This window comes from Vombatus ursinus, unplaced genomic scaffold, assembly GCF_900497805.2.
Source record: "Vombatus ursinus unplaced genomic scaffold, bare-nosed wombat genome assembly UNPS02014932.1, whole genome shotgun sequence".
Classification (NCBI taxonomy): domain Eukaryota; kingdom Metazoa; phylum Chordata; class Mammalia; order Diprotodontia; family Vombatidae; genus Vombatus; species Vombatus ursinus.
Genome location: NW_020954710.1, coordinates 1,647,552 through 1,709,882, shown reverse-complemented (window position 1 = coordinate 1,709,882; position 62,331 = coordinate 1,647,552). Strand labels below are relative to the sequence as shown.

At 41.0% G+C, this 62,331-nt stretch overlaps 2 protein-coding genes across 4 annotated transcripts; one reads left to right on the top strand and one right to left on the bottom strand.

Moving 5' to 3' along the window:
* The first annotated feature begins 15,077 nt into the window (after positions 1-15,077).
* Positions 15,078-21,781, top strand: LOC114029469 (tumor protein p63-regulated gene 1-like protein). The gene is made up of 5 exons (XM_027843917.1): positions 15,078-15,292; positions 17,339-17,430; positions 17,942-18,118; positions 19,724-19,877; positions 20,284-21,781. Exons 1-5 carry the CDS (start codon positions 15,080-15,082, stop codon positions 20,476-20,478), a joined length of 831 nt encoding a protein of 276 aa, XP_027699718.1. The 5' UTR covers positions 15,078-15,079; the 3' UTR covers positions 20,479-21,781.
* Positions 21,782-22,430: 649 nt separating this feature from the next.
* On the bottom strand, positions 22,431-60,544 carry LOC114029468 (WD repeat-containing protein WRAP73). Of its 3 annotated transcripts, XM_027843915.1 has the most exons (13): positions 60,486-60,544; positions 58,254-58,380; positions 53,841-53,993; positions 53,034-53,150; positions 40,201-40,273; positions 34,271-34,374; positions 29,323-29,409; positions 28,772-28,906; positions 28,603-28,680; positions 26,999-27,104; positions 23,705-23,830; positions 22,974-23,165; positions 22,431-22,844 (listed from the first exon to the last, which is right to left on the bottom strand). In XM_027843915.1, exons 2-13 carry the CDS (start codon positions 58,320-58,322, stop codon positions 22,735-22,737), a joined length of 1,350 nt encoding a protein of 449 aa, XP_027699716.1. In that variant the 5' UTR covers positions 58,323-58,380; positions 60,486-60,544; the 3' UTR covers positions 22,431-22,734. The 3 variants fall into 3 exon arrangements, with proteins under 3 accessions (XP_027699716.1, XP_027699715.1, XP_027699717.1); XM_027843914.1 differs by lacking the exon at positions 60,486-60,544 and having other exon boundaries at positions 58,254-58,521; XM_027843916.1 differs by lacking the exons at positions 34,271-34,374; positions 40,201-40,273; positions 60,486-60,544 and having other exon boundaries at positions 58,254-58,521.
* Between the last annotated feature and the right edge of the window lie 1,787 nt (positions 60,545-62,331).

Genomic DNA, 62,331 nt, shown 5'->3' with positions numbered 1-62,331 from the left:
CTGCTCTCTCCAGAAGGCCTCTTCTCTCACTGGGAAATTCTCCCAGAACTTCCATTTTGGGGAAAGGCCCAAACCAGCCATCCCCTAACTTCCAGACTTAGTCACTGGGATCCTCACATCTCCTCTTCCCTTTCCCCAACCTTTCTTCTCAGTTCCTTTTTATGGGTTTTCTTCCTCCTTGAAGGCAGGGGACTATCTTTCTTTTTGCTTTCTTTTTAAATTTTCATCTCCAGAGCTTAGCAAGGGGCCTGGCACACAGTCAGCACTTAATAAATGTTTGCTGACTACCTACGTTTGACTGCCTACTATGTGCCAAGCACCATGCTAAGTGCTGGAGATAGGAAAAAAAAAAAAAAGGCAAGAGACAGTCACTTCTCTTGAGGAGCTCACAATCTAATAATGTTTAATAAGGGACAGAATCAAAATTCGAACCCAGACCCTCTGACTTCAAAGCCACTGCATCACCCTGCCATCCTCAACTGGTCTAGCCTCTTCATTTTGACAGATGGGGAAACTGAGGCCCAGAAAACAGAAATGACTTGCCCCAAATCACACTTAATCAAGTTGCAGAGTGGATAGAGCACCAGCCCTGGATTCAGGAGGACCTGAGTTCAAATCTGAGCCCTCAAACACATAACACTTACTAGCTCTGTGACCTTGGGCAAGTCACTTAACCCCATTGCCTACCAAAAATAAAATAAAATTTTAAAAAATTAAGTAGCAGACTCAGAATTAGAACTCAGGTCCTCTGGCTTCAAATACAATGTGGACTCCACTGCACCACATTGCTTTAGTTAATCCAAATGCTGTGCTGATACCCAGGGGCCTTAAGGAGAGGGTCTGGTACTTGGACAAGGATTCACAAGAGGAAAAGGCACAGGCAGGATGAGCTTGGAAGAAGTCCCCCCAGTGGGGAGACCGAGGAGCCCCTCAAGTGGGACCACGTTAGAGTTTAAAAGGTAGGAGTAGATTGTGGCCAATAAGTTATGCTTGCTGCCTCAGTTTTACTCAAAACAAGGAAAGGGAAGAATGCTCATTTAAAAAACCAACCAACCAATGCATACTTTCTGTCCATTAGAAGCACACACAGAGCTCAGAGGGGTGGGGAAGAGTTCATGGCGCCTGAACCTTGGGGTGGTGCTGCCCTCTGGCGTAGAGTAAGTGTATTTGAATCCCAAGACTCTTCCTTGCCCATTGATGAGACCACTGAGTGGGGTGCTTCCTTCTTTCAATTTCTTACTGAATTACAGATGGTAGGGAAGGTCATTCCTGCCTTTCCCCTCCTTCCCCGTCCTCACTCTCCCAACCCACAACAAATGAGGAAAGAAAGGACATCTTCTGCACTCCAACTTGACTACCACCATCCCACCACTGGTTTTATCTCAGTGATCTTGGACAAGTCCCTTAACCTCCCTGTGCCTCAGTTTTCTCATCTTACAAAATGAGGGGATTGGCCTAGATGACCCCTAGGGTTCCTTCTAGCTCTAAAGCATCTGATTTTAGACCCTATGATTCTCTACCTCTCTGGGAAGGCTAAGCCCCCCCCACACACACCTTGCCTCACCCCTCACTCCATCTACATAACAGGCCTTGACATCGGCTAGGAGGGAAGGAACTCTGGCTCACACACAGATACAATTTGGCCATCCTAATCCCCAGAATCACAGGATTTACAGGGTAAACAATGAGACCAGAGGATGAGGCAGCTTTGGCAGAGGTGTCCCTGAAGGGGAGGCAAGGCAAAGGGTGATGTCACCCTGTCCTCCTTTCCCCCATCTCAATCTTATACACCTCCTCCTCTGACCTCATTTCTTTATCTTCTCTCTTCCCTCTCTCTGGAAAGTGCGCTGGAATTAGAGTCCCTAGGACCCGGGTTCAAATCCCTCTGAGCCTCAGTTTCCTGAGGATTAGACTAGATGACTCCCTTTCTTGGGGTATGAGTCTATCATCCTAAGTCACTTCCCCTCTCTGGGCCTCAGTTTTCCCATCTGTAAAACAAACGAGCTGGACCAGACAGCCTCTGAGGTCTTTCCCAGTTCTAGGCCTGCCAGAAGCACACATTCACCACACCAGGGACATCCAGGTGGCCAAGGGCAGAGCTCCACCCACACCAGGATTTGCTTTGGTGTCTCTATGGGATGTGTGACAAGGTGGTAGGCTAATACCTATTTTCACATTTGGCAAACAAACACCCTACCTAAATCTGGAAAGGTTTTATTCCCCCCCACACACACTTAAGCCATTAACTTTTCAATGTTTTCATCTCATTCTCTGCTGGAAATAAAGAAAACACCCTCTGGCCTAAGGAAAAATAATGTGGCTAGTCTGTTAGCCCCAAGTCTCCAGCTCCAGCCAGAGCTGATAATTAGGGGGAGCCCATGTCCAAAGCAAACAGCTCCCTTTTTATTCTCCTGGAGAGCTGGCTGCTTAGCCTCTCCTGTTCTGCACACTTACTTAATTGCTACTGAGATTAGGGAAGATAGTCACATACAGTTTGGAGGCATTTTTTAAAAACTTCCTGGCCTAACCTTTTTTTTTTTTTTTAAGTCAAGCCGGGAGAAAGCATTTGGAGGCCTCTCTGAAGTTTTGAAACGTTCCTCATTAACAGGAGAGCAGTTGAGTTAATTACTGCTCACTAGGCACTTTTCAGAGGTTCAGATGAAAGGGGATGGGGTTAGCTGGGATGGGGAGGATAGCGATGCAGATTCTTGCCAGTTCCTTCTACCCCATAGAGAGAGAAGCCTGAGCCCAGCTGAACGTCTGACTATTGATGGAGAGGGAGAAGAGCCTTCTGATAAGGCAAGCATCTCACCCCAGACCTAAAACATCGGACTTATCTGGGCTTGCTTAGGAGAGCTGGAATTCTCTTTCAGTGGGTAAGCTGCTAGGCTCCCTCCTGGAGAGACCCTGAAATGAAGGTGGCAATTTAGGAAACTACTGCCACCCCATCCCTCTTAGAAGACTAGCTTCCTTCAAAGCTTAGTTCAAAGGTTGCCCTCCTTTCTCCCCTAAGTTCAAACCCAGCCTCAGACACTTACTAGTTGTGTGACCTTGGGCAAGTCACTACTGCTGTCTGCCTCAGTTTCCTCAACCATGAAAGAGGGATAATAATAGCACCTACCTTCCAGGTTGTTGTGAAAATCAAATGAAATATTTGTAAAATGCTTGGCTCAGTGCCTGGCACACAGTAGGCACTTAATAAATCCTTGTTTTCTTTCTTTCCTCCCTTCCCCAAATGAATATATATGTATAAATGTATGTATGTATGTGTGTATATATATATTTCTGGAGAGGCCACATGCCTAGTGGATAGAGAGCTAAGTGACGGGGATACAAGGAAAGGCAAAAATCACAAAAACAATCCCTTCCCTCAAGAAGGTTAGATTCGAATGGAAGAGACATGTATATAACTAGGTCCATACAAGAAATGTACAAGTGGGAGGAAGGTAATGGACTAAGCCATCCGGGAAGTCACAAAGATTTAGGCTAAAGTCCAACCTTTGACAGGCCGGCTGTGTGAGTGACCCCTGGGCATGTCACAAGCTCTTAGGGCTCTAAGTAACCCACTAGGATGACAACTGGCAGAGAGGGCTAACCTGCACTGATGGAGGGAGTTTTCTCAGCCAGGAGTTCCCTATGTACATGAGATCACAGACTCAGGTTCTATCTGTGTGTTTCTATATATTGTTCTAGGTACATGTCATTTCCCTACTCCCAATATCGTGTAAACCCCTTGAGGGCAAGCATTGCTCCCCCATTTTTGTTTCTGTATCCCAAGAGCTTAGTACAGTGCCTGGCATATGGCTTGATGTCCTTTGCTGGTGGAAAGAAAGCTTAACTTGGAGCCCCAGGCCCCAGAATCCAATCCTGCCTTCGTTGCTTGCTGCCTGGGTGACCCTGAACAAATCATTCAATTCTCTGGCTCCCGGTTTCCTCACTGGCAAAATGAGGGTGTTGGACCAGAACATGTCTGAGGTCCCCTTCGAGCTCCACTTCCCAAAGATCCTGATTCCCAAGCTCTGCATTTGGAGTCAGAGAACCTGGGTTCTCATCCCATCTCTGTCACTTATTTCTGAGGTAATTTGGAGCAAATCACTCGAACAGCTCCTCCTCCCATCCCCAGGCCTCAGTTTCCTCATTGGTAGAATGAAGGCATTGGACCAGATGACCTCTAAAACTCTTCCCAGCTCTAGTTTTGTAATCTCATGATTGTTATAATATTTTTTTGTTGTTGTTTTTTGCTAGGCAATGGAGTTAAGTGACTTGCCCAGGGTCACACAGCTAGTAAGTGTCAAGTATCTGAGGTCAGATTTGAACTCAGGTCCTCCTGACTCCAGGGTTGGTACACTATCCATTGCTTCACCTAGCTGTCCCTGTAATCCCATGATTTAGGAGTGTGGGGAGGGGGGAGTGTCTTTGCTCACATTCCCAGGCAGCATCCAGTCTAAGTAGAGAGATAACAATAGTGAGAAGGTCCCTCTAGAAAGGAATATCGTGGAAGCATTGACTTTTACGACTGAAAGGACCTCAAAATCACTTCAATGAAACCAGCCCTTTTCATTTTCTAGAAGAGGAAGGGATAATTCAGGATAATGAAGGAAGCGTGGGTGCTTAGCAGAAAGCCTTGCACCCAGCAGGCACTCCAAATATGATTGACTAGGAGGATGGAAGCAGCAGGACCACCGGCCTCACGGCCAGCCTGGCCACCCACCTTGGGGCAACCTTGGGGGAGTGCCGTCCTCTCTTTGATTTCCTCCTTATCCATCACCAAGGGCCGCCTGTCATTTGTCATGCTCCCCAATTGGGATTCCCATCGGCCCATGGAAGGACCAAAGGATACAGGGCTGGAAGAGACCCAGAGGCAGTGCAGGAGAGGGGAAAGAGCTCTCAAAGCAAAAGACGGGGGCAGCTGGGGGATGCAGTGGTTAGAGCACAGGACTTGGAATCAGGAAGTCCTGAGTCCACATCTGGCCTTTGACACTTACAAATTGTGCCACCCTGAGCAAGTTACTCAGCCTCTGTCTGCCTCAGTTTCTTAACTGTAAAATGGTGGTGATAATAACAGCACCCACCTCTCAGTGTTGCTGTGAGGATCAAAAGAGATGATATTTGTAAACAGCTTTGCAAGTCTTCGAGCACTACTTAAATGCTAACTGTTATTAAATCCCACCTAGCTGGCTGGCCTTGGTCGAACCAATTAACCTCCATGGGCCTTAGCTTCTTGGTCTGCAAAATTGGTGGAGGGTGGACCAGCTGGCTTCTAAAGTCCCTTATGGTTTTATAATCCTAGGACTTCCAAGTCCAAGCCTTCATTTTACAGATGAGGAAACTGAGACCCTGGAGGCTAAGTGACTGCCCAAAGTCACAGGTGACTGGGGAGATACTAGGGAGACCTCATGGGAATGGAGTGTGGCCTGTGTCTGCAGAGCCTCTCAGCTACATCAGAAGAGGCAGCCTCCTACAAGGAAGTCTCATCACCAGATCCTAAACCCCTCAGAGGTCCTCAGAGAGCCAGTATGTGGGGGGGGGGGGGGGGAGGTGCGTGTGTGCACGCTCGTGTGCAAGTGCGTGTGGGGGGGTGTGCGTGTGTATGTGTGCACGTGTGCATGTATGTGGATGCCTGTGTGTGTGTGTGTGTGTGTGTGTGTGTGTGTGTGTGTGTCCTTCAAGGTCAGGTTCAAATCCTACTTTCCCCGGGAAGTCTTCCTTGACTATTTCAGACCACACACACCACTCCCTTCTCTAGACTTCTATTATACTTATGGTCTTTGACCCACACAGAATCATGGTAAGGATCAAATTGAAATATAATTGAGAAATATTAACAAAATAAATGAAAATACAGGGGAATATAGATAATGTTAATTTGTGGTTTTCTAAGTCAATAGGATGCCCACAGCGATCAGCTCCTTTTAAACGAAGACCACCCCAAATCTTTTTCAGATGAACTGATGTCTAGCTGTGCCTTCCCTCCCTATCTTGGACTTGGGAAGTTGATTTTCTTTTAACTGAAGTGTGACAGTTTATACTTCATCCCTGCTAAATTTCATCTTGTCAAGATATTTTTGGATCTAAACTCTGTCACGTCGGCTATCACTCTTCAGCTTAAAGTCATCGGAAAATATAAAAAGGATGCCATGTAGGCCTTTATCCAAGTTACTGATTAAAATTCAATAGTGCTATATCCAGTAGCCTGTGGTCTTTAACTCTGCACTAGAAGCTTTCCGTTCCAAGCTGACACAGAACCATTTGTTAGAGGCCTCGATGTAGCTGACCATTCAGCCAATTACAAACTCATCTAACTGTTCTGCTGTCTGATCTCTCCATCTTTTCCACAAGAATAGCACAAAAGACTTGGCCAAATGCTTTATACTAGAATCCAGGCAAACTTTATCTATTATATTTCCCTTTGAACTACCAATTGAGTAACCCCATCAAAAAAGGAAATGAGGCTAGCTTGGCATGACAGTTCTTGATGAAGTCACGCCAAGGGACACATCCTGAAGCATGGAACAAGTTACAGATACAGTCGTGGTGCCAGAAATCTCTACACAAGTTGACTCAGAGACCCAGATTAAAAGTCAGGAGACACAAAGTCTACTCTGGGCTCTGTGGTCAATTTGGGCAAATCCCTTCTTCTCTCTGGGCCTCAGTTTCCTCTTCTATAAACCAAGGAGGTTGGATGTGATTGTCTCCAAGGTCTTTCCCAGCTCTAAAGACCTATGACTCTCTGAGTCTATCAGACACAGAGAAAGAGAGAAAGTCAGGAACACCCTTCCCCCAAGGAGAATAGCCCCCAAAGCTGAGTCACCTTTGAAAAGTCAGTTCTACCCACTGAGTTCTGTGGGAAGAAAATATTCTCCAGTCAAATGGGAAATGATCTTGACAAGCAGGGTGATTCAATTCAGATAAGACAACCAATCGAGCAGTCTCACACAGCAGAGAGAGAGGTTGCAGGATTTTATATTTATTGAGTGTCAACATTGTGCTTGGCGATCAGGGGAAGCCAAGCACCAGGGTTGGCTTGGCTGGCTTCTATTCCCTTTTTCATTCCTTGTCCTTATTTAATACCAGCCTGCCAGGGCTGGTTTGTGGGCCTGGCTCTCCAGCTACCAGCGGCTCCAAGTGACAGATATCAAAATTATGGACACATTAATTCTTGAAAGACTGAATCACGATGCCTGGAAATGAAGATAAGCATCCAAACTTTCCAGCTGGGAATTTCAATATTCTTCCACAGGAAGATAAGAGAAATAATCATTTCACTAGGCAACCCCGGTGAATGAGACAGCAGAGCTCAATTTTAATGCCGAATAAAGACGTTGGACTTAGTTGGCCGAGGATAGGCGGTGATCCTGCCACCTGCTGGTTGGAACCAAAATGACAACATAATAAAATCACGGGCACACCTTTTTGTTTGCAGAAATGAGAGTTAGAAAGTAGGGCCATTGGTTTGAAATTGGGAGCAACCTGGGGAGTTATTTAGACCAGACTGGCCTTTTTAATATATGGGGAAACTGAGGCCCAGAGACTCCAAGGAGTAACAATAATTAATAACCATAGCTAGATTTATATAGCTCTTTAAGTTTGAAGAGTACTTTGCAAAGCACAAATATCTCATTTTATCATCAAAACAATAATAAGCTACCACCCCACAGGGTGCAGCAGCAGACAATGAGGGCAAGAGCCAGTTGAAGCAGACTCTGGCCTTTTTGAAAATTCCAAGACTTCCTGACATGCAACCAATAAAAAAAGGCTCCTCCCAACCAGCATCAGTTATAAACTGTCTACACACACTCCTCATTCCTCCAAGGCACTTCCCATACATACCCTCACGATCGTCTGGTTGTGCGAGGCAGCTTCCTAGCATCCTCCACATGGAGACCCCTCTGAGGCACTCTATGCCTCATGTACCAAACCCCCATAACACTATGATCTTCAGAGCCACCTGACTCTTTTCTCTCCCTCTATCACCCACCTGAGGCAGCTAGAGCACAAGTTCTGGAGCCAGGAAGACCTGAGTTCAAAGCCAGCCTCAGATACTTAGAGACCCTGGGAAAGTCACTTCAGCTGTTTGCCTTAATTTCTTCATCTGTAAAATCGGAATAATAGCACCTACCTCCCAGGATTGTTGTGAGGAGCAAATGAGACCATATGTATAAAAGGCTTGTTAACACGGTGCCAAACACATAGTAAGTACTACATAAATGTTTGCTATCATTATCACCCCTAACATGCAATCAGTACTGTTCATTCAACTTCTTACTGGACCTAAACCCTTTCCTCTAATCACGCACCTTGACTAGTAAAATAGCTTCCTTTTGGTTGTTGTTCATACTCTGCTTTTTTAAAAAATATTTTTGTCTTTCTTTACAATTCTTTTTACTGCTTACACCATTTAAAAATTTTCCTTTTCCCAGCTGGTTTCTCTTCCAGTTAGTTCTTCTCTTTCTAATCTAGCCGCCACGGCTGCCAAGATGATCTTCCTAAGACCTAGATCTGGCCACGTCTCTTTCCTGATCAAAAATTTTCTGGAGTTCATTATCACATATTGAGTAAAATACTGACTCCTAGTCTGGCATTTAAGAATGTTGATAGAAAAAAATTCTCTGGTCTCCAGGATCTTACATTCTAATGGCCAACAACATGAAAAATATAATGAGAAGACTGGCTGATGGGGACTCAATGAAGGATTAACACAGTGGGGTCTGGTATTCCTGTTACAGAAATACTATGTGCATGAAAGGTATTCACACTATATGTGGAAATTAACATCAGTGGTGGGAGACTTGGGAAGAAGACCTGGGAAACCCAGGAAAGGTCTCCTGAAAATGGTGGGATTTGGCGTAAATAAGTGTGTATATGAGACACATAAAGTAGATGGAAAGTTACATTAAAGGGGGAGGTACCAGAAGCTAAGGGGATTGGGAAAGAAAGGTCTCTTGAGTCTTGAGGAAAACCAGGGAATGTGGTGGGCAGCCAGTACAAGGGTATGGAGACAGAGGATGGACCGTCGGGTCTGAGGATCAGTGAGGAAAGGAGGTGGGTACCGGGACATCAAAGAGTGCACAGGTGGGGATAAAATGAAAGAAGATTGGAAAAACAATACCACCTCCTTTGGGTCCTCTCCTCACTGCACCCCTTAATCTCTACATCCAATTATACTTACTTTCTATGACTAGGACCTTTAAAAGATGTTTGTTGAATCTCAATGGCTCACCAAATATGAGAAAAGTCAATTGCTACATATAAAAAAAAAAAGAAAGAAAGCTACTGTTTCCCGCTAGGAAGGTCTCTTATTTTGTTTTAATATGTTTTGTTTAAAAAAAAAAAAAAAGGACAAACTTGAGGCCTGGACTCACTTCTCACCTCATTTTTCCTATGAGAAACACTATCACTTGTCATATTCCCAACCCCTCAGAAGAGAAAGGGAAGGGGGAAAAAGTCTCTAAAAATCTCTGCTCTTATGAGACTCCCAGACTTTGCTGCTACTGCCAGATGAGGTGAGACTGCCACAGGCCTGGCAGGCAGGTCAGATGGGGATTCATATGACATCAGCAATGTTAGTCTTTGTCTAGAGGCGACAGTAACAGCCTGTCTTCATACCCACCCAGGTGCAGTAAATGCCCTTTCTTAATAAGTCAAACATATCCACTTAGAATATTCCAATATTTTCCCACTCATGACAGTGATCTGAATGAGGTGGATTTGAAGGAGACTTGATCAGTTTCCCCCACACATTTCGACTCGTACATTTGGCCACAAAGACTCCTTCAAATGTGGCAGATCGGCATCTGCCCTGGGAAGTAGTGGTGAGAAAGAGGAGAAAGCCCCACACATTAGATCTGTGTCCAAATAAGATGTATTCAAGGATATTCTGTATTGCTGATGGAGCCCTTAGGATGGGCTGGAGACAGAGCTGCTACAAATTTCCAAGTCCGCCCCCATATTAAGGTAGGTAGGGTAGGCAGCTCCTTAAATCACTTCCCCTCTCTAAAACTATGAATTTCACAGTATGTGCCAGTTTGTGTTATTAGAATTGAGTTTCTTCTACCAATTTAATCACAAATCCAGGCCCCCGCACACAAAAAGAGAAAATACATGTGTATTCCAAGAAGCCTGAAGAAACGCAGTAAAAAGATCACAAACAGCATTTATTCCTGATTTAACAATATTTATTATGGCAGCTGGTGGCACAGTGGGTAAAGCTGGGCCTGGAGCTAGGAAGACCCAATTCAAATTTAGCCAAAGACAGCAGAAGCTTAACCTTTGTCTACCTAGGTTTTCTAAACTGTAGAAGAGAGGTAATAAAAGCACCTACCTCCAAGAGTTGTAGTCACGCACAAAGAAGATATTCCACAAGTACTTAGCCCAGTGCCTGGCACATAGTAGGCACTATATAAACGCTAGCTATTGTTATTCTTCACCCACTGTGAGCACAGCATTGTATTAGAGAAGATGCAAAGAAGCACAGTCCCCGCCCTCAGTGAGCTTACAATCTAAGGAGGGTAGTGATGGGGATGCACCGTCATGCTCACATGTTAACTATACCTTCAGAGTGAGGTAATTGCAAAGGAGAGATGCCAGAAGGGTTTCCTACAAGGAGCAGAACTTCGCCTGGCCTGGGGGAAACGGAGGGGCGCACAACAGGGAAACAGAACGACCCCGTTTCCAATCCTTTGGTGCTTTGTAATGCTGGCTGAAACAGTAATGAGTAGTTTCAGAGCGTTGTAGAGTTTGCAAAGAACTATGTGACATGAAGAGGAGCCTTGCTAACCATCCAGTCTGTCAAATGCCGCCCAACCTTGCAATGGGACACTTTGTGAGCCCCTTCTCATGCTTGCAGGGGTTCGAGCATAGGCTGAATGAATGACCGCACGCCAGGGACGTGAGGATGGGATTCCTGCACTTGGGCGAAGGGCAAGCTGGCTCTGAGGAGTGTGCGGTCCTGAGTTTGAGGGCCAGGGCCTGACTCCTGGAGCTGTGCAACCTCGGGCAAATCCACTCCCCTCTCTGGGCCTCAGTTTCCTCCTTTAGAAAAGTAGCCTTGGAGTCAATGATCTCCCTCTAATATCCTAGGATTTCCACGACCAGGCCCTTCAGAAGATGCTGACTGAATTCTAAAAGCTCATCTGGTAAGAGTAAGACCAAAACTGTTCCTCTTTTACGGAGGTCTCCGTCCTTGTAAATAAAAACCAAGCCCTGAGCACTGACCTCAATTCAATTCAACAACTTTATTAAGTGCCAGGCTCTGTATGATAGGCTGAAGACAAAAAGGAAAGTCCCTGCCCTCGGACAGACGAAGTATATGTACTTTGTAACTAAGTACATAAAGCATGTGTACTATGTAAACATGGAAAGAACATGAATAACTGGGAGGAGGTTAAGGAAGGCTTCAGGTAGGAGGTGGCCCTTCAGCTGGGCTTTGAAGGAAGTCCGGGACTCCATGAAGTGAAGCTGAGGAGAGGAGAGAGAACCTTCCAGACATGGGGGAACCACCTGGGCAAAGGAAGGGAGGCAAGAGATAGAACGTGCCATGCACGGAGAGGAGGCATTGTAAGCCTGTTTGTCTGCAATAGAGAGGACACAGAGGGAAGGAATAGGAAATGAGTCTGGTTGGGAGCTAGACTTCGGAGGGCTCTAAATGAGAAGCTGAAACATGAAGAGGTAAACAGGAAAGAGAAAATCATTAAGAGACTTATTATGGTTGAACTGTTTACACTCCTGCATGGAAAGATATTTGTAACTGAGACCTTTGTCAGTATTAGGGTAGTTGGAGGGAAAAAATTATATGTATGTATATATAGATATAGATAGATAGATAGAGGGCACAGGGTGAGTTGAAAATGAAGGGGTCATATCTGGAGAATAAGATTAAGGGGGGAAAGAGGATTATACTAGGAAAAGGAGAAAGGGAGAGGTAGAACGGGGTTAAATTATCTCACAAAAAAATAAACAGAAAAGAAAAGGCTCTTACAGTGGAGGGGAAATGGGGAAGGTGAGAGGGAATGAGTGAATCTTATTCTCATAGAATTTGACTTAAGGAGGGAATAACATACACACTCAATTGGGTATGGAAATCTGTCTTACCCTACAGGAATATGGGGGGGACAGACAAGGGAGTAGAGGGATGATAGAGAGGAGGGCAGATTAGGAAAGGGGATAATCAGAAGGAAGTACTTCTGAGGAGGGTCGGTGTCAAAAGAAAAAATAGAATAAATGGGGGGTGGGATAGGATTAAGGGAAATAGAGTCAGGTTTTCACAGCATGTCTACATGGAAGTGTTTTGCATAACTGCACATATATAACCTATATTGAGTTGCCTGCCTTATCAATGAGGGTGGGTGGGGAGGGAGGAAGGGAGAAAATTTGGAACCCAAAGTTTCACATGCAACTTGGAAATAAGAAACACAGGAAATGGGGTACAGAAATCCATCCTGCCCTACAGGAAAATTGAAGGAGAAGGGGATAAGAGAAGGGCGGGAGAGATAGAAGGGAAGGCAGACTAGGCGAAGGGGTATTCAGAATGCATGCCATCTTGGGGTGGGGGGAGGGGCAAGATGGGGTGAAAATTTGGAACTCAAAATCTTGTGGAAGTAAACGTTGAAAACAAAAAAATTTAAAAAAAGATAAATGAGAAGCTGAGGATGTTGTACCTCCTAACAGAGACAAGAGTCTGACATTCAATGTCAGCGTGGGGGTCAAGTGGGGGCACTATTCCATGGTCACATCTGGATTTTAAGAATACCATTTTAGGGGCAGCTCAGTGGTACAGTGGATAGAGCTCCGCCTTGGAGTCAGGAGGACTCAAGTTCAAATCCAACCTCAAACAGTTGACACTTACCCTGGGCAAGTCATTTAACCCTGATTGCCTCACCAAAATATAAAATAAATATAAATATAATAAATTTCTCAATAAATATAAGTTTAAATATATAAATATAGTAAATATAATATAAAAATATATATATAATACATACATAATTTTGGCAACGATGAGAGGTAGAGTGGACGAGACTTATTGACATGGAGGTTGAGGGATAGTGAAGATACAAGGACTGCAGCAGGATTGGGAACCCAGTGCATTCTGAGATTACCTTCCATTTAATCTGTACACATCTAGAAAGTAAAACTTTTTACATTTTGTCTCCCTTTTAATGATCATGAGCTCCTTTAAGGCAAGGACTATTTTCCACTTTTCTTTGTATTCCCAGTGCTTAGCACAGTGCCTGGCACATAGTAGGTGCTTAATAAATGCTTGTTGACTGCCTGATTGGCTCAAAGAATGGTGGAACTATCAAAATAAATGAGAAAATTTGGAAGAATGTGTTTTGGAACAAAAATTTACCAAGTTCTGTTTTGAAAACGATGAGTTTGAGGTGCTTATGGGATATCCAGGTAGGGATACACAGGACAGAGTTGGTAATGCGGGACTAGAATTCAGAAGAAAAATCAGGGCTGGATATCATTGATTTCAGAGTTAACTGTGGTGAGAGAATCATTGAATCCATCTTTTCCAGGTCCCAGTCCTATGATCTCTCTTGGGGAAGATCCTCCAGCTCTAAGATTCTGAGACATTTAAATGCCAAAGTGGTAAATACGATAGCAAATATGGTGCGTGTGTATGTATATAGGTGTGTATATACACCCATGTGCATATATGTATCTGTGCATATATACATGTTACATGCACAAACACATATATGTACATGTGCGTATGTATGCAGCACTACCGTATGTGTGTATATATAGACAGATAGACAGATAATGTACTTGTCTCCATTTGAATGCTTCCCAGAGGCAGCCAGGTGGCAAAGTGGATAAAGCCTTGAGCCAGGGAGCAGGACTTGATTTCGAATCCTGCCTCTGACACTTATTAACTGCGTCACCTTGGGTAAGTCACTGACCTGCTCTGTACCTCGCTTTCCCCATCTGTAAAATGGGGATGATAATACCTACTCCTAAGATCTGTAAATCTATTTGAAAAACGTTAAAAAGCTATTTAAATGCTATTATTATTAAATCTGACCTTTGACACAAGCTGTGTGACTTTCGGCAGTCACTTTACTTCCGCTTGCCTCAGTTTACTTATCTGTAAAATAGAGGTGATAATAACAGCCCCTACCCTGCCAAGGCTGCTGTGAAGATGAAATGAGAAAATATTTGGAAAGCGCGTTGAAAACCTTAAATCGCTATATAAATACTACTTTAAAAATCAGAATGTAAGCTCTAGGCACCTGACACACAGTAGGTGCTTAGTAAGTGCTGGCTGACCGATATATCTTTGAGTCAGAGGGGCAAATGAGGGGAAGGGTCTTCTGGCCGCCAAATCGCAACTCTGACCTGCGGTGGTTGGGATCAGAGGCGGGGGACAGGTGGCGGAGGCCTTGGAAGGCCGGGTTAGGAGTCAGGCCTCTTATCTATCCTAAGGCCGCGGTGAACCACGACGGGTGTTTGGGCGGAGGAGGGAGGAGGACCGTCGCTCCTGCTGTTTTCTTTTTCTTTTCCCTGCCTGATGGAGCACAACCCCGCCTATGCCCCCGCTTAAGCTCCGCAAGCTCCCTTCTCACCCTCGAGGACTCCAGGACGGTAAACAGGAAGTACTTTGAGACTAACGCCGTCATTTCCGCCGCAAAGGGATTGGAAGCGATTGTGACCACGGCGGGCTGAGCCAATCACAGCGCGGGGCGGGCGCCGAGGAGAATGGCCGCCGTGAGGACGGCGGACCTGAGCCAATCATGATGAACGAAGAGGCCAGTAGACCCAATCACGACGAAGCGAGGAGCCTGAGCCAATAGAGGGGACGGGCCCAGATGAACCAATCATGGGGGCCAGTGAGGCGAAGCCAGGTTGGGGGCCCGGCAGGAGGGCGGAGTTTTATCTCGAGGAGCAGCTGGAGAAGCCAATAGTGGGGGCGGAGGGGCGGGGAGGAGCCAATCACAGGCAACGATGGGGCGGGACGGGGCTCATCTCGGCCTGCCCCGGGAGCGGGCCGGCGGTCCTTGACGCTCGGGCGTTCCCGGCGGCGGCGGCGGCGGCGGCGGCGGCGGCGAGGGCGGCGAGGGCGGTGAAGGCGGCCATGCTGCAGCTGCGGGATTCGGTGGACTCGGCGGGCACGAGCCCCACGACGCTGATTCCGACCCACGGCGGCGTGGGCGTGACCGCGCCGGGCGCGGGGCTCGGGCCGGGCGGCGGGGCCGGGGGCAGGACCCCGATGCGCCAAACGCTGTGGCCGTTCAGTGTGCACGACCCCACGCGCCGCGCCCGCGTCAAGGAGTACTTCGTGTTCCGGGTGGGTGAGCTGGCCGCGGGATGGGGCGGGGGCAGCTGGAGAACGGGGCGCCGCGGCTGGGGTCGTGAACTTGACCCTTCGACCTGGGGTCAGGCTTCTTTCGGCTTCTCATACGTTAGTGTTTCCCCCTGGTCAGTTTCCTTTGCATCCGCTGGCCCCCGTCTTCAGTTTCGTGCGTGTAACAGGCTTTGGGCAAGGGTCCAAGAGGCTGCTCTCCAGACTGCCCAAGGGGTCCGTGACCCCAGGATAATAATAAGGTAGCATTAATGTAGGTTTGCCAAGCCATTTAAAAATATTACCTCATTTGACCCTCACCACTCCGGAAGGTAGGTGCTATTATTATCCCTATTTTTTGCATATTTTATTTTTAGAGATGAGGAAACTGAGGCAAAGACAAGTTAGGTGACTTGCCTAGGCAGCTGGATTTGAATTCATGTCTCCTGACTCCCGGTCCAGTACTCTATCCCTGTTTCTGCCCTCTACAAGAGGCCGCAGTCCCTCCCTCCCACTGCCTTTGCTTCTGAGTTTCCCACCTATTCAGTGGGAATCTGGTTTGCATCTCCAGTCCAGACAACAAGCATTTATTAAGCACCCACTGTGTTCCAGGTACTTTTCTAAGCGCTGGGGACAAGTTGTCTCCCTTTTTTAGAGTATGAGCTCCTTCAGGGACTTGCTTTTTGGTGGGTTTTTTTTTTTTTTTGGCCTTCATATTCCTAGAGTCTGTGACATAAACATTTAAGAAATGCTTACTGATTGACTTATCAGCGATCGAATGAAGTAATGTATGGAAATAATTTTGCAAACCTTAAAGAGCTATGTAAATAAATGCTTTAGCTATTAGAAGTGTCCCCTCTCCAGTTGTTTGTGCAATCTTTCCCCTAAATTCCCTTCCTATTTGCTTCTCTTTGCCCGGAGTTGTAATCATTCCCAGTGGATACACCTGGAGTGCCAGCCTACCCGGCACCGTGCCATTACAAATAAATGCTTGGACTTAAGTCCTGGCTTGGCCGCTTACTATCTGTGTTTGATGTCAGGCTAAGTGCCTTCTCTCTGGGCCTCCATTTCCTCATCTGTAAAATGAGGAGGGGGTGGATGATGAGGTCACTTTGGTTCCATTTTGCAGGTAGTGGCCCATATGCTTTAAAGTTTTAAAAGAGCCTTCCATATTCCCACCCTGTGAAGCAGGTAGTACAAGGATTCTGACTGTTTTACTGAGGAGGAAGCTGGGGCCCAAGAATGCAGAGACTTGGCCTTGAGTAACGATAGTTGCCAAAATGTGAATGTAGGTCACCCGCTTCCCATGGCCAGCCCTCTTTTCACTGTACCAGTGATACAGTCTTGATGTTCCTTCCTTCCAGGATGGCACATATCTGGAGGGCAGCCTGGCAGGGTGTTAAGACCCTTATGAATTCTCTGGTGCAAATCTATTACTCTACCAATGTTGGCTCCCAGACAAATAAGGTGTAAAGAAAGCACCCATCTGCAGTAGTAGCGAGAGTTCCTTGAATTGGCTTCCTAAATTGTATGTCTGAAATAAATCACGTGCGAGTCTATGGCAAAAAAAAAAATCCCATTTTGGGTTTGAGTATCTGAAGTCACAGTAGTAGACAAACAGGTCTGTGGCTTCCCAGGCGGCGATCTGGTTATTTTCACCTAAAGGTGAAGGAGTGGGCAGAGATCACAGGTTTTTCAGTATAGGGCCCTAATTCTTGAATGACATGCATATTTTTTTGCCCCTCTGTGATACCGTCATGTTTTTCACTGGACTTGGATTGTAGTTTGGGCTGGGGAGGCGAGGGGGAAGGTGTGGATTGTGACAGGGCTTAAGGTATTATATTACCTTGTGAGAAGGATGGGGATAGAGATGATAGTACACCAAGCCTCCTGACTGTTGATTTTGGGAATCGTTATTCTGAACAGTTTATGAAGCATCACTGAAATGCACAAACACACACACGCACACACTCACATATTCTCTGGATGTTCAAGAAAATTTCGTCACGTCTGAGGAAGGTGTAATGTCTGCTTTCCTTTGTTTTGTTCAAGCCTGGGACCATCGAACAAGCTGTAGAAGAAATCCGTTTAGTGGTCCTGCCCACGGAGGATGGAGAGGTGCAGGGAGTGTGGCTGCTGACAGAGTAAGTGTGCCATCTTGGGGTTAGGTGATTGATCGAATCTTCCTAACTTGGTGCTTTCAAATGCTTCTGGTGAAACCATCTCCACAGAAGACAAGTGTCGGGTGCCAGTGGTGAAAACGGGTCAACACCAGAGGACGATTCTGGGGTTCTTTCCCATCTAAAGCACCACTTTTTATCATGTTATGAGGAGTGTCTGTCTCTGCTAGCTTAGAAACTGTAAAGGTATGGAGAGGCTGGTGTACATAGCATTTCCTCAGAGAAGATAGCAGCTTGTGTTGAAGACGCTATCCTGAATGTCCCCTGGAGCTGTTACCCAGTAGTCCCTGTGAGGGATGAACCATTGTTACTTTGCTCTTACTAACACACACACCCACCCACCCACACACCCTTCTACCCCCACTGCCCACTGAAGGCGATTCTACGGCCTTGTTGAACAGCTAACCTAACACCATTTCTTCATTTATTGAGGGGAGGAGTTACAAAAGATGATTCATTTTCTCTGCCTTACCAGGGTTGACCATTGGAACAATGAAAAGGAGCGGCTGGTTCTCATCACAGACCAATCCCTGCTGATCTGTAAATATGACTTCATTAATCTACAGTGCCAGCAGGTGGTTAAAATATCATTAAATGCAATTGATACCATTTCTTATGGAGAGTTTGAGTTTCCTCCTAAGTCACTGAACAAGTAAGTTCAATTCATGGCTTCAGTAGCACAGAATTAGAATTTAAAGCAGGAGGGCACTTTAGAGCAGAGGTTCTTATTCCAGGCTTTACATACTTGGGGGTTTTTTTGTTTGTTTTCCTTAATATTTAGATAACTATATTTCAGTATAATTGTAATCCTGTGTATTTTGTTTTATGCATGTAAGACTGTAATTTTTGGGAGGGAGTCCATAGGCTTCACCACCCTGCCCGAGGGGTCCAGGACACAAAAAGAGGTTAGCTTTTGATCGAAGAAGTTGGAGCCTCTGCCTTAGAGATAAATTAGCCCAACCTCTGTTTTACAGCACCAGCAGATGATGTATCTCAATGTAACTGCAGTAAAGGAGTTGGACTTAGAAGGAATTCAGGAAGTAGAATTATCACTTGGTCAAAAGTGGCTTGAATTTTTTATCCGTATCTTTCTAAAGAAAGGTTTTCATAACTACAGATATTTAAATTTATGTCATAGCATTTGTACTTAGAATTTTTGAATCCTATTCAAAGAGGCAAATTTAATTACCCAGAATGCAAATGGCTCTTTCTTAATGGTGTTCTTCCTTATTGTTTGCTTTCTGACTGCCTAAGAACGTTTGGTATTGTTTGGGGAAGAAAACTAATTAGGTAATCTGACCTCAGATGGTAAGCCAGATAAATATTTACATGTAAGGATGAGACACAGTAGCTTTAGAGAAACTTCCTCTGTTAAAAGAAACTGTTGGCCTGAAATTAAAGGGACTTTTGGCTTTAGAGGGGTCTGCCTCACCAATAGTCACTTGAAAGATTATTTGGAATAAAAACAAGTCAGTTTTAGACCACCAAGTACATTAAAAAGGACTATGAAATAAATTGTAGTTTAGGGCTCTGGTAAATTGATTTGAACGTATTAAAAGGTTGCACGTTGTCAGCCACTCCGATATTTAACTCCTGCAATGTATCTTTTCTCTGGCTTTAGAAAAGGGCAGCATTGATCATCCTAGTTCTTGGGGCAGTTAAGTTTGAAAAAGAGACAGATGCTTTTTGCTTTAATATCCTTTACAAAGAATAGATTCTTGTAATAAAATGTTTAGTGGCATTCAACTTCCTTGGTCTAATGCTATTGCCTTAGGGGTATTTTTTACATTATAAAACACACGGAAGTTGTGGCTATTTAAATATTAATATGTTTCATAGGGTTAAGTAAAGATTTGGCCAGAAAACTCTTGAAAAGCTAAGACCAGCAAATATTTGTAACTAAGTACCAATAGGACAACCAGAAAAGGAAGTTGAAGTTATGAAAATGTCCATCAGAACTTGTCAATACTGTACTGCACTGACTCAAGTAAATGAGCCTAAGAAGTGTCAGGAATTTAAGCTTAACCTAAGGCATTTTAATTAAATTGAGCAGAATTAAAAGTGTTTAAAGCAGCTGTCGATAAAGGCCACTAATCATTATTATTATTATTAGGAACAAGAATGAATTCTAGATTATAAAAAAACAAGGAGGGAGGGGGAATTCGCTTAAAATATGGGACTTTTTTTTCTATCATATGTTTGTGATTAACCAGGATGCTTTGAATCCTGCTGTGTGACTGATCTCTTCCAATTTCAGGCGAGAAGGTTTTGGGATTCGAATTCAGTGGGATAAGCAAAGCCGCCCCTCCTTCATAAACAGATGGAATCCCTGGTCCACAAATCTGCCTTATGCCACTTTTATAGAGCATCCGATGGCAGATGCTGATGAGAAGATTGCATCTCTTTGCCAAGTAAGGGTAGAAAAAATCCTACTGTGTACCATCACTTCTTGCCAAACCTCATGGGAAGAGGCCTTTAGAAATGAAAATAATTTGCTTCTAGGTTAATATTAGAAAGTGCTGTGAGTATTAACCCATACCACTCAGCAACACCAACCATCCTCGTGCAGTTACACAGCTAAATTTAAGTTAAGACATGGTGATCATGAGCATAACTAGAATTTGCAGTTGATCACACTCCCTGATGGAAGGGCTTGGGGAAGGATGCTTCTTGAAGGACTCAGAACTGACTGGGATCCATCCATTAGGCCTTTCTCTCATCAGATTCATCTCCAAATTATTTCCTTCCAACTCTTGGGAGGTAGGGTTTGCTTTGATTTTGCCTGGACACTAACCTGCTTTCTTCTTTTCTTTAAAGTTGGAAAGCTTCAAGGCTCTATTAATTCAAGCTGTCAAGAAGGCCCAGAAGGAATTCCCTTTACCAGGTCGAGCCAGTGGAGTGCTGGTCTTGGAGCGTCCTCTTCTCATTGAGACCTATGTGGGGCTCATGTCCTTTATCAACAATGAGGCCAAGCTAGGCTACTCTATGTCAAGAGGCAAAATCGGCTTCTAAACTACGTTTCACAATCCACGTGCTATAGAAGTTGTCTTTTGGGTGTTGTGACTTTAAAGGAGATCACCTGAAAGGTAGATGGAGGACCCAGGGTGTGCTTGTAGTTAAGAAGATATGTAATAGTTACTTACCTCTAAGGTTATGAATAGTAAAATGAATTACAGACTTCAGATATCAGATACTCGGCAACAATACAAGCTATACACAAAGGGCAAATTGAATCCAGTTGTCAGTTGTATTAGCTGGTATTTTATTTTCTAATTACTTCTAGTGCTTTTTCTTGAGTGTGTGGATTTTGCTTCTTTTGACATTTCCCAATGCAGCCACTCTAGCATGATCACAAAAAGATCAGAATGACCTCACTTAGAATGTAATGTAACGTTAATCATATACAAGAAGAGCTACCTGATGTCTAGTGCCTGTAGCTACAAACGTTTACACTTAGTGTCAATTTTAATTTTTTTTTTTTTTTTTTTAAGAAAAAAAAGCTTCTTTTTTTTTTTCCTTTTAAGAAGCCAAATGCAAAAGTAGCCAACAGACCAGTCTATCTTAGCTGGACTGAGTCTTGCCTTTGTTAGCTACTGTTGTGGATGACAGTAGTTGTTTTGTAAATATAATTTTGGTCTGAAGTCAAACTTTTTCTAGAATGAATCTAAATTGTGTTAATATTTATGCTACCATATACGGGCCCAAAGAGGTTTATGGGGGGGAAATCACTTTAAGACAACCGGTTTTATTAGACAGTCACCTTGATAATTCTTTGCACATGATTTTATTAACATATATGCTAAGTTTTTTATTGCCATATGAGTATTTAAAAGGGAATTGATTCGCTTTGCTCTTCGAGTACTGCACTTTTTAAAGGCCTCCTGTTAGACTAGCACTAAGCAACTAATGTCTAATATGGTTATCCGTGTGTAGGTAGGTCAGAACATTGCACTCACTTTATCCAAGCTTTTATGTCCTGGTGTGAATAATATAGTTGAAGATGATAGCCTTTTACAAATCGAATTGTTGCTAGACTTCTTAGAAGAATAAGGATCCTGTCTGCCACAAAATATAGTCTAATTGTTTATAAACTTTCCATGCTGTCTGACCAGCTTCTTGGTTGGTGTGTGTATGTGTGTGTGTTCGAACCCTTCGTTTTTAAGCCTCAGACTTAATTGTTAGCTTGTCAGATGACTGGCATGTGTGTGTCTGGAATGCAATACAATGCATGTCCAAAATAGAAAGACTGTTTGAGAAAACACCTGTGTCTCTAGCTTCTGTTTCTAATCTTGTAGTAAAGATGAACCCACCTTTACCAATGTTGTACCTTCTCTGACTTTGGGAAAGTACTGAAGTACTTTAAATAGATACAAACAAAAAGTCATATTCCCCACTTGACCAAAAAAGGTAAATATATGAGTGCCCAGTAATAATTTAAGGGTTATAATTTAACAGAATGTCTGTGTACTTAAACCCAACCCTTTAACCACCTGATGTTTTCCTTTGCAGAGAGGGAAAACATACCAGCTCTGGTAAAGGAAGATGCCAGCACTTTAGAATATAGTCATCGGGCCTTTGGAGGTATAACACCAAGGTTACCAAATAGTTTGCAATAGGGTTTTTTAGGTACAGCTCCTATAGCAATGAATCAGTAACTTCTTCACTTCTTCAACAAGATAAAATGTTGGTTGACAGGCTTTCCCTGGTGCCTAAGGGCTGATTCTAGGATATATTTTCTGTTGGACTTTTCTGAAACAGGCTTAGATTGGCAGCACCTCAAAAGAGTAGTGACATCTCTAAGAGAATAGTCAGTGGTTATAAAAAGAGAAGACGAGGGGAAAGAGGTTCTAGGAGCCAGTGTGTAATACTGTCAGCTTGTTTTCTTGATAGTGGTATCCCAGAAACAATGTAATATATGCCCTAAGTCTATCTTAATGGAAAAAAAGGTACATCACATTGCTTTGTGAACTTTTTGAGTCTTTATTATAATAAAAAAAATTTAGTTTTTCTATGTGACATATGTACAAAGATACTTTACCATAGAAAAATATTTAAAATCAGGGTGTTACTTTAGTCACCCAAAGATTTGATTCCCACCTTCGTCAAAACAAACGTGTATTGGATTTCTGACACAGCAACATTTATTCACTCAAACCCTCAGTCGTGATTTTTTTCAGTACAAAACAAATGTATATTGGATTTCTCACACAGCAGCATTTATTCACTCAAACTAGATATCGAGGAAATCCTTAAGATTTTTGGCTGTAATTATTTAACTCCTTCATTTTCCAAGTAACATAAACACAGCTGATCTTTGCTCAGGAGGGCCATGGAGTCCCCACTTTGGTGCCAACACAGAGAAAGGATTTGAAAGTCACCTGGAGAAAGTAAAAAAAATATTCCAAAAGATTCACAGCAATAAGTCAACTTTATACCAGCTCTTGGTTACCAGAAGGAATTACCAGTTTGCAACACAAAAGAACTGTTTACAATTTATCCCCACTCACCTTCTGCTGGTACCTGCACTGACACGCAGCCTGCTGGGGACCACAGGTACACCTGGCTTCTCCCAGTGCACACAGCTAGCCGGGCTTGCTGGGGATCCCATTGAAATGAACGAACAGCTGACAGATGTTCTAACACCACAAATAATTTCAACTTTTGTATGTCCCAGATCCAAACGGCATTGGGAATGTTATCTAGTGGAAAGAGGAAACTTCATACACGTACACCTTATGATAAGACCATGTTTGTTCCATAGTTAAATATAATTTCTGCTTAGTCCAACTCTTTAAATGTCCCTGTAGAACTGAAAGCTTAAGAGTCAATTGTTGTGTGGCCACTAAATAATTTTTTCTTAGCTGTAAAATCAGCCACAAAGGCTATATTTTGCCTCAAGATAATAAGCAATACTAAAATTGATCTATGTCTGTTACCATGTTTACTGGAACAATTCCTCCCTTTCCCCCATCATGTTTTACCCCCAAATGGGTAGTTTAAAAATGATGTGAACACCTAAGGTCTTGTTAGAGCCTGCTATATGAATTTGTTTTTAAGATAGTCACTATTCTCAGGTGAGTCACAGAATTAACCCTTTGCCTTGGCGGACAGCAATGGCTGTTCTTTCCCTGCAGGAGTAATGGATGGGTAAAAAACCCCAGAAGAGAACACTGTCCTTGGTTTTGTTCTGACAAAGTTCATATGTGGCAAAAGCTAATACGGTTCACAGGGTACTGACCGTTTCTCGTTGCCAGGAAGCAGTTGTCTGGACTAAATGCTAAGGCTCCTATGCCAATTTTAGGATTTGGTCGATCGGTGAGGGGTTTCAATGTCTGTAAAGAAACTGGAGATGAGGCCACCTCATCTAAAAGAGCAAAAAAAAAAAATTAAGTGGAAATAATTTAACTGAGTCATGCAAACATCTAAACAATGTTGGTTTTTGTGTAAAACCTTCACAACAGTGAGGAAAAGAGTCAAAAGAGTTTTTAAGTACTCTGATAATCTCTTAAAAAGAAATGTATCTCTGGCCCCCATCAGAAAGCAGTACAGAAGAGCAACTGAAGATAGACAAGAAAAAGGATCTAGATTGGATTAGGACATTTCCTTTGAACCACTACATTTTCATGTGTAGCCCAGGTAACATCTTTACAAAAGTGCATGTTTGTTTCTCCTCAAACAACAGGTTCTAGGGAACCTCAGCTCACCGAGTCAGCAGTTACTAATTAGCAGACAATGCTTGCTGCACTAATTATAGCAGTTAACCTGATAAATCTATAAGGGAAAGCTAGTTACACACTTGAATGGAAACATCTTATTGCAAACAAATCAAATGGTAGAATAGTCATCTATAGCTCAAATAGCCTCTCTTTTTAGTTTCTAGTTTTTCTGCCCCACCCTAATGTGTCTTAGTTTCCACAGCGGATTCCTCAATTAGCCCCTATTTCATCTCAAAGTCATAGAATCTTCAAGCTAAAAAAAGAGACCTGATCTTTGATCAATCATGTCACAAAACAGAAGATAAAGGTCAGTGAAATGAAATGACTTGCTCTACAAACACAGCATGGTCCCTACATCTTCATGAACCCACACTTCTTCCTTCACCTCCCACTGTTTCACATCTTCTGTCATGCAGATTCTTCACTGAGCAAGACAGACTGCTTTTGGCTGATCTGAGAAAATTTTTTGTTCATTGACATGATGGAACTAGACAATTCAGAAGGTCTTTCTTTAGCTAGAAGTATGAGCAAACAAAAAAATAATCCTGCCATAAAGAGCTATTATAATGATATAGAAATTCAAGACACAAAGGCAGAAGAGAATAACTCCAAAACATCTATAAGCAAAGCCTCAAAGAAAGCATAGCTTGGGCACAAACTCAACTACAATTCCTGGAAGCATGAAATCAAAAAAAACTTCCCAGATCTCTTAGAACCAAAGGACAAAGTAAAAACACCAAGAAAACACTGGCTAACCTCCTGAAAGAAACCTCAAGTTCCCAGCCAAAATCCAGAGCTTCTGGGTCAAAAGAAAAAAATACTGGAAGCAGCCAAAGTACTGAAGAGCCACAGTCAAGATCACAGAAGATTTAGTTGCCACCACCATAAAGGAGCAGAGAGTTAGGAATGGTATTTCAAAAAGCAAAAGCTAAAAGCTTATGACCAAAAAGAATTTACCCAGCAAACAGTATAATTCTACAGGGTTGGGAAATGGACCATTAATGAACAAGAGAACTTCCAAGCACTGCTGCTGAAAACCAGAGCTTTGTAGAATGAAATAATTTGAATATGCAAGTAGAAGACTATACAAAGGAGAAGGGATAGGGGGAAGAGCTGACACTTGAACCTCACTTTCATCTGAACTGGTCAAAGGAGGGGAGTGTACACATACATACACCCCACATACACACAGTTGGGTGGAAAGATACATTTTATTCTATAAGACAACATAAGGGAAAGGGGAGATTGGGGCTAAGGGGAAGTAAGAGGAAAAGACAAATTACAGAAGTATTAGTCTTAACCAAAATAAACTCTAGGTTAGAGAAGGAGAAAGGGGTGGAGCAAACTGCATCAAAACTAGAACAATGGTGCTGAGCACACTCATCTCTGACCACCCTTTTCTTCATAAAGAAGAGGTGTGAATAATACTGATCAATGCAGTGGAGCAACCACGATTCCAGAGGATCCATGATCAATCACATTACTCACCCCCTGACACAAAGGTGATGCAATCAGGGTGCAGACTGAGATGTATGTGTCTATATGCTTATACGTATGTATGTGTGTATATATGTGTTATGTGTAAATGTATATATACATATATATAATGTTTGGACATGGCAAAAACATTTTGGATATGTTGGACTTCATTTTACTTTATTATGAATACTGGTTACAAGGGTTTTGTTTTTCTTTTTCAATGGAGGGATAGAAGTGTTGGAGGGAGAAAAAGTGGATTTTCATTAATTGAAAAAAAACATTTAAAAGTGTAGGTTGAATGCAGCTATGATTAGAAAGGGGAAAATTAACTGGAAAAAAATCTTTGCAGCAGGTTTATCTGATAAAGGTTTCATTTTCAAGATACAGAAAGAACTGATTCAAATTTATAAGACTAAGAGCCATTTCCCAATTGATTAAGAGTCAAAGGATATGAACAGGCAGTTTTCAAAGGAAGAAATCCAACCCACCGTTAGCCATATGAAAAAGTATTCTAAATCACTATTAGAGAAATTCAAAATACAACTCTGAGTTTCTACCTCATAACCATCAGATTGGCAAAGCTGACAAAAAAGAAAAATGACAAATGGAGGGAATGCCAGAAAAAAAAAGGGGGCACATAAATGCACTTTTGGTAGAGCTATGAAGTGATCCAGCCCTTCTGGAAAGCAATTTGGAATGATGCCTCCAAACTTTCTAAACTCTAAATGTCTTTTTACAGAGGTTTCGCTATTAAGTCTAGATCCCAAAGAGATCAAAGAAGGAAGAAATGGACCCATATGTACAAAAATATTTATAGCAACTCTTTTCTGGTAACAAAGAACTGGAAACTAAGAAGGTGCTTCTCATCTGGGGAAAAGCTTAATAAATTATGTTATATGATTATGACAATGTCACTGTGCCATGAAAAATGAGGAAAGGAATAGTGTCAGAGATATGAAGACGACCTATACAAGTGATGCGGGGTAAAAGGAGCAGAACCAGGAGAATGACTTACAGAACAACACTGTAAAGTATTAACTATGAAATACTGCAGATTTCTGATCAATGCAATGACAAACTGTGACTCCAGAGGCCCGATGACAAAGCAGGCTCCCTAACCTGGCAGAGAGGAGACAGACTCATGGTGCAGACAGAGACACGCATTTTTTACACAGCCAGTATGGGAATTTGTTTTGCTTAACTCTGCATATTTCTTACAAGGCTTTTTTTTGGGTCATTTTTCCAATTGGGTGGGAGGAAGAGATAAAGAGAAAAAATAAATGCTTGTTAATTAATTGGAAAAAAAAAAAAAGAACATTCCTCCCTTTGCTTCTTACATTTAGTCTCCGTGTTGAAAAGAGAACTGGCTGCAGCTTTGGTTGGTGGGAAGGGAAGATTCTCCATTTCTAAATTTTGAGACTTCTCTGTTTCCTTATATACAACCTGAAAGAACAAACACCAGAATTTATGACAAAGGCAATGAGACTTGTGAGATAATTATGTGAAGTCTTGTAAAGTGTGAGGCATGCAGTTGTTAGGGATAATGACTACTGTTGATGACAGAAAACTGAAGAAGTGAGTCTTAATAATATCAAAACATCTCAAATAATGCAAGAATTCCCTCTTATAGAAGAAGCCTTTTAGATTCTTCTACTTGGATAGTTCAAGAGTGTCAGGAATGGGGCAAATCATCATAGTAACTACAATAATGTGTTCTTTCCTAGGTTTTAATCCTTTAAAAACTGGGTACTATATAGGTGGCAAGTCTTAAAATAGCCTCAAAAAAAAAAAAAAGGTCAAGGATAAAAGAAAAACCAATTCTATGTCAAGAGGTCTTAGAAGAAACCAAAGGTTCTGAGGATTAGGAGAAGAGGGTTAGGGAGCCAAACACTAGGCTAAGTCTGTCTAGACATTTCTTCTCCTAACCTGTCCCTAAGCTAATCCAAGGGGTTTGTCTCAGATGTTGCCAAGAACCTAATCCCTAAATCAAGAGACCTGCTTTAAGGATAATTGATAAAGTGTATTTATTCTGCCCTATTATCATCTTTTGAGGAAATGAACTTCACCCGTCGCCAAGGACAGAGAAGGGGCTCATTAATCAAAACCCCAAAGCTGTACAAATTCAGGGTTCTATTAAAACTAAAATTTTATGGGCAGGTAGGTGGCATAGCGGATACAGCACTGGGCCTGGAGTCAGGAGGATCTAAGTTCAAATTCGGCCTCAGACACTTACTAGCTGTGTGACCCTGGGCAAGTCACTTCACCCTGATTACCTCCAAAAGAAAAAAACCTAAAATTTTACATGAACCATTTACACAGAACATCATTCAGAGGTCAGTGTTGTTGCTGGCATACTAGTGGTCAGAGAGTAACTGCAGCTTCCTCTTTTCCAGTATGCCGTCACCAGGGAGAAGTGGTCTTGGGTCAAGATCTTGAGGGGAGAAACCCCTACAACCGGAAGTCTGAAACTTGCAATTTGACAAATAAAACCAACTCACATACCCTTATGTGAGTCAGCTCCCCCCCCCTTTTTTTTTACCAAAATATATGGTAAACCAACACACGCTATTCAAAAATAACTGATACATCATGCAGCAGTAATAGTGTGACCTTCTACAGTCTTGTGTGTAATAGGGAATGGATCCCATGTTTTTAAAGGGGATGCCAGTAAAGCACAAGCTCTGGTAGATTTTACCGAGAGAGAAATGGGTCTGTACACTTAAAGGACTCTGTGTCTATTACTTGAGGCCCAGCCTAGTTAAGTGCAGCAAGGCTCATCACTTTTTAAAGGGGTATCCACTAGGTGCTAAGTTTCTCCAATCACAGCTACTTATATTAAAAAAAAAAAAATGGCAGGATTTCTATCTAGTTGGTGGAGACTGAATTCAATAAAATCAAAGACCACTGCAGTTTTCACTAGCAGCATAAACCCCAAACCTACTATCTTGGGGTTATTAATGGTTGCAGGATGTCCAAACTCCGTAATCATCTTCCAAGTCACATGGTTAAGAATCCGCACCTGTTTAAAGACACAAAGTCAGAGGTGCTATCATGCTTTAAACAAATGCACATGACCAGTTCTAGAAGTCTCACGTGCACATACTCCCTACCTTTTCATCATAGCTTCCGATGGCCAAAAACTGGCTGCTAGGGCTCCAGGCTATGGCCTTGATACCTAGTGACCACTCATATGCACTGTATGTTGACAACAACCGGCCATCCAAGGAATACAGCAGAATTTTATACTGTAAACGAGACAATTTGATTCTTAAATTAAGCTTGCAGAACTTGAGAAGCTTTCAGACGAGCCATTTCAGACTACTCCACATAAGGTCATAAAGCTGTAATACTAAGAGCTGAGATTTCTATGGCACTTTACAAAGACTTCCATCAGGTCTCACACAGCTCTGAGAGCGAGGCCCTCCTGTTATTAAAATCCTTATTTTACAGATGAGGAACCTGAGGCTCCCAACCTCAGTGACTCATCCACAGTCACAGTTAATGAATGTCAGGGGCAGAGATGCGAGCCAAGTCCAAAAGTCACATTCAGTACCTATGTCAGTAATTAACAAGTGTAGGATGTCAGACATTTATTTCCATAAAAGCAGTAAGTAAAACAGCTACCAGTAAGAGCGCCTAAAAACAAGTATTTTCTTCATACCTCCAAACAACTGTCCCAAGCTGCCAACACACATCCATTCGGAGCCCACTCAATCCCAGCAAGATCTTGGGTATCCGTCTCAAAATGCTTCAAAGAAGAAGAACGTGAGGGAGGGTGAGATAGGGGAGGAACCAGAAGAAAGTTTTGAAAAGATTTTAGATCCCAAATTGTATACAGTATGTTCATTCAAACGTACACAGGATAACAGCTCCTAGATTTAGAGCTGTAAGGGAGTTGGGACGTCACTGAGTTCAAGCCAGTCATTTTAAAGAAGAGAAGCCTGGGCCTAAAGGTCAAATGACTTGCCCAGGGTCACAGCGACAGGAAGTGTCTGAGGCAGGATTGAAGCCAGGTCTTCCTGACTTGGAGCCCAGAGTGGCAGCCACTTGACAGGCCGCTTCTAAGTTTTTCCTACTATCCTGAATATAGTTTCCAGGATTAAATAACTCTTCCCTACATTTTAAAAATTATTTTATTGATTCCTACTGCTTTCACATCATATTAATTTCTTAATATGCATTCCACCTCCAGAACTGAACCCTCTCCTGACTGATACTGTTACTGCCCCGCTTCTCTGCCAAGAGAGCCGGGTTTCATCACGTTTTCCAAAACAGCACAAGAGTTCTTTCTAGCTCCATTACTGAGGTCATTTGTCTGTCTTGTGTCCTATTGGTTCATATAAATCTCGTCACATCTCTGCCCGTTTCTCACATGCATCTCCTCTCCGCTCAAAGTTCCCACCCCATTCTTACAGAGGCAGGCAGTGTGGAGTGGGCAGAGCTGGCCGGGAGCCACATCTTGCTCTCAGGCCCCCTCCTGACACACAAAGGCTCTGGGCAACTCATTATGCAGGAGCTATGTCAACGGAATTACAGGCCCAGGCCCTAACCTGACATTTACATACCTCCCACTTTGTTTCCAGGTCTCTGAGAAAAGTCCTGCGAGGAATATTGTGGAACCCACTTATTTCTGCTGCTGGCCTTCTTGAGACATATGGCCAGTGGTGGTATAGCGGCGTCAAAGTACATCTAAAAATGAAGTCCCTTTTCTTCCATAATTCCAAATTGTTTTACAGAGCTTTTGGAAAACAAATAGCTCCAGAAATGCAAATTAAAACAACTTCAAAGTACTATCTCACACCTATCAGACTAGCTAAAATGATAGAATGAGAAAATCACATGTTGGAGGGGATATAGAAAAATTGGGATATTGATACACTGTTGGCAGGGGCAGCTAGGTGGCGCAGTGGATACAGCATGGGCCCTGGAGTCAGGAGGACCTGAGTTCAAATCCGATCTCAGACACTTGACACTTACTAGCTACGTGACCCTGATCACTTAACCTCGATTACTTCACCCCGCCCCCCCAAAAGAAAATACTGTTAGTGGAATTGCAAACTGATCCAATCATTTTTGAGAGCAATTTGGAATTATGCCCAAAGAGTTCTAAAACTGTGTATACCCTCTGACCCAGCAATACCACTGTTGGATGTTTCCTAAGGCAATCAGGGAAAAAGGAAAAGATCGTACATGTTCTAAAATATTAAAGCAGCTCTTTTTGTGGTGTCAAAGAATTGGAAATTGAAGGGGATGCCAGTCCATTAGGGAATGGCTGAATAAGGTGGTATATAATCGTGATGGAATTCTGCTGTGCTGTAATGACAAGCAGGTTGATTTTAGGAAAACATGGAAAAACTTGCCTGAAATGATACAGAATGAAACGAGCAGAACCAAGAGAACATTGTATGCAGTAAAAACAACATTGTCTGAAGTGTTACTGTGAATGACTAAGCTATTCTGAGTGACATGAATATTCAAAACAACTACAAAGGATGAGAGAAGGTATCATCCACCTCCAGAGAAAGAATCGATATATGGAAGTGTGTATTGTATGGTTTCACACATGTTGGCCTTCTCTATTGCTGGGCTGGGAGGGAGAGAAGGAAACTCAAAACGTACCAACAAAAACTCAAAACGAGAACAGATAGCTCCACCAACACTGTCTTCCCCATGGCCTCTCCAACACAGCGTTTCCAGTTTTTTGCCATCTTTGACAGTCATCTTTGTCAATTTTGTGAAGTAAAACCTCAGAGTTGTTTTAATTCTCTTATAACTATCAATTTGAATCGAGTATTGACAAGGTCATATACAGTTTGCAATTCTTTATTTGACCTCTTCTAAAGGGGAATGGCTCATGGTCTTATACATGTATATCAATACTCCATGCATCTTGGATAACAGATTTTTCTCAGTGATACTGGACACGTTTTTTTCATTTGCTTGTTTCCTAATTCTATGCTATGAAAAGACTTTAATTTTATGTAATCCAAATTATTTCTCATATCTTTTATTCTTCTAGGCTTGCTTGGTTAAGAATTCTCTGGCACACTAGTCATGAAAGGTACTTCCTTCTGAAGGCCTCCATTTTTTAATGACGTGGCCTTTTACACAAGGCTGCATATACATTAGGTCATTATTTCAGTGACTGTGTGAGATGTTAGTCTAAACTTTATTTCTATCAAACAGCATGCCAGAAGCTCTCGTCAAACAAGTTCTTCCCCCATAATTTATACTCTTGATTTAACACTTTATCAAACACTGAGCAACAGTTGCTTCTGGTTATTGCTTATCTAGTCTATTTCACTGATCTATGTTGCCTATTTAATTACTGATTTAAATCAATGATTATTGTTTTATAATACAATTTGAAGTCTGGTATTCAATGCTCTCTTCATTTTTTTCATTATTTACTCCAAATGATTTTATCATTTTGTCTACTCCTATAAAATATCGTTTGTGATAATCTGTTATAGCACTAGCGCTGTAAATTAATTCAGGTAGTAACATCATTTTTACTATGTTAGCATAATCTAACCATGAATTGAATCTCTAATTAAGGCTTCTTTTATTTCAGGAAGAGAGTTTGTAGTTATCTTATGTAAGTGCTATGTATGACTTAAAAGCCTAACTCATATTTTTTATACATTTTAAAAGCTATTTGGAACAGAATTTCTTGTTTTCTCCCGGTTCTTTTTTATATTGTATAGAAAAGCTGATTTTTAAGGATTTCTTTTGTATGAAGTTATTAAATCATCTCAATCAGTTTCTTGGCTGATTCTCTGAAATTTTCTAGGTAAACTATGGTGCCATCTACAAATAAAGACAATTTTGTTTTCCTTATTTGATATTAAAACCTTTAATTTCATTCTCTTGTCTTATCAATATAGCTTAAACATTTAGATAAAGCTAAAATAATAATGAGGGAGGGCAGCTAGGTGGCACAGTGCATAGAGCACCAGCCCTGAAGTCAGGAGGACCTGAGTTCAAATCCAGCCTCAGAACAAGCCCTTAACACTTACTAGCTGTGTGACCCTGGGCAAGTCACTTAACCTTAATTGCCTAAAAATAAATTAAATTAAATTAAATTAAAAATACATAAATAAAGAAATAAATACCTAAATAAATAAATAAATAAATAAATAAAGGGGAAAAAGAAATATCCTTGCTTGACTATCCTTGCTATTGTACTGGAAAGGCTTCCAGGGTTTCTTTATAGCAAAGAAGCTTTAGGCTTCAGATACATTCTTTTGGTCATATTGAAAAAAGGATCTTTCCATGCTTTTGATTTTTAGGGTTTTAATATAAATGAGAACTATATTTTTTCTTTTTTCATTTTAAATAACATTTTATTTTTTCCCAATTACATGTAAAAACAATTTTTAGCATTCATTTTTAAAATTTTGAGATCCAAATTCTCTTTCTCTTCCTTCCCCTCTTCTCTCCCTGAAATGGTAATTTTTTTCTTCTCCTTTTCTTTTTTTATTATTTTTTTCCACTTAATAGTATTTTATTTTTTCAATTACACATAAAGATAGTTTTCAACATTCATTTTTATAAGATTTTGAGTTCCAAATTTTTCTCCCTCCCCTCTTCCCTCTCCAAGACAGCCAGCAATCTGACATAGGTTATACACGTACAATGACATTAAACATATTTCCACATTAGTCATGCTGTGAAAGAAGAATCAGAACAAAAGGGAAAAACCATGAGAAAGAAAAAAACAAAAAGCAAAAAGTGAAAATAGTATCCTTTGATCTGCATTCAAACTCCATAATTCTTTCTCTGGGTGTGGATAGCATTTTCCATCATGAGTCTTTTGGAATCGTCCTGGGTCCTTGAAGTGCTGATAAGAGTAAAGTCTATCATAGCTAATCATGGCACAATGTTGCTGTTACCATGTACAATGTTCTCTTGGTTCTGCTCACTTCACTCTGCATCAAGAACTGTATTTTTTCAAAGGCTTTTTCCTCATATAGATAAATAATCATGTGGATTTTACTGTTTATATAATTACCAATGCTAGTCATTTTCCTAATGTTAAATCATCTTTGAAGTCATGTTATAAATTCAATTTGGTCACAGTGAATTACACTATTCTAGTCTCCTTGACGTGATTTTATTTAATGTTTTTAACACCAATATTCATTAGCGAAATTTGTCTTCAGTTTTCCTTTTCTGATTTGTTTCTGCTTGGTTTGGGTATCAGTACTCTATTTGTCTCAAAATTAATGCTTAACTGTTGAAGATCACGAAGTTAGCAAAAGAATTAATATTTAGTCTGATACTATACTTAATTTGCTGCAGTAAACTAATAATCTACAGACCTAAACATAAACTATAAAATACCAGCTATGTTATAAATAACTTAAATGCTAATAAGAAAAAGTAAAATCATTCTATTTTGAAAATTCCTACCTCTTCTACATCACTAATGTACACTTTATAATCAAGCAGAATTTACCAATATGTGGCAGTGCAAAAATCTGAGTTAAAAAATAGTCCCTAACTCCTAGGAATGTAATATAACCATATCTACTATAAATCCATCCTAGTAGCTTAAGAAACATACCTCTAAAAAATATTTTTAGTAGTAACCAGAAATGTCTCACCCTCAAGAGCTGCCAGTCACTACACACAAAGAGGCTAATATAATCTTTGCAGTCACGCCTTTCTGCCAATGCCATGTAGCGGCCATCCTTTGTAAAGCTTATTCCTAGCAGAAAAATTAAAATTTTGTGAATTTATGAAGAAGAGACACAAAATCAGAGGACTAATTTTCTGCAAAGAACGAAAGGAAGAAAATAGGCAAAGGAGGAGAAAGTAACAAATAAAAATCTCAGACAGTAGGTTAACACACAGTACTTTTAACCAGACCTGTGATTTCATTTGCACAGGCTGCTCCTGGAGAGGAGTTCCCTCTACCAATCTAGATGAGCACCTGCTCTGAAGTGAAGTGTCCCACAGTCACTGAGAGGCATGGTGACCCGCTCAGGATGGCATAGCCACAGAACACTGGGCTCAGTCTGGAAGCCAGGTCGTCCCGACTCAGAGGCTCACTCTCCATCTACTACAACATGCTGTCCTTCTTACCATACATGGATTTCCAAATGTCAAAGAACTGTAGTAATAGAGATTAAATTATACACCATACAATTTCAGTATTAAGTGTAATCTTGCTAAGATAACTCAGAAAATACTTCAATATTTTCTTGTACTTCATCAATTATTACTATACTACTGATGTTCAGAAAAAGTAAAAAATATTGATAGGATGTCACATAAAATAAACTTACTGTGTGTCCTTTCCACTTTTGAATCAGTTTATTTGGCTGAAGGAAATTTAAGTTAGTAAGTTGGACAAAATTATGACATTATACTACCTTGTTCTCTCTCAACTTAAAAAGCCTAAAGCCTCTTGTGTCAGAAGTTATTAAAATAAAGTCATTTCCATTTTTTAATATTTATTTCAATTAAGAAAACATCTATTAAGTACCTACTTAATAATGTGCCAGGTATTGTGCTGAGGATACAAAAATAAAAGCAAAAATAAAAACAAAATCACCCCTGCCCTCAAGGAACTTATGTTCTACTGGAAAGAAACAGCATGCACACAGATATAGAAGACATAAAATCAAAATAATTTCCAAGAGGTAGGATCTTAGCAACTGGAATGGGTCAGGATAGAGCTTCTGTAGGGGTTAACATAGGAGCTGAGCTTTGAAGGAAACCAAGGATTCTACAAGATGGGAATGAGGACAAAGAGCATTCTAAGGACAGCAAACAGCCTGTGGCAGAGGCAGAGGGCTGAGAGGTGGGATGCTGCATGTAACACCAAACACTAAATAGAAGAATAATTGAACTAGAATATAGAATGTGTGAAGGCTGGAATCCTCTAACTCAGTGACACTACCTCTAGGCATATTCTCCAAAAAGGTCAAAGACCCAGAGAAAAGATTCCTATGGACAAAACATATTTAAGGCAGGACTTTCTGTGACAGTAAAGAACTGTGAATAAATGAATAAGTGCATTCCCATTTGAGACAAATGGGAATGCACAAACAACTCCAGTACATTAATTTAGTGGAATATTACTGACCATAACAAATGCTGAACAAGACGGACTCAAAAAACCTGGGAAGACGTGTATGAACTGATATAAAGTGAAATGAACAGAACTAGGAGAACAATGTACATGGTGGCTACACCACCATAAAGGAAAATAATTTTGAGAGACTTGAGCGCTTTGATTAATGCAGTGATCAATCATGACTGCAGAGGATCGATAATGAAATCTGCTCTCCATTTCTTGATAGAGAGAGTACAAAATGGCCTAGAGGTACAAAATGACATATATTTTCAGACACAGCCTCTATCTTGATTTGTTTGCTCTACTCTACTTATTAAATACAAGTTCAGGGGAAGCAGTGATAACATTAGTGAGTAATGAGAATGATATCCAAGAAAAGAAATAAAAAAGAATCAATAAAACATTCTTAAGGATACACCAAAGACAGCATAAAAGGTTTGGACAAGGTGAACAAGCAGGGCAATTCTGTTACTTTCATGTTAAATTTAGTATCTACTATAAAAACTGCAATGTAAGAAAAGTTCAGTTTCATATAAAATACTCCTCTTTTGTTGTTTATTAAAATGCCAATTTTTTAAAATTAACTTAATAGTCATTAAACAAATGTAAACATTTAAGTGCATAATAAAAAAAAAAGAACATCAAAAAATTTTTAAAAGGAAGGAAAGTAGGAATCAAATCATGGAAGGCTTTAAAAACCAAATAGGAGAATCTGTATTTTGTCCTCCAGGGAGGAAGGAGCTTTAAAAAAAAAAAACCAAAGACCACATTTAATAAGCATGAATATTTCCATATAGAAGGAATGGAAAACTAACACTGTATGTGAAACTGTGAATCTATCACATATAGTTTTTTTAAAGTATATAATACACAATGATCCAAGATAATCCCGAAGAACTAATGATGAAGTATACCTTCTACCTCCAGAGAACGAACTGATATTGATTGAATACAGACTGAAGCATGCTAGTTTTCACTTTCTTTTTTTTCCTTTTATTCAACTCTTCTTGACTAATATGGAATGTTTTAAATAATTTTTAAAAGTATATATTAAGTTTAACAGAACAGTACAAACACTACCTTGCTTATGTGTTCCCTTCTGAACCTCTTACTGCTCTCTGCTGTATATCTGTAAGAATATTTCATTTCTTCTTTCTTTTATTTTTGCATCACTATCACTAATCCCCCTTACTGCCTTCCATAATACTCCCTTCCCAAAAAATCCACTGCCTCTTGTAACCAACAAGTATAGTGAATCAAAACAAAGCCATATAATGACTGTATCTGAAAATTGACGTCTTCTTCTGCATCTCTAGTGGGAAACATGATCCACCCTCGGTCTTCTGGAGTCATGACTGGGCACTACATTGATCACATGCGTTTTTCTTTCCTATGCTGCAGTTGTCGAACTCCTGGTTCTCATCACCTCTCTCTCTCTCAGTTCCTCCAAGTCCTCCCAGGCTTTGTTGAGTTGGTCTCTCCCCTCCCTTACCATAGCTTGGCCTGCTCTGTGCTCTGTCCTCAGCCTCTCTGCTCTCTCTATAATGTCTCACGTAAAGATTTCACAAATTCCCATGGGTTCAACCATCATCTCCATGCAAATGACTCTCAGTCTTTGTATTCAGCCCTAGTCTTTTCCTTGAGCTCCAGTGTGGCACTGTCAACTGCCTATGGGAATTTCAAAAGCAGACATCCCATTGGCAGCATCCTAAACAGAACTCACTATCTTTGCCCCCAAATTATTCCAAACTACTGTCTTACTGTTGACGGCACCACCATCCTCCCAGTTACCAGTTTTTCACTCATTGTCATCGATTCCTCTCTCTCTCACTTCACTCGTTCACTCAGTCGCCAAATCTTGCCATTTCTATGGCCTCTTCTCTCCACTCACTCAGCCACCACGGAGTTCAGGCTTTCATCACCTCTCACTCGGACTACTCCATTGGTCGCCCTGCCTCCAGTCCTCTCCCCCATTCCAAAACATCTGTCACAAGCCACCAATGTGATGTCACAAAGTGTAGGATTGATCATGTCACCCAATTATGCAATGATCTCCAGTGGCTCCCTATTACCTCCTAAGATCAAATATAAACTTTTTACAATGTGGACTCTTCCCACCTTTCCATTCTTACCATAAATTCCATGGTACAGCTATGCTGGACTACTTAACTGTTCTTGAACTAGATACATCATCCTCTGTCTCCATGCCTTTGTGCCATCTCTCCCTGAAGCTTGGGGTGCTTTCCTTCCACACCTCCCCCTCCTAGATTCCCTGGCTTCCTTAAGGAATTGGCTCAAATACCACCTAGCTGCAAATGCCCTTCCCTATAAGGTTACTTTACACCTAGTCGGTATGTATGTTGTATACACCTACTTATGTATATGCTATCTCCATTAGAATGTAAGCTCCTTGAGGGCAAGGACTGTTTTTGTTCTCTCTTTGTAACTCCAATGTTTAGCACAGTACCTGGCACATATTAAGCAATTAATAAACGTATATTCGTTCACTGATTGGATTACATTCATCACTCACCATTTGTTCAGCCATTCCCCAAATGATGGACACCCAATTTATTTCCAGATCTTTGCTACAACAAAAATGCTGCTATAAATATTTTTGAAGGAGTCCTTTCCCCTTTACTATCTTTTGGGAATATGTCAGTAATGGTTAGCACTAGGTCAAAAGGCATGCATAATTTAGTGATTTTTAAGGTTATAGTTCCAAACTGCTTTCCAGGACAGTTGGATCAATTCATAATTTCACCACCAGGGCATTAATGTGTGTTTTCTCCCACAACCCATCTAACAACAGCCATTCTCTATTTCTGTCGTCTGATGGATATGGTGGGAGTCATTTTACTTTGCAATTCTCTTATTATCAGTGATTTATAGCAGTTTTTCATATGCTTGTTTCCACTGGGACATGGTCAGATGTGTGCTTTAGGAATATCCATTTGGAAGCTAAGTGCAAGATGCAGGGAGACTTATTAGGAGATTACTGTAATAGTTCAGGTAGGAGGTGATGAAGGCTTGAACTAGGGTGGTGGCTACAGGAGTGAAGAAAAGAAGACAAGAGAGCAAAAGATATGGTGTCGACAGAATTGAAAAGATTTGGTAAATAGTTAGTTGTGAGGGGTAAATGAGAGGGAAGAGTAAAGATAACTCGCAGGTTGTAAACCTGGATTTCTAGAAGGATAGTGCTGCCCTCAACAGAAGCAAAGGAAGGTTGGGGGGAAAGGGGATGAAAATGAATTCTGTTTTGGATATGCTGAATTTAAGATGTTTATGGGACATCCAAGTGGATGGAAATATCCAATATGCAGTTTGGTGATAGGGGTTAAAATTCCAGAGAAAGAGTGGGACTGGATATATAGATCAGGAAGTTCTCTGAATGGACAACTTGCTTTTAAGAAAAGACATTATGCCTCAGATAATATGCCTAACTGTGTAATGATGATAAAGGATACTAATAATAGCCATTTTATTCAAACACACACAATTTTCCAATCTCTTGTGGAAACATAAAAGTATTTATTTTTGACTACTAAAAGAAAAACAATGAATAACTTAGATAATCTATTCTAACACATCATTCTGCTCAGTTCCTCAGAAAACTATTACTGCATTGTGCTGATTCGAGTGGTACACCTAGCTCATTTTTGGTGTGTAGACCAAATGAAGCTGGTGGTGTATTATACATTTACACAAGTAAACTAGTAAGATTAATAACAAATTCCCATAGCCCTTTCCTCCTAAGGGCTCAGAGGACTTATGTAAAGTACAGTGGCCAGCTCAATTATCCTCACAAATATCTGTTGTCAGCCCCTGAGCTCCTGGGCCTCAGTCTCATCTAATGACTGAGGGCTAGCCCCCAACCATGCTGTGCCATGCCATCTAGTCACCCAACCAGGCTTTCCACCTCCTGCTCTGTGCACAATAACCAAATCAATTGCTTACAGGAAAAGCATGACCCTCACCTGCCCTATGGATCAACTCATCATCCCTGTGACTTCCCAGACCCAAACTTCCTTCGCTGGCAACCACTCCCTATGTGTGTTGTGTTCTTTTCCTCTGTTAGAATACGACCTTCAGGGCATGGACTGAATCACTTTTTGTACCTGTATCTCTAGTGCTTGGCACAGTCCCTGGAACACAGAAAGCTTTCATTTATTTCATTCATAGGGGTATAATAATACAATTTCCCTTTTACAAACAGACCAACAGAAACAAAGGCTAACTATTTCCCCAAGATTAGAGAAGGCGTCAATAGAAGGATCAGAACTAGGCTCTGCTGAAGTCCTATTGATGTTCTAACTAAGTGTCCCTTGACTGATGAACAGCCATCAGGTCGAAAGGGATGTAGATACACCCAATTCAGCATCACGGGCTTGATCGGTGTGTGCGATCGCCCTATTAAAAATACTCTCCTGACAAGAGTTCTGATACACTCACCCTGCTGACAGGCTTTAGGATACTTGATATAAGATACAGATTTTGTACACAGGGACCAGACCGTTATCCGTAGCTGTGAGAGAGAAGAGGGGAAGGGAAGAAAAAGAGGCAATGTGTGTTAACTTTGCAAATTCTAAAACAATGTCCAATTCACATATCCAAATGAGACCTTCCAAACTGACAAGTTTAGGAAATTTAAATATTTCTTTACTACTGGAGATGAAAACAGAAAAAGTGTTAGTTACCTCAAAATTTTCCTCCCTTAATAATGTTTAGTAGGATATTTACTCTTAATATAATCATACTTATATAAGGAGTCCAATTTTTCAAAATTTGTATAAATATTTATGTGTGTGTATATATATATATATATTTGTGTACATATATTCACATGTATATTCCAAGTACCCACTTATACAGTCCCTGCTGTTAAAAGTAAAAGAACATTCAGACTAATCTTTGTTTTAATTTTACAATACAATTTTGTTGAGTGCTACAAAGTATTATAAAATAGCTATCTATTTTTACATAAGTTCGTTGTTTTAAACTATCTAATCCATTAATTGCTGTGTCATTAAACAGTGTACAGATTTTTTCCCCAAAAATCAAGTTACAGAAAAATCATTCTCACTTCACCAAGCATATCAATTCACTATTACGTGCAAACCATTTATCTGATTCACAGGACTGTCTTCCTTCACAACATCAAGAAAGATTTTGAACTACTGACTACAGTAATGACCAACGGAAAACTGATGGCCAAAGAAAGAAGGGAATAATTGCTTATGTGTACAGTTTCTCTTACTGAATCCAAAACAATTTTTGGATTATGCATTTTATCACCTTCTTGACACCTCTATTTCCCTTAGTATATATAACTCTGAACTGACTACATAGGATAAAATGAGATCCTATCACTCAACAGCTTATTAAGTAGCTCTGACATACAGAACCTGGACCAAGTACTTTAGGAAGATGCTAAAGAAACAAACATGACCTTTATATACAATATTGTTGTCCTGTACAAAGGACAATAGACAGTCAGGCCCTGACAGACAGATGCTTTGTCTAGTGTCTAAGCAGTACAAAACAGGCACTAACTAAACCTGGAAGATTAATCTGGAGACAGGAAAAAGCCCATCCAAAAGCTGCTTTTGAGGTGGCCAGTACCGGCCCACTAACACAATAGTGGATAAGCAGATTTTCCCATTGCACCCTACAATCTCATAAAAGTTTATTGTCATACCTAGCATTCTAAAACTCAAGCACAACCTAGACAGAGTATCTTAATCTTCACTCTGATTTTGTTTTTATCCTTGACAGGAATTCATCCTTGATAAGAATTTTCAAGATTCTCACAAGTATTTGGAAATGTTTCTAACACCACATTTCCAGTACCTTTTTTTGTTTGTTTGTTTTAGTTTCTAGCAAATACTGTGCCAGGTACATAACATAAAAAAGCCATCTCAGGGACAGCTGAGTGGTGCAGTGGATAAAGCACCAGCTTGGAGTCAGGAGTACCTGAGTTCAAATGTGGCCACAGATACTTGACACTTACTAGCTGTGTGACCTTGGGCAAGTCACTTAATCCCACTGCCTATGAAAAAAAAAAAAGCCATCTCAAAGAGCAATCTCAGATTGGAAGAGCATCCAGCAAAGTTTCAAAAGACAAGGCAGAAGTATCATTTAAAATAGTAAATCTGAATACATCTTCACTGTAACTAAACAAAGTCCCAGGAAGAAGAATATATTCTGAATGATCACTTCCCATCAGCTCAAAGTGACTTCTAGAAATGTTGCAAGAATCTGGAAGAATGTGTAAAATGTCAGTGGGATGGAAAGAGGTGAGAAATCATCACTGCATATCTGAGTCTAGCAAATACCACATCAAGAATTGGGACTAGAGGACCACTGAGGTATTGAAAACCAAATACCATCTCAAAGAGCTTGGAACCACTAGATGCTCTTGCCATTTTCTGAGTCTGGGGTTTAAAAAGAAACAAGTGAATTAACTTTCTCCACTTCTTCCCTATCTTCTGCCTAAGAAATAGTACACCTGACTTACAATTTACAGAGTGTTTGGAATATTTCTGGAAACACTTATCCATAGGCACAGAATGCAGAAATCGTGAAGGAGGCCAAGTCAGCTGCAAACAGGCATCTCCACAGTGCTCCAAGGTCACAGACAGAACTATGTGAGCAGGACATGAACATCTGCCCTATTATTCAATCAAAAACAAATACTTGATGCTCCATAGCAACAGCAGCAACAAAAGACGTGTGTGCGCATGCGTCAAGGTCTCCTGTGAACTTTAGTACTCCTATGTGAAGCAAATAGAGACTTTTACTGTGACACTTTGCACATTTTAGACAATGGCTGGCAACAAAATAAAAAATTATGATCCATATGATAGCAGAGAAAGTGACAAGTAAATAATGGGGTATGATGAGTGAGCCTTAGAATAAAACTTGGGAAAAAGCACTAGAAAACTCATACTATCCTGAACAGTGATTTTACTCCTTACCCTAGAGAAGAAAAATGTACAAACCACAAAAAAGTAGTCAGTAGACTCCACAATAGAAAGAGTATTTCAAGACCACACACATACACCCTCTCTTTCTCTCTCTCTCTCATTCCTTTTGGTGTGCCCCCATCAATCCTTTTTATCTTATATTAAAAAAAAAACCTGAAGAGCTGTCCATGACATATCTATGGTGATAGCATCTATATTTGAAGAAACAAAACACTCTTACCTAGCCACTGCCTGAAATGTTCATTTTATGGTCACTCTTCAATTACATCTTCTGGGACGTAATGATTTCAAGGACTCAATTTAACTGACAAACTAAGTACTCCCTCACCATCTTTGGCTCCAGGGAAAACTATATGAAATGTCAGAGAATTCTATTGCCAGAAAACAAAAGCATGGAATTCAGGGAAAGTAAATTTGAAGTTCTAGGATATGAAAGTGCTTTCGAGTTCTATGCTTTTACAAAGCTGCCTATCCAGTTCACCTACAGAAACTAAATGGGACCAAATACAGGCTATACCAAATGAGATCTCCTTAAAAGGAAATATGTACACATAGACACGTTGAAAAAACAATTCCACAAAATCAACATACAAAAATAGATACAGAGATTTGCCCTTCCCCAGAAGGTTCGAGCTGAGATTGCCAACAAAGAGATGATGGAGAAACCTCAGAAAGAAACAAAGCTGAAGATCCTGAGAATAAAACTGAATTTAAGATGCATTTGGGCCACAGCATTTACCATATGGTCTTCAAGAACAAAGCTTATGAACGAAATGAGCTGCTTCTGCCAGGCTGCATGACCTACATGGAAGATCTGGAGGGATGAGTATGCAGACACACATGTCCCCACTACACTTATCTGGAGCAAAGCTGACTGTCCTGCCATGGAGGCCCAGACCACACTGACCACAAATGACATCATCATCAGCAAGCTGACACAGATCCTTTTCTACTTGGCAGGACACCCAGAATAAGAAGCTGAAGAAAAAAAGCAAAGGAAAGCTGGATGAGAAGAAACCTCTGGAAGCTGACAAGAACATTTTTGAAGACATTGGAGATTATGTACCATCAATAACTAAGGTTCCAAGGGGAAAAGAATGGCAGTAATATCATGAACCAGAGGGAAATCACGAACGAGACTGAGAATGGAAAAGAGAGAACAGGACAGAGAGCAGGACTGAGAAAGAGAGTGGGATGGGGAAAGAGAAGAGAAGAAGCAACATGGCTATTTTGAGAAGCCCAAAGTGAATGATGAGCCCATTGACATTGATAAAGGTCCTGGATCTGCCAACAAGTTGAGAAAGTCCATCAAGGAAAAGTCTGCTGATTCCGCTGGTTGGGAAGGTGGCAACTCCCTGAAGAAACCAGAAGATAAGAAGCAGATGGGAGATTTCTTTGGCCTGTCCACCAGTTATGCAGAGTGTTATCCAGCCACAATGCATGACATGGCTGTGGACAGTGATAAGGAGGTGGATCATAGCAAAATGGACCAGGGTAACAAGAAGGGACCATTGGGTCGATGGGACTTTGACACCCAGGAAGAGTATAGCAAGTGTATGAACAGCAAAGAGGCTTTGCCTAACACTACATTCCAGTATGGCATCAAGATGTCAGAAGGTCAGAAAATCAGATGCTTCAAAGAAACAAATGACAAGGCAGAGCTTGACCAACAATGGGAAAAGATCAGTGCAATTATTGAGAAAAGAAAGAAAATGGAGACTGATGGGGCTGAGGTCAAAAATATCAGTCCAGCACTCCAATTCCTGGAAGATTACTTATCTAGTTATTTTTCAACTTTCTTTCTCTCTCCTTGCACTTCCCTTAGAGAGGCTACAATGTTCATGTGTATGTATGATGAAATTATATTGTTCTGACTATTAAAATCCATGATAACAAAAAAATGGATTGACATTGCAAGTTTCTTTTAAATTTTATTTCCATTCAAATAAAGATATTTTATTTACTTCTTATCATCAGAGCTTTCATTACTTCTGCTTAAGATCAAAATCTGAGAGCTCTGAAGGAGCTCAGAGCTCATTTCATATTATTACCACGTGTGGCCTGAGCAGGGCAGAGTTCAGAGGGACCAGCACTTCCTTATCCCGTAAGAACTGTTCTCTTCTTGCACCAGCCTTTGGGGCTACCTCTTTACACTGCCCACTTGAGTTTGCAGTCCACTAAAACCCCCAAATCTTTTTTTGGATAAACTGCTATTTAGCCATACATTTCTCACTGTTGAATTTCGTTTCATTAAATTAATTCTCATTTTTATGCCTCCCCTATTGTTGCTATCTCAGTTTCTCCCACTATCCCATATATATGCTATGCTCAAACCAACCCGGACAAGACATTGGTCAATCAATCAGCAATCCAGGTACACTCTGGAGTGCCGCAGACTGCACCATCTCTAGAGCTTTAGTGGTCCATTCACTGATAGCATATTTAAGTATTTTAAGTATTTTATGAGCTGTAATGGACCTATAGTCAGGAAGACCTGAGTTCAAATCCGGCCTCAGACACTTACTAGCTGTGTGATCCTGGACAAATCACTTAACCCTGTTTGCCTCTGTTTCCTTATCCACAAAATGAACTGGAGAAAGAAAAGGCAAACTGCTCCAGTGTCTTTGCCAAGAAAACCCCAAATGGGGTAACAAAGAGTCGGACGCAACCAAAACATCTGAACAACAAAATTTTAGGTATCAGAATAAGTATAAAAGATAAACAAGAATTACAAAGGGTGGAAATTGCATAGAGATAGATGTAGGTTTAATTTAAGTAAAAACTGTCTAACCATTAGAGTTAAGCAGAAGGAGAATGGGTTGCATTGAGAAGTAGTAGGTTCTATTCACTGGAGGTCTTTAGAGGTTTCTAAATAATGCTGATATAATAACATAATGTAATTATTATATTATAATAATAGCCGACATTTATATAATGCTTTAAGGTTTACAAAACACTTTACATATACCATCCTTTGAGGCAGGTACTATTATTATCCTGATTTTATCAATGAAAAACAGATCCTGCAAAGGAAAGTCACCACCATAATACACCACAGACGTTTTGGTCTAGATGGGACAAAATGACCTGTGAGATCCCGTGATTCTACATGGTGAGCTGGCTAAACACAGCGTGTGTGGCATGTGAACTATCTACAGCCATTAGTTGTCCTCCAGGTCATGTTTCTGACCCACAACCAAGAAGAGTTAATAGAACGCAAGATTGAAAGGTCACCCACTCTAAGAAACCAGGATGATCGTGACAAGTTCTCAGGACAAGTTGCTTCAAAATCTCAATGACCCAAGAGTATGAGCAGCACATCTTCACAAAGTAAACATGTTGTCTATCTCCATGTTGTATCATCTGGACCTGCCATTCTAGAATTTGAAACCACCTTGTAGAAATTTAGGGCGTGCGTGACATCGGGGGCAGCATACTAATGTGCTTCCAGATCGTAACGTGTAACGTCCTCAAAGTAACTGCCTTTGGCCTTTGCCTGCTCCACTGGACCAGTGTGCAGCCACTGACATGTCATATTAGGGACCCATAAATAGCTGATTCAAAACGTGTAATAATGGTGGTCTTGTCCTGTTCTAATGTAGTTTTATCTCCAAGTGTCTATAAAGCTTAATGTGCTATGCTATGTAAATATTTTATTGATTTAACCCTGGTTTAACTGTCATTACCTCAATGCCAACACACCTTTAGGGATCAAATGATAACAAAGGCACCTAACCAACCTAAAGTGATTTATAACTCTGAAAGAATTGTGATATGTGGAGATACCCTAAGTTCTGTGTGTGAGGAGGAAGATAAATAAAAGTGAATTTAAAAAGTAGGAAAAAAAAAAAAAGAGTGTGTACATCAGTTACCTAAATAGCATCTTCAATGCCTAGTACAGGGCCTTTCACAAAATAAACTCAATTAACACCTGTAATACTGAATAGGCAGAACCTGAATTCCAGGTTAAGGTTCCAAGAAGCTTATTTAGTTCAAATATTTATGATTTTATCAATCTTAGTATTTCTGACAGAGACTGCAGTCTTCTTACAATTGAGGGTGTCTATGGACAAAAAACTTCACTGTCTTGTGGCCATCCGGGTAAGGAGCCTCTGCACACTTTGCCGGGCTGGTCCTTGGACAACAGTTGTACAATTAATGATCACAGAAAACACAAAACCTTTCTGACTTGGCAGGACCTATGATTCCATGACCTGTCAAAGACTATACTCCACAAGTTTATCTAATGCGTTTACCTAAAGCAAATCCTTCTTCCAAGTGCTTACGGATAGTTTCATTTGCTCTTTCCTACAGGATGACGAACCTTATTTAATTAGTCTATCAAAGGAGAAAGGAATAACGAACAGTTTGGAACACAGAGTGGGCCTGGCGCATACAGCACTGGACTTAAGAGTCAGGGAAACTTGAGTTCAAATATGGTGTATGCACTTACTAGCTGTGTAACCCTAAGCAAGTCACTTCACCTCTATCTGCCTCATGTCGTCATCTGTAAAACGGGGATAATCATAGTACTTACCTCCTAGAGTTGTTGTGAGGATAAAATGAGATAATATTTGCAAAGCACTTTGCAAAACTTAAAGTAATATGTAAATACTCTCTATCATGGTTGTTGTTTTCTGTTCTCACTAAGTCAAATTAAAAATTTTCATAACAAAGTAAATTCATTTCAACAAATATTTATTAAGATAAATTCAATTAGTTATCTTTAAAAAATTAAGTAAAATACAACTGATTTTTAGATCATCTGCTCTTTTAGATTTCTCCAGAGAACTGTTTATCAGAAAAAATTGAATTGATCACTATTTATGAATCTGCCTTAAGCTTCATCTATCACTTGCCATGAGAAAAATGTTTAAATAACTTTTTTTTTCCTTAGGGAGAGAGTAGTTGGGGTAGGAGAAAGGGGAGAGATGGCAGAGTATAATGTTTCAAGAATTTTAGATGTGAATGCTTTCTCTTTGAAAAAATACCATATCTTTTTTCCCCCAAAATTTTCAGAGCTAAGATTAATTGCATTATTGCTAAGATACCAATACTAATTTAATAATATATACTACTATCGCAACTATTTAGAAATCCTTTATTACATGTGCCATTTAATTAAGTAGATTTGTCAAAGGCAAATCACAAAGAAAACAGGTTCAGAAAAGTTTTCAGCTGTTGTTTTGGAGTGGAAAAACAAACCAAAAGCAGAAGCATTTTTAAGATAGTCTAAAAAACAGCTGAGAAATAAAAAGTATTTCAATGGTAATGTGATAAAGAGTCTCTACCATCGGGTTAAAGGACATCATCACTAAGTTTGACTGCTAAGAGCAGGTGTGAGACTGGTGATTTTCATTAAATAAAACATAAACAACCTTCAGCTCAACCGACTGTCCCAGACTTGACTGGGTCACAAAGCCCTTTCTTTACATAGCTAAGTCCGTCAGCACAGAATTTCAAAAGCTTACTCAAGCACACATTGCTCAAGGAGATATATGTTTCAAACAATAAATTAATGTTAGTTCTCATTCTCAATCGTCACAAATATATATTTTTATTCGTAAGATATAACAGACTAGGGAGAATATGTTTTAGTTTAGTTTTAAATATTCACAGACTAGGGAGAAAAACTAGTTTGCAAATCAATCATGTTTTTCATTTAATGGCATCAAAAAGCAATCAACTTTCTATAAAATGCAGAAGAATAAAGTGTTCATTTTAATACAGGAGGTTACTCTTTTCTCCACATCTTTTCAAAACAACAAGACTCCTCCAATATAATTTGTGAGAAACCATGAAGAGCTATCCTTAAATTGGAAAAAAAAAATCTAACAGTTTCATAATTGATGCTATCCTAATTTCTACATATATTTAGCGATATTAAATTTTCAATTTATAAGACACCTAGTCAAAGTGATACAAAACTATCCCTCTTTTAAAAAAAACAATAATTTTCCAATTATAAAACTTTATTAACTCAGATTGCAAATTCAAAAAGGGAGATCATCAAGGCCTGAGCTAAGCTGAGCCCTCCCTCTCTACTACATCTCAGGCAAATTTGGAATAGTTTTTGAAAGATGCTAGTGAGAAGTTTAACCTACTTCAGTGAATTGTTAGTAGGGACCTTAGCACATTATCTGATGCAAACTATTGCTGTTCAGTTGTTTCAGTCATACCCAAGTCTCCATGACCCCATTTTGGGGTTCTCTACGCAAAGACCCTGTAGCGGGTTTGCCTTTTCCTTCTCCAGCTCATTTTACAGATGAGGAAACTGAGGCAAACAGGGTGAAATGACTCATCCAGGGTCAGACAGCTTGTTGTTCATCCTTTCTTCTGGAAGAGGACCAGTGACAAGTGTCTGAGACTGGATGTGAACTCCCTGAAGATGAGTCTTCCTGATTCCTAGGCCAGTGCTCTGTCCATTGTACCACCTAACTGCCCCATCTGATACAAAAGGATGCTACTAATTATAAGTTGCACTTATTCAACTATGCGGGCCTTTTGAAATTCCTATTTTGAAGCAACTTGCTAGCTATTAGTTCCACTTGCTATGTATATTGGTAATAATAAAAATTCACTTTGAAAACATGCCATAACTGAATTTTTTAGTAATAAGTGACAAAAATTTCTTTAAGTGAGGAGATTTTTATATAGTTTCAACTAAAACATATCAAGTGAGGAAATCTTGTAGCAATAAATATTACATGTAAGTGAAAAAAGATGCCACTCTTCTATCTAGGTTATTATTACAACTAAGAAGAAAAGTAACTTTTAGAGATGTTAAGAGAGGGTCTGAGTGAATTCTTCTCAGGATATAGGCCTTCCATAATCTGGGCCCAGGCTTGGCTTTCCAGGTTCTTCTCTATTCCCCAAAATGACAAGAAGACATGATAATTGGCATTTCTACAGCTCACTATGTTTGCAAAGTGCTTTAGAAGTATTATCTCACAACAACAACTCTGTTAAGGTAGGTGCTGTTATATCTCCATTTTAGAGATCAGGAAACTGAGTTAAGTCACTTGCTTAGGGTCACACAGCTAATAAGTGTCTGAAGCTAAATCTGAACTCAGGTCATCTTGGCTCCCAGACCATCTTTCACTCCCACTGCATCAGGGAGCTGCCCAGTTCCCTCTGCTCCCCTCCCCACTTCTGCTGGTCTACTGATGGTCCACAACTAAGTCTTGCAGCCGCAATGCTTTTGTTCATGCTCTTCCCCCTCCCTAGACGGATCTGTCAGGCCCTTTCTTTTCTCCTTATCTACATCCCACTCACCCTTCAAGGTTCAGCTCAACTTCCACTTTTTGAGCAAACCCACAAAAAATTGGAGGGAGTGAACCTTTCCCTTGTGCCCCCCAAACCAGAAATCTCTCCCCCCTCTGAACACCATGACCTTTCTCCTACTGACGCTGCCCCTTATCATTTATTATTCTGTATTTTGGATAAACTTTCCCCAAATCCGAAGCTTCTCTCTTCAGCCAGACTCCAAACTCCTCAAAGGCAGCCTACTCTCAGCCTTTCCTTTGTATCTTCCAACACACCTAAGACAACAGACATACCTGACGCTCGCTAGATGGGGCTGATTGATCGAATTCTAGTTACCAGTTCTCACTAGCTACCAAGGTCCAATCTAGTTGCTAGATTGGCTGTTGTTAGCTTGCAACAGCACCCCAGTTCTCCCTTTCACCAGGTGTTGGTTGGATAGGGCTCATGCATGCTCCAAGCTCCTATTTTGTTTCAAGATTCCTACAATTCTTACTGAGCCGCGAGGTGGCGCCACAGCGCACAGAGCTCCTGGCCTGGAGTCAAGAAGACTCCTCATCCTGCCTTCAAGTTTGGCCTCACTTATGTGACCCTGGGCAAGTCATTTCACCCTGTTTGCCTCAGTTTCCTCCTCTGTAAAATGAGCTGGAGAAGGAAATGGCAAACCACTCCAGTATCTGCCAAGAAAACCCTAAGTGGGGTCACAAGGAGGTGGACACAACTGAAAGGACGAAACAACAACAAAACAATCCTTACGGGCAATAAACCAAGTTGACATTAAAACCCAGAGAGAGAGTTCATCATCCCACAAAACACATGTGCCTAATGCTATATATTGGCTAGTCTGCTGCTCAGATGTACTCGTTCAGTCGTGTCTGACTCTTTGTGACCCCACTTGGGGTTTTCTTGGCAGAGATACTGGAGCGGTTTGCCATTTTCCTTCTCCAGCTCATTTTACAGATGAGGAAACGGAGGCAAACAGGGTAGAGTGACTTGCCCAGGGTCACACAGCTAGGAAGTATCTGATACTAGATTTGAACTCAGGTCTTCCTGACTCTCTCCACTGACCCAGTGCTCTCTCCACTAAGCCATCAACTGCCTCACTGTATATGCCATTCATTGTTTAAAACCACTAATAAAGGTGAGGTTGAAATAAACTAATGCTCTAAGCACAAATCAGCTTCTCTTGTACTTACGGTACTTTAATTGCTATGGGTACAACACGTGGAATACTCAAGATAAACAACGTGTTAGCATTTGGTTTCCTTAGAGTTTAAACTGTTTAACATGAAGATGAATCACATTCTCTGGATTTTGTTTATTCTGGTCTTGGAAATAAGAATACCCAGGCTAAACCAAAAGCAGGTACCTATCTGGGCATAAAAAATGACAAGCATGAACACTGCCAGCTGGGGTTACAGGAAAAACACAAACAACAGATCTGTGAAGTGTGGGCAGAAAGGATGTTTAACCCCTCCCTCCACATGATCCCCGGTCTTGACAAGCATCCCCCTTCAATCCCACCTCCAACATTCTCCAATACTCTGGTCTAGTTGGCTTTGGCTTTGCAGCCCTATAGCAAGTAAAAGAGAGACACTTGTAGGACCCTGGCAGCTGTCTGAAACAAGTTAATTTAGCAACCTGTTTACAGCTGGAGAGAAAACCTATCCCAACACAGATGCCAACTTGGCAAAAGCTTAATGAAATCCTGCAGGGTCATCCTGAGTTCCAATGGTTAGCAATAAATACTCACCACCCCCATGTGCACGTGCTGCTACAATCCCAAGCAGCGTGTGCAGCCGTTCACAGTTTGGGTTACTTAGGCTCAGACATCGATCTATCTTCAGGGAATTTAAGCTCAACAACTGGGCTGTACCCCCACCCCATGGAGAGCAGACCTTACTGAAAGGGTTTATGCACTCCCCACCTCATAAAGAAAAGGAAGTGCTGATGGGAAGGAAGAAAACTAAGAGCTTATTCACCTGATACCCAAATACCTCGCATGAGACAAATTCCACAGTTTGGAACCTTTTGTGGAATGTGTTTATGCCACATAAAACTGCTTCCACGAGACTCAAACTATTAGCAATGGCCTACACAACTCCCTGCTGTACACATACAAGCTTCAAGGCTTATTGCAATGTATTTTTGCAGATAGGGTTATTTGATCTGGTCAAATTAAAACTCCAGAGGTGCAATTCCAAAGCACCAATCACTAAGGCACATCTGAAATGAGGACTGTGAGGGTAACAATCGCTGAAGATTACCCTCAGATAGACATCAAGAGGGACTGGACTCAGAGCAAGCCCTCGAAGGACGTTCAATCAACTGTACTGGAAAAACTTCCTTGATTTGCCTGAATGTGTTTCGGTCACTTGACTGGTGTTGATTACAAGACCGGTGTTGATTACAATTAATCACTTTACAATGAGAAGCTTATGTAAAAATATTCAGATGGCAATATTCCAATCATCTTTTCCTGGAATATAAGGCTGAGCTAATGGAATTCACAGTGCCAATATATTTAAAAACTCATCAACCCTTACCAAAGAAATAGGCTAGAATTGAAAAGTGCTCAAGCTGAGAATTTTAGAAAATTGTACACCAAAAAAATCATTAGCTTAAGATGCTTAATACTGGCCAAATTCATTTAACGTAACTACTCAAATGAAGCTGGTGCCTTTATTCTTACTCAGCATTATCAATGCACGGTAAGTCAGATGTTACTGAGGTACTCAGTGATCACCTCAAGGTGTTGAAGGAAATACACGTAACAAATACTGTACTCTGTTCTTGAATTAAGTAGCAATTACTGCTAATCTGTTTCTTTGAAAACAAAAATATCTGGTATCGAAATGTTTCCTGATGCAGCAAAAAGAATCAGGTGTTCAATTCAGATTTAGAGCTACAGAACAATTCAGAAAATATAAATTTCGTTCAGGATAGCATGGCTTTAAAACTCTCAATCTATTTTAGGAGCAAGCGGATAGACAGTAACATTTGATACACGAGGAATATTCATGACTTCATGCTTACATGAAATTCAGTTGTGTTGAGAATGTGACGCCCATCTGGACTCCAACATGAAGCCACCAGTCCAGCCGAGCCTTCGTCTATCTTACAGTGCCATTCAGGCTGTTCTAAGGACCAGACCTCCATTCATTCAAGAGAGACAGAGAAGGAAAAACTGATCAGTCTATCAAAACTCATCTCCTCAAGAAACCAAAAAACAGGAAAAGGAAGAGCTGATCATCAAAAAATCACGCATCACAGAATTCAGGAAAACAGTCAACATCTGGCATCATGAAGGACTGGCGCTGGATTCCACTACAAAAGTAAGCCATAACTCTTGGTGATTACATCTACTTTATTTAACATTTAATGAGTGGAAGGCATCCTTAATGATTCATTCACCAAAAACTTCAAGTTACTAACAAAATGGCTGCATATGACATTTTTGAAAAATATATACCACCCAAATTGCTGACTAATGATTTATAAATATTTCTAATTCTTAACCTGATTTCACCTACATAAGGAATATTTGTTTTATGTTTGTATTTGTTTATTTATATCATATACACACATCTATATGTGCTTGCATATGTACATATACATATGCATGTATATATATACGCAAATATATTTATGTATATAAATTCTGTCCTAGCTTCGGAAAAAATCAAGAGTTGTTACATGAGCTCTAAAATATAGACTTTATTTCCAATCGTTTTGCCAAATTTATTCTGGCATAGACCCGAACAACACAGCTTTTCCAAAATAAATGACTGGGAGTTTTAAAACCCCAGTGGAGCACATGGGTTCAGATAAAATCGCACTTACCTGTACCAGCCCTCGTTTGTACATAGCACACAGTATAAAGAGGGAGTCTGCTGACCACTCCAGGTGATGGATCTGGTCCAGGCATGTGTACAGCTGAAATATTTGGAGAGTGCTCACATCTCGAACCACTAAACGGTACTGGACACATGAAGCCTAAATGTGAAAAAGGTTAAGCTTTATAAACCACATACCAAAGTAATAAATGTCTTAAAAGGTCAAGATTTTTGTAAAGGGCAAATCAGTCTGCTTCTGAACTATTAATAAGTCTTACACATACTATATTTTACGTCTATGAGTTTTTGCTTATTTTGAGCGATACAATCCATTGTAAAGATAAAAATGTTTAAACCAAAGAAAAAGGGGAAAAAAGGGGGAAAAAGGGAGGCAGGGGGAGGGAAATAACTCCTGCAATCCAGATTTGAAAATTCCTTTGCAGGGGCAGCTAGGTAGAACAGTGGATAGAGCTCTGGCCTTGGAGTCATGAGGACCTGAGTTCAAATTCGGCCTCAGACACTTAACACTTACTAGCTGTGTGACCCTGGACAAGTCACTTAACCCCAATCACCTCACCAAAAAGCAAAAAAAAAAAAAAGAAAAAAGAAAATTCCTTTGGAGGATAGCAATCTCCCCCCCATAACATCTTTAACAACTCAAAAACTAAATGTATGACCTTGTACTTCTCTCCCAAGTATATTCTATGGGCTAGACTTGGCAGATAAAAGAAATAGAGTGGTGCATTAGATTAAACAATGAACCAGAAAGGAGGGACCGGGTCCTACCACTGTTTGTCTTTGAGACAATTTAAAAATAACAACAGGAACCTACCTCACAAGGCTGTTAAAAGGAATACCTAATAAAAATGACTAAAACTATTACTAAGTGCCAGGATAGTACTGTAGATGGTATATATTCGATTAATATTTGTATAATTTAAAATTGTGAATATATTATGCAGATATACATTTACCTAAAACAATATCTAATACAAAATTAGCAATTATGCTTAATGATCAGTATTCTTTTATTAAACAAATATCTACTGTTTTTATTTCCATAAATATTTATAAAGGCTATGTCTACAGGCAAAAAATAATTCATTTGTGCCTCAGTTTACACATCTGAAACCAAATGGTTAATACTACCCTTCTACAATGTACCTTACAGACATGTTAAAAGAATAGAAGAGATATCTGTGAATCAGTCTGAGCTCCTCACTCAAAAGAAAGACATTAAGATGTCATATTTGATAAATAATTTAAATTAATCTGGGGGATCCTACTATTAAAAAGTGGTATGTGATAAGTTCACAATAACACAAAAATATAGTTTTAGTTGTCTCATATACATAACACTGACAGTCTTTTAACATACCTAGAAATGTGTAATGAAATGCCCCTTGGAGTAGTTGGTAAGAGTGCTGGATTTCAAAGTAGACTTGAATTCTAGTCCCATGTCTAATACTAGCTGTGTGCCCAGGAACAAGTTACAGGTTCCTGTCTTCGCTTGAGGCAACTCTCAAATTATAAGTTATAGTGGAATTGCAATATGCCTGGGGTGGAGGGAGTTTCCATACCTGAAGTCCCCAAACCAATAAAATTACAGTCCTTTAAGTAAGAATGTGAAAATTTTTTATTCATGTTCTCAACAGAATCTAGTACATTAGAACCCCATTATTCAAGTTCTATGAAAACGGAAACTGTTCATTCCATATTTATTGAACACCTATATCTGTGCCATATTGACTCACTTATAATAGATTTAGATATTTTACGCAAAAGAGTCAGTCTAAGTCAACATACTGATTTGGCCTGTCTTCAGTTATACACTGGGAAGAAATTATAATGTATTTTTGTTATTTTTCATACATCAAAGTAAAATGTATATTTTGTTCATAGTACAAATAAAAACATGAGAAATTATAATAAAGAGGTAATAAATACAGGTGGATTTATGCTATATTTATTCATAATAGAAGACTCCACTGTGGTTAAGAATGGAAATTAAAACACACAATTTTAACTTTAGGATAAATATACTTCAACTCAAACTATTTTTCATAAAATTGAATTTCAAAGTTACCTAAGTTTATACTACATAGCCTGAATTAAATGTCCAAAAAACTAGGTAACTATTAATGGTTTAGTTAAAAAACTGGAATTTATTTGAGAGCAGTTGCATTATTGACTTACTCTAAATAAACTTGCAATTTTAAGAGCATTTGTTGTGCATAATAATGCCCACTAAAGATTTTTTTTCAACGCTTATCATACGTAAGGTCAGTAACAATTTAGAGCGGGAAAGGGTCGAGGTTGTTATTTTGTTTACTTATACTAGACTGTCTCTGTAGCCCAGGAGAAAAGCCAGCTAATTACATGTGCACTACCAATACATTTTGTGTATGTATCTGCAAGACTCAGATTACTCAGAAAAATCTATTCTAAAACATTTATGTTATATGAACCCAAGCTTCTAAAAAATGTGAGTGTTCCATTAGCATCAGCTATATTTTAACTAAGCATCTTTTAGAAAACATGGGAAAACTACTGTTACTCATCCTTTCTTTATGATATGAGATCTTTTTATCAACACCTGAAAAAATATACATTAATGATAAATTCAGCTTTCTCTAAGGTATCTCAAACTAGTAATATGCTACCATTTCATTCAAGCACTAAATTGGGGCAGATCCTTCAAGAGTATCAAAGTATTAGATTAATCTGAAAGACAAGTCTTCCATCTAATGTTTTAACTAAGCATCAAAAACAGTAATGACAAGAGTGCCAAAATTAGGCAAGCATCTGTTATCTCTCTTTACACACACTACATACAAATGTCACAGTCGGCACCAAATTGTAATCACTTGTTTATACTAACTGAATGGACACACCAATCTCATTCCCCAAACACAAGCAAACAAAGAAAACCTTAAGGGACAGTTCCTGAGGTGCTGTTTGACTAACACCTGAATGTTAAATTTTCTGCAATTTCAGATCAAACAAAAAAAAGATAAAAATATAAATTCATTAAGTTGCAGTTGTCAGAATCTAGGCTAGACAAAATGTGTACAGTGAGGCCAAAGCTGTTGAGTTAGCACTAATGGCATTGTTACTTATTAGAATGACAGACACCCAATAAATTTCTGTGTGGAATTTATGAGTTAAGACAGGTGATGTCTCAAATTAGGTTGGTTTTTTTTTCTATTACTCCAAAGATATTATACAATTATAATGGCATATATCCAAAGCTAAATTCTGTATCCAAGACAGAGTTTTGTAGTATAAGCACAAGATTTGCAATCCCTGGAATGAAAAGTTCAAATCCCAGTCATCCTAAAAACTCTTTTCCCTCGCCAGGACAGAATGTAAGCCACTTAAATCATTTACTTCGAATGTTCTAGAGTATAGAAAGAAGGGATAAGGGAAAGTAAAGTGATCAAACGTTTACATTTAGCAAAAGTGAACAAAAAACACTAGTTCTTGGCACTTCTTCGTAGCAGAAGAACTAGATTCCAGGGGCTTTGGTCACAGGCACAGCAAATTTGAATTCCATGACAACTGCTGGCCAACATCACTCAACCACATGGATGGATGACTTTTTAAAATTTTATTTTAATACCAATAGCTTATGTGTATTAGAAGAAATGTTGAGTCAAGAAGTTTTTCCTCCCGTCACAAGTGATACAAGGAATTAGGGGCCATCTGAATGGCAATGACCCAATTCTGTTATCAGACCAAGTGACCTAAAGTTATCCTTGATCTACTCATCTTGAGAATATTGGAGCCAGCACTTTGTAGCATTTTTGTTTTTAACTTTCTAACATTTATCAGATAATATTCTATTAAAATTAGTGTTTTACCCTTATTAGACTGAAGCTCAGTGAAGGAAGACACCGTGTCTAATATAAATTTTGCATCTCCTCCAGCATCTAGCTCAGCGTTCTGTATCAAGTAGGCACTTAATTAACACACAGGTGTTTTGGTGTGAAAGGAAAAAAAAAAGTATGGGGCCTTAGGGATCACCTGACCCAAGAATACAGATTTAAAGTAAGCCCTCAGAAGTAATCTAGTCCAACTACCTCATTTTACACAGAAGGAAACTGAGGCTCAAGCAGGGGAAGTAACTTGTTCGAGGTCCCACAGACAGCAGTGGGCAGAACTAGGTCTGTAACCTGGGTCCTCTGATTCTGATCCAGCACTTTTCCTACTACACCAAGGACCTAACCAAACCCCCTCAGCTTACGGAGGGGGAAAATGAAGCCAAGAGAAGTCAGCTGGCTTACTCAATGTCACACATGAAGTCAGTGGCATTAAAACCCAGCCTTCCTGGCTTCTAGTTCAGGGTTCTGAACTACTCATCTGAAATCGAAGAACAAAGCGTGACCAGCAATGGCCTAAGTGACCACAGACAACTCACCAGGAATTTCCCATTGGGAGAGAATTTGCTGAGCTGATTTGAGAGCTTAAACACTTCAGAGAAATTCATAACTGATGCAAGTGCTGCAGCTGGCCAATAAACTAAGGCTCTAAGGGCCCGAGAGACTCTGGAAGGCAAAGGCAACAATGCTTCTTCAGGCTGTAGCTGAGATAAGAGCTGGCAACCCCTTGGAGGAACAGGATGTGCTCCAGCACCCAATGGCTGAGGGGGCCTCATACCATCTGAAAAGGACAGGGCCAGGACTCAAACACAGGACAGTGCCTCTGCTGACTTGGGGGGAAAGGGGGGAGGAAAAAAAAGCAATCAGGTAGCTGACTGTCCCAGAGAGAAATCCTGAAGGGACCGATGGGCCCACATTGTACAGCCTTGGGGGTCTGTCACACACAGGAAGACCTCTAGCTACAACAAGAGAAACACAGGGACATTCAGACAAAGTAATGAGGGGTTAAGGTGGAGGAGGCTGAAGTAGGGACAGAGAATGGCACAGTGCCACCCACCAAGAGAGGGGGAGAATGAACCTCCTCTCCCTTATTCACAAAGACCTTACTACTTACAAAGAAAGTATAGGATATAGGAAGCTCTGTAAGTCTCACACATTTAACAGCCAGTCAACTACCATTTATTAAGCACCTACTATGTACCAGGCACTGTGCTAATCGCCAGGGAGACAAAAAACAAAAAGGCAAAAGATCATCCCTCAAGAAGCTGACAGTCTAAAGAGGGAGATAATCTGCAAACAATTATATACAAACAGGATACAGACAGTATAAACTGGAGGTGATCTCAGAAGGCAGTAAGATGAAGGAACACTGGATAAGGCATACAGATATTGTCATAAAGGGCAATCCTGGGTGAGGGGAATCCCAGATTGCTTCACTCCCTCAAGCAGACACAGACAGTCCTGGGAGTTAATTTGGGTGAGGGAGATGGGGGAAGACAGTTAAATTATCAGCCATGGAGAGTTTAGGAGGGAAACCCAAACAATCTCTCATAAGTGGAGACACAGCTAATGTGACACAAGAGCCTGGAATGAGTGTAAACTCCTTGTGGGCAGAGACTTTGTCCCTTTGTCTTCAGTGTCCCTATCCCTTAACCCAAAGCTTCACACATAGTTGCACTGCAAGGTATTTAATAGATGCTGAAAAAATGAGGAGGGCCCCAATAGTTTCTCTCCAACAAGAACAAAGATACCTCTATAGACAGGAAAAGTCATTGGAGACAGGAGTGGGCACCAACAACCTCACATGGAAAAGGAACCTGGGAAGAGGGTGCAGGACAGTGTCTTATACAAACACACAGACAGACACAGACAGAAGCAGGGAGCACCCACGTGACATGGCTCAGTCTGCCCCTGCCTCCCTGCCTTGTTTCTCTCCCTATCTCCTTGTCTCTCTCTCTCCCTGTCTTTTTTTTTGGTCTTTTTATCGCTTCTCTCTCCTTTTTTTCTTTCCTATCACTTTATTTCTCTTTTTTCTCTCTTACCTCTTCTTTTTCTGTCTCCCTCTCTTCTGTCTCTCTCTCCATCTCTGTTTTATCTCTTCTTTGTCTCTTTTTCTCTCCCACCTTTTCCTTTTCCCGTCTCTCCCTCTCTTTTTTTCTGTCTCTCCTCTTTTCTCTCTCCCCATCTCTTTATCTTTTCTGTCTTTTTCTCTCTCCCATTTTTTCTTTTTCCTCCACCTCTCTCCCTGTCCCTTTGTGTCCTTATCTCTTCTTTCTCTCTCCCAATTTTCTTCTCTCTCTCCCTTCCTCTTTTCTGTCTCCTTATCTCTTCCTTCTTTCTTTGTCTCTCCCTTTTTCTCTCCCTCTTTCTCTCTTCTGTCTCCCCCAGTCTCTGGCCCCCTCCTCTCTCTCTGTCTCTGTCTGTCTGTCCCTCTCTCCCTTCTCTGTCTGTCTCTCTCTCTCCCTATCCCTGTCTCTCTCTGTCTCTGTCTCTCTGTCTTTGTCCCTGTCTCTCTCTGTCTCTGTCTCTGTCCCTGTCTCTCTCTGTCCCTCTACCCTTCTCTGTCTCTCCCTCTCCCCCTGTCTCTCTCTCCCTCTGTCTCTGTGTATCTGTCTCTGTCTCTCTTTCTCTCTCTGTTTCTCTCTGTCTGTCCCTCCCTCCCTCCCTCCCTCCGTCGGTCCGTCTGCCCCGGGTCCCGGGAGGGCGGACGAACGGCCGCGGCCTGCGGGGAGCGGCCCAGGCCGGGCCTCGGGGAGGACGGGAGCCCTCACCGGTCCCCGCGGCGCCGCCGCCTGCTCGTCCCCCTCCTCCTCGTCCCCCTCCTCCTCGTCCTCCTTCTCCGCCGCTGCCGCCTCCTCCGCAACCCCCGGGCCGCTGCGCCAGCAGCCGAACCAACCGACAACTGGCCGGCAGCGGGCCGGAAATGGAGGAAGGCGGGAAATCGTCGTCAGCCTATCAGGGGGCCATGGCGCCGAACGGCATTGTGGGGGTTGTAGTTTTCTGCCGCCGGCTCGCCCAGCCCTTCGGCTTAGCGAGGAAGGAAGGAGGGGGGAGGGGAGGGGCAGGGAGGGGCCAGGCTGGCTCGGTTGTCGCGAGGGGGAGGGAGGGGGAGGGAGGGGGCGGGAGCGAGGCGAGAGGGAGGAAGAGGAGGAGGGGAGAAGGGAAAGAAGGTGCGAGCCCACTGGCCGTCGGTCTGAGAGCCGCCTCACTCGCGTTCTCAGCCACGCGCCCCACCCCTCTCTGGGCTGAATGAATGAATGAAGGACTGAATGGTTACACATTTACGCACAGCGGAATACAAACACAAAAATGAAACCAGTCCCCGCCCTCGAGGAGCCTCCATTCTAGCAGCAGGGTCACAGATTTAGAGCTGGAAGGGATCTTAGAGGCCGTGGAATCCGACTTCCGCCCCCACCCCTGTTTTGCAGATGAAGAAACTGAGGCCCAGAGGTGAAGTGCCTTAAATGCAGAGGAAGGCAGTCCCTGCCCTCAGGAGGCTTACATTCTAATAGGTGGACCATGGATTTAGACGTGGAAGGGACCTTAGAGGCCATGAAAAAATCCCTGCCCGGTAGGGGTTCCGGGTTCCGACAGAATTTTGAGAGATGATGAGTAAGACGCTAGCAGAGTAGACCGACTCATTTTTTCCATCAGTACCTTCGATTACCGTTAGGGAACTGGAAAGGGGGGGAAGGGAGAAGGGGCGGGGGAGAAAGTGTGGCTGGGGAAGTGAAACAAGGGTGACTGGAACCCAGGCCTGGATGTAGCAATCCCCAGTCCGGGAATCGGGGCTCGGGGGCTCAGGGGCTCGGGGGCTCAGGGGCTCAGGGCAGGAGTTAGAGGTAGGAAAGTTAGGTCATAGTGTGAGTAGGTGGGACTGCGCCCCTGATGAAGGGGAAACGGCCACATTTCTTTCAAGAGATATTTTGAAACATAGATTTAGAGCTCAAAAAGTCCTCCCTCCAACTCCTCACTTTACATGACTCTGAAGCAGTCAGTCGATCAAGTGGCATTTACTAAGCTCCTACTATGTGCTCCATATTCACACAGTCAGTGATGGAATCTTGAAACTGAGTCTGCTTTTTTTTCCCTCTTTGGATCCTATTCCCAGAGCCTAGCACACCCAGCTAGCCTATAGGCAATTTAGTAAATATTGTTGATTGGTTGCCAGATTGATTTAGCGAACGGATTCAATTGCTACTGCGGGTCATGGGATTTAGAGCTGGAATCCATTAATCAATCAACAAACATTCATGGAATAACTACTATGCACCCGGCTCTAGCTAGGCTACTGGAAACTAGGTAACAACTATGAAAATTCTCTGTCCTCATGCACCTTCCCTTCTTTCAGATAAACAACATATGGGCACGTGTATAGACACAAAGTAATTTCAGAGAGCACACGTCTTAGGAAATCATTTATTCTAATTGTCCCTTCAAAGTTCAGTCCAAGAGAAGCCTTTCCTGATCTGCCCATGTGGCTGCTGCCTCCTCTCTGAGACTGCTTCCTACATATTTTTTAAATACTTACATGTGTAAATATTGTTTCCCCAGAAAGGATTTAAGTTTCTAGAGGGCAGGAATTGTTTATTTTTGATTTTGCTACCCCAGGACCTA

What these genes read in the sequence shown, in the direction of transcription:
- LOC114029469 (XM_027843917.1), top strand. Translation starts at nt 15,080, where the DNA reads ATGCTGCAGCTGCGGGATTCGGTGGACTCGGCGGGCACGAGCCCCACG. An exon ending in GGAGTGTGGCTGCTGACAGA is followed by an intron (nt 17,431 to 17,941) that starts GTAAGTGTGCCA and finishes CTGCCTTACCAG; the next exon opens with GGTTGACCATTGGAACAATG. An exon ending in CCTCCTAAGTCACTGAACAA is followed by an intron (nt 18,119 to 19,723) that starts GTAAGTTCAATT and finishes TTCCAATTTCAG; the next exon opens with GCGAGAAGGTTTTGGGATTC.
- LOC114029468 (XM_027843914.1), bottom strand. Translation starts at nt 58,490, where the DNA reads ATGAGGCCCCCTCAGCCATTGGGTGCTGGAGCACATCCTGTTCCTCCA. An exon ending in TCGGAAGCTATGATGAAAAG is followed by an intron (nt 28,681 to 28,771) that starts GTAGGGAGTATG and finishes GTCTTTAAACAG; the next exon opens with GTGCGGATTCTTAACCATGT. An exon ending in TTTCAACACGGAGACTAAAT is followed by an intron (nt 23,831 to 26,998) that starts GTAAGAAGCAAA and finishes TTGCTCTTTTAG; the next exon opens with ATGAGGTGGCCTCATCTCCA.